Below are 71,745 nucleotides of genomic sequence, written 5' to 3'. Positions count from 1 at the left end.
TGTTTCTATTCATTCTCACTATGCCCCTAGAATAGGAAACAAAAGGTATTATTACACTTACTAGATATAGTTAAATGACCATTCAGACTTCCTGATTGAACTTCCTGAAACTACATTATAATTTCCACACAATCTAAATCAGGGAGTGGCCACAATCTAAATCAGGGAGGGGCCACAAAAAAATCTGAACTCATGTGGGGCAGCAGTAGGTCGCGGTCTGCCTACCCACATCCATACCCACACATGCAGTAGTCTTTTCTGAGGGCCCTAAGTTACATTTTGTTGGGAGGACCCCCATCCTTGCGAGACAATTCTTCTTCTTTTTTGACAGCAGAGAAAAAGTTGTATATATCTATACATTTTGCCATTGGGCGTAGAGAAATTGGTGCAGTTTTAAAGCAAGTTTCTTGCAATTCTACACATTTTCCCATGTGGCAGAGAGAAGATTTAGCAATTTTACAGCTATTTTCCTGTAATTCAACAAATTTTGCCATAGGTTGTAGAGAAGTGTTTGCAGTTTTCAATATGATATCTGAATGAGAGTGGTAATTTGACCATGATTACTACAGTTTTATGATAGCTGGCTAGAGCAATCTAGAAAAACGTTAGCTGACATGGGCTAATTGAGAGACTGTCAGTGACTGACACAACAACAGGAAAATGCTGACGCAGAACCACATTTCTATATTTGACCTTGTGTATTCTACCATTCTTAATATTCAATATTAAGTTGATTACCTGACTGTCCTAAAAAAAACTAAATGGATCAGATTTGCAAATTGATCCGCGGGCCTACAAAAGGGGGGGCGGGCCTACAAAAGGGGGGGCGGGCCTACAAAAGGGGGGGCGGGCGGGTCTACAAAATGGGGGCAGGCCTACAAAAGGGGTGGCGGACCTACAAAAGGGGGGGCGGGCCTACAAAAGGGGTCAGATCCACTAGAATGTCTTGTCAGGTTCAGACTTGGCCATGAGGTGTTTCCTGTTGTTCTTCTCAGGCTTCAGCAGAATGATGTAACATTTGGGCAGGAAGAGGCAGGTCAGCAGGCCGAAACTGGAGCCCAGGATGGCGAACACCTCCGTGGCCGTGGAGTACTTCCCAGGAGAGCTGACGTAGGCAGGGACGAAGGCCACCCACACGGCACAGAAGATCAGCATGCTGAAGGTGATGAGCTTGGCCTCGTTGAAGTTGTCTGGGAGTTTTCTGCCCAGGAAGGCTAAGAGGAGACAGAGAGAGGCCAGCAGGCCGATGTAGCCCAGCACAAGGCAGAAGCCCAGGGCTGAGCCCTCATCACATAGGAGGATGACAGAGGCACTCTCACGTGTCATCAGTCTGCGTGGGCTGGGAGGGGAAACAGCCAGCCACACAGCACAGATCACCACCTGGAGGAAGAAAATAATTGTTATGTTGATACGTAACAGTCCAACAAGGGTGCATGATACGAAGAGAACAGCTCGGTCAGTGTTCCTACCTGGACCACAGTACAGAGTGAGATGAAGGCTCTCTGCTGTAGAGGCCCAAACCATTTCATGACATTACTGCCTGGAAGTGTAGCCCTGAAGGCCATCAACACCACTATTGTTTTCCCCAGAACACAAGAGATGCAGAGGACGAAGGTGATCCCAAACGCTGTGTGACGCAGCATACAGGACCACTCAGAGGGCCGGCCAATGAAAGTAAGAGAACACAGAAAACACAGAGTCAAGGAGAAGAGCAGTAGGAAGCTCAGCTCAGAGTTGTTGGCCCTGACGATGGGGGTGGCGTGGTGACAGGCGAATATGAGGACGACTGTGGCAGTGCAGAAGGACCCCAGGAGGGCCACGGAGAGCAGAGCCATACCCATTGTGTCACCGTAGGACAGGAAGTCAACCTGCTTGGGGATGCAGGCTGTACACTCCTCATTGGACCAGAACTCAGGTAGGCAGCGAACACACTCTATAGCATCTGTGGAACATGGAGAAGACAAGACATATTTCTGTAGTGATGCTGGGTTATGACAACACGCTCTCACATCCCTACAGGCTGTAGACTGGCCTCACCTGTCTGATTGCTAATCTCCCCTGCTGTACAGACCACACAGTCAAAGCAGCAGACAGGGAAGTGAGGCCTGATGGCCCTCCGAGTGCCTGGAAGACAGCTGCTACTGCATACTGACAGAGGGACCTGGGAGGGAGGGAGATCACACACTGCTTCAGTCAGAATTAAACATGAATGCAAAGGAAGAGCAACAGAGATAAACATGAATAAACATGAATGCACACGAGAGCAACAGAGATAAACATGAATAAACACAGAGATAAACATGAATAAACATGAATGCACACGAGAGCAACAGAGATAAACATAAATAAACATGAATGCACACGAGAGCAACAGAGATAAACATGAATAAACACAGAGATAAACATAAATAAACATGAATGCACACGAGAGCAACAGAGATAAACATGAATAAACACAGAGATAAACATGAATAAACATGAATGCACACGAGAGCAACAGAGATAAACATGAATAAACACAGAGATAAACATGAATAAACATGAATGCACACGAGAGCAACAGAGATAAACATAAATAATCATGAATGCACACGAGAGCAACAGAGATAAACATGAATAAACATGAATGCACACGAGAGCAACAGAGATAAACATGAATAAACATGAATGCACACGAGAGCAACAGAGATAAACATGAATAAACATGAATGCACACGAGAGCAACAGAGATAAACATGAATAAACATGAATGCACACGAGAGCAACAGAGATAAACATGAATAAACATGAATGCACACGAGAGCAACAGAGATAAACATAAATAAACATGAATGCACACGAGAGCAACAGAGATAAACATGAATAAACATGAATGCACACGAGAGCAACAGAGATAAACATAAATAAACATGAATGCACACGAGAGCAACAGAGATAAACATGAATAAACATGAATGCACACGAGAGCAACAGAGATAAACATGAATAAACACAGAGATAAACATGAATAAACATGAATGCACACGAGAGCAACAGAGATAAACATGAATAAACATGAATGCACACGAGAGCAACAGAGATAAACATAAATAAACATGAATGCACACGAGAGCAACAGAGATAAACATGAATAAACATGAATGCACACGAGAGCAACAGAGATAAACATGAATAAACACAGAGATAAACATGAATAAACATGAATGCACACGAGAGCAACAGAGATAAACATGAATAAACATGAATGCACACGAGAGCAACAGAGATAAACATGAATAAACATGAATGCACACGAGAGCAACAGAGATAAACATGAATAATCATGAAAGCACACGAGAGCAACAGAGATAAACATAAATAATCATGAATGCACACGAGAGCAACAGAGATAAACATGAATAAACACAGAGATAAACATGAATAAACACAGAGATAAACATAAATAAACATGAATGCACACGAGAGCAACAGAGATAAACATGAATAAACATGAATGCACACGAGAGCAACAGAGATAAACATGAATAAACATGAATGCACACGAGAGCAACAGATAATAAGAGAACAATAATAAATACAGATACAAATTCAACTTAATTCATGTATTATAAGACCATGTTCTATGACCATGAAATTCAAAAGAATACATCTAAAAAGGAAAACTAAACTACTAAATGAAATTTCTTACAACAACAACAAAAATATTTTTAACAGACATCATAGTTGGATGCAGTTTAATAAAATGAATGTTCTTTGTTGCATCCATCCCCTCCAGCTATTCTTTGCCTCCTCATTTTCTAAGATATTGAATCATATTTTTTTCCAAAAGAAATCTAACTAGGTCAGCATTTCTTAAAGAATAATAAGATATTAAAAGGTCAAAGTTCAGACATTTATGAGAGCCTTACTGTCGTCTGGTTTCCATTCCAGATGATGTCCGTTTTCTGGATGTATAGTTTCTTCCTGCCCAGACTGGTAGTCTCGTCAAACCTCCCCACTGTGACAAACTTCACCTGGCCCTCTGCCCCTAACTGCCAGTTCACCAGGTCATACACAGCTACTGGGTCCCCGTTCACATCAAACTTAGTCTCATCACCAAACGAGTTAGAGAACTCCACCTGCTTCAGGTAGTGCAGGAGCTGAGGAGAGAAAGACAATCGGGCATACATTCAGAATGTTTCAAATTGAACCATTTGGCTTGTTTAAAACTATTTTTAAAAGTAAATACTTTTCTTACTTAAAACTATATATGAAAGTAAAAAAAAATGTTTTGTCTAAAACTTTATTTCAAAGTAACTATTTTTGTTGTTTAAAACATCAGTACATTTTTCTGACCAGTACCAGTCCAGTACCTGCCATGGCTGTATGCTGTCAGTATTTGGGCAGGCATGCAGAGGGAAAGGTCCTCTCCCTGTCTCACAGCTCCTCATAGCATGCAGCGCGTGGGCGATGGCGTACACAGCCTTGTACACATTATAGGATATCCTCAACTGAGACACGTCAGAGTAGATGTTCCTGACACTGCCCAGGTCCTCAGACCCAGAGCACAGAGGTTTACCCCCCTGACTATCTCCACCCCCATCACCCTGCAGGCTACACCTAAACACCTCCTCCCAGAAAGGGCGTAGGAACGGGTCCTCGGAGGCGTCTGGGCTGGAGGGGTGGAGACGCAGCAGGAACTCCTGTAGTCCAGGGATGTGCACAGCTCGGCGGATGGCGAAGCCCATGGAGCCCTGGAGGATGGGGAGGAAGCGGGTTGGGGTGGAGAGAACTGAGGCTGTACTCCAGGCTTCGCTGGCCAGCCACTGCACCCCTGTCAGACCCTGCCGCAGGGCTTCGTCAAACAAAGCGCCAGCATCCTGCTCCAGGGCAAACACCAGAACCACGCCAGCCCCAGAGGACCGAATACGGGCAACGATGGAGGCCATGGCCCCCTCCGCGTGGTTTTTGGGGATGATTTCATGGAGGGCCATGCAGGCACCAAGCCTCTGCACCTGTAAAGGTATACTATGGTCATTTAGCAGATACTTTCAGCCATAACACATTCACATTGTGTATTTATCCACACAGGAGAAAATGATACAGTATATCCCACAAACCTTCTCAGAAAATAGTTGTGCTCCCCCACGACCATATGCATCGTCCCCGGCAACCACACCCACCCATTTCCAGCTGAAGTGCTGGACGAGCTGCACCAGAGCATCCACCTGGAATCAGACATTGATGAACCATTTCCCAACGCTCAATTGCTACTAGAGTAGAGATTCGATAGGAATTAGATCAGAGAGAGAAAGTGGAGAAGTTAGAGAGTTACATGGAATGAGAAGTCACCTGGAAGAAGTCACTGGGCATGGTCCTGAGGAAGGCTTGGAACTCTGCCTTGTTACTGAGACATGCACAGCTAGAGAAATAACTGACCTGAGAGAGAGAGAGAGACACATGTTTCCCATGCCAATAAAGCCCTTGAATTGAATTGAATTGAATTGAATTGAGAGAGAGAGAGAGAGAGAGAGAGAGAGAGAGAGAGAGAGAGAGAGAGAGAGAGAGAGAGAGGATTAGCAGAAGAAGTAACTCTTCAGCCAATGTACTTCTGTTAGTAACACCCTAAAACTGTGAATAGTAGTGCATACTGTTAATTGTAAGTGGTCAGTCTGCCTACCTGAGGTACTTTGAAGACTCCCAGGAAGCGAGCCACCACCAGAGACAGAGTGGAACCTCCATCCCCGATGACCACTGGAACCAGGCCATGACAGGATCCCCCCTCCACCTCTCCTTCCCCTTCTCCCCCCATAAGTTCCACAGAAGCCCTCAGGGCGTGGTAAGGAGTACTGCACGAATCATATATCTTATATCCCAGAGTGAAGTTGGGGAGCAGATGATCATCTCTGTTGATCTCGTCGATGGCAAACATCATGGTCCGCATCCAGCGGAATGTCCGGAAGTTAAACCTGCGTGGGAGAGGAGAGGACAGAGGGATGAGCCTTACATTGAATCCTTTTATGGTGACGGCCATAGTCTAGAGAACTAACTCAGACCCTCACCCGGTGCAGCGTGAGCGGGCTGGTTTGGAGGTGAAGGAGAAGTCAGGCTGCATCACCATGTCATGGAGGGAGAAGAGGCCCCCTAGCATCACATTCCCGTCCCTCTGTAGCACAGGCAGGGCAGAGGGACCCACCATCGGTCTACACTGCTGAAGCTTGGACTGAGGCTGGGAGGAGATTAGACAGAAGAACTCCAAGCACAGCACTGTCACACAAAGGAACCCTGACCTCTTCATTGTCTCCTCACTGCCACCATTTGCTCAGATAAGTCAAAAATCTATATACCAGTTTATAACTTGTACATCCAACAAAGTCACACCAAGACTTTGACAGTTCCTACTGTACTATAATCCATAAGGAGACATAGAATCAAGCCATGCAGTAAAGAGAGTTGTTAACTCACTACAACAGCCTGCATGTTGTTAACTCACTACAACAGCCTGCGTTCCCATGAAGAGAGATTCCTCCAGTTTTAGAAACCAAACCTTAATAACCTGTAACATATTGCATATCCTCATAAAGTCCAAGAATACACCTGTCCAACTGCCAAAGACATACATCCATGCTGAACCCTCAGACAGTACAGCACACAGACACACACACATCCTCACCCACTCATTGTGGGGTCATGGCAAGAGCCCTCTTTATATGTTGCCTACCTGACTGACACCCCCCCCCACCCCACCCCACCCCTCCCCTCCTCTCAGATAGCTCTTATCTCCCCAGGGATGCCGGTCAATGGAAAGACGAGAGCATCAGCCAGTTTCACAGCAAGACAGTGACAATAACAAACAACTGCCATGCACATTGGACCATAATGGGGTGAGACAGGCGACAAACACCATTTACCATTCTGCCTGAGTGAACCAGCTGATCTTACAGCGATGTGAGGAGGCTCACCTCACCTCCCTGCAGACAGGTACCTGCTATAAGTCTCAGACCTCTAATTTACACACTCCTCAAGGAAGAATGTGTGTCTCATTGGAGTTATGACAAAATAATGATATAACACTGCTGTTGTCATGGCAGAATAGGAGCAAAACGGTAAGTGTTGTGAAAAATCTTCCATGTATAGTACAGTACGTATATGTTAATAAACAGATCTAGTCAAATGTTTGGACACACCTACTCATTCAAGGGTTTTTCTTTATTTGTACTATTTTCTACATTGTAAAATAATAGTGAAGACATCAAAACTATGAAATAACACAAATGGTATCATGTAGTAACCAAAAAAGGTGTTAAACACATTTTTCAAAGTAAAATGCCTTGCTGACAGCTTTGCACACTCTTGGCATTCACTCAAACAGCTTCATGAGTCACCTGGAACGCATTTCAATTAACAGGTGTGCCTTGTTAATTTGTGGAATTTCTTTCCTTCTTAATGAGTTTGAGCCAATCAGTTGTGTTGTGACAAGGTAGGGGTGGTATACAGAAGACAGCCCTGTTTGGTAAAAGACCAAGTACATATTATGGCAAGAACTGCTCAAATAAGCAAAGAGAAATGACAGTCCATCATTACTTTAAGACATGAAGGTCAATCAATCCGGAAAATTCAAGAACTGAAACTTTCTTCAAGTGATGTCGCAAAAACCATCATGTGCTGTGATGAAACTGGCTCTCATGAGGAGCGACACAGGAAAGGAAGACCCAGAGTTACCTCTGCTGCGAGCATAAGTTCATTAGAGTTACCGGCCTCATACATCGGCAATTAAATGCACCTCAGAATGCAGCCCAAATAAATGCTTCATAGAGTTCATGTAACAGACACATCTCAACATCAGCTGTTCAGAGGAGACTGTGTGAATCAGGCCTTCATGTTCGAATTTTTGCAAAGAAACCACTACTCAAGGACACCAATAATAATAAGAGATTTACTTGGGCCAAGAAACATGAGCAATTGACATTAGACCGGTGGAAATCTGTCCTTTGGTCTGATGAGTCCAAATTTGAGATTTTTGGTGTCTTGAGACCCAGATTAGGTGAACAGATGATCTCCAGATGTGTGGTTCCAGCCATGTAGCATGGAGGATGAGATGTGATGGTGTGGGTGTGCTTTGCTGGTGAGATTGTCTGTGTGGTTTTTTTTTTAACATTTCAAGGTACACTTAACCAGCATGGCTACCACAGCATTCTGCAGCGATAAGCCATCCCATCTGGTTTGCGCTTAGTGGGACTAAACGCATTGTCCTGTTTTTCAACAGGACAATGACCCAAAATACATGTCCAGGCTGTGTAAGGGCTATTTGACCAAGAAGGAGAGTGATGAGTGCTGCATCAGATGACCTGGCCTTCTCAATCACCCAACCTCCACCCAATTGAGATAGCTCGGGATGAGTTGGACTGCAGAGTGAAGGAAAAGCAGCCAACAAGTGCTCAGCATATGTGGGAACTCCTTCAAGACTGTTGGGAAAAAATTCCAGGTGACTACCTCTTGAAGCTAGTGCCAAGAGCTGTCATCATGGCAAAGGGTGGCTACTTTGAAACACTTTTTTGGTTACTACATGATTCCATATGTGTTATTTCATAGTTGTGATGTCTTCACTGTTCTACAATGTAGAAAATAATGAAAATAAAGAAAAACTCTTGACTGAGTAGGTGTGTCCAAACTTTTTGACTGGTACTGTATGCAGGGCATTTGAAAAGTATTCAGACCTTTAGACTTTTTCCACATGTTGTTACGTTACAGCCTTATTCTAAAATGGATTCAATAATTATTTTCCCTCCATCAATCTACACACATTACCCCATAATGACAATGCAAACAAAATATATATTTTTTGTAAATGTATATTTAAAAAAAAAAACTGAAATATTACATTTACTTAAGAATTCAGACACTTTACTCAGTACTTTGTTGAAGCACCTTTGGCAACGATTACATCCTTGTGTCTTCTTGGGTATAATGCTACAAGCGTGTCACACCTGTATTTAGGGAGTTTGTCCCATTCTTCTCTGCAGATCCTTTCAAACTCTGCCTGGTTGGATGGGGAGCATCGCTGCACAGCTATTTTCTAGTCTCTCCAGAGATGTTGGATCGGTTCAAGTCCAGGCTCTGGCTGGGCCACTCAAGGACATTCAGAGACTTGTCCCAAAACCACTTCTGCATTGTCTTGGCTGTGTACTTAGGGTCGTTGTCCTGTTGGAAGGTAAACCTTCTCTAAAGTCTGAGGTCCTGAGCGCTCCGGAGCAGGTTTTCATCAAGGAACTCTCTGTACATTACTCCATTCATCTTTGTCTTGATCCCGACTAGTCTCCCAGTCCCTGCTGCTGAAAAACATACCCACAGCATGATGCTGCCACCAGCATGCTTCACTGTAGGGATGGTTGCATGTTTCAGGCCAAAGACTTCAATCTTGGTTTCATCAGACCAGAGAATCTTGTTTGTCATGGTCTGAGAGTCATTTAGGTGCCTCTTGGCAAACTCCAAGCAGGCTGTCATTTGCCTTTTACTGAGGCTTCCGTCTGGCCACTCTACCATAAAGGCCTGATTGGTGGAGTGCTGCATAGATGGTTGTCCCTCTGGAAGGTTCACCCATCTCCACAGAGGAACTCTGGAGCTCTGTCAGAGTGACCATTGGGTTCTTGGTCACCTCCGTGACCAAGGTCCTTCTCCATTGATTGCTCAGTTTGGCTGGGCGGGCAGCTCTAGGAAGTCTTGGTGTTTCCAAACTTCTTCCATTTAAGAATGATGGAGGCCACTGTGTTCTTGGGGACCTTCATCGCTGCAGAATTTTTTTGGTACCTTCCCCAGATCTGTGCCTCGACGCAACGCTGTCTCGGAGCTCTACGGACAATCCCTTCAACCTCATGGCTTGGTTTTTGCTCTGACATGAACTATCAAATGTGTGTCCTTATATAGACGGGTGTGTGCCTTTTCAAATCATGTCCATTCAATTGAATTTACTTCAGGTGGACTCAAATCAAGTTGTGGAAACATCTCAAGGATGATCAATGGAAACAGGATGCACCTGAGCTCAATTTCGATTATCATAGCAAAGGGTCTGAATTCTTATGTAAATAAGGTATTCCTTATTTATTTTTTTAATTTGCAAAAATGTCTAAAACCCTGTTTTCGCTTTGTCATCGAGGGGTATTGTCTGTAGATTGATGCAGAATTTTTTTTGTTCAATCCATTTTAGAATAAGGCTGTAATGTAACAAAATGTGGAAAAAGTCAAGAGATCTGAATACATTCCGAATGCACTGTATATGTGTATGTGATTCATTCAGGACACAGTGTTGCTCTTTTCCTTTCATACCAGCTCTGAGTCTCTTAGTGGAGTAAAACATACGTACATTGTATTTAGAGAGTTGGCACAACTTTTAGAATTGTAAATATTGTTCTAAATCTAGATATTCCGTTACACTGCAGTGTTTAAATATTGTTCTAAATCTAGATATTCAGTTACATTGCAGTGTTTAAATATTCCCCGTGTCATGTTAATAGGGCGCTAACATGTCTTGCCATAGAATGTTGTAGTGTCATGTAAACGGCATTATAACGCGAAAAACCTCAATATCCCAACTCTCTAAATATAAATCTCTGCTGTAAACCTGTGGAGTAATGACTCATTAATGCCCGCTTTGTGTAATAATGTGCTCTGGTGTTTGGGAACAGATCATTAAGAATAGTGCTGCAGGCTATGTGAGACAGAGAGGAGGGCAGAGAGAGAAAGATGTAAACAGATACAATGAGTGTTATGTCGCCTCAGGCTATAGTTTGGCTCCTCTTAACTAATACCCTCCCTTTGTGAGAAAGAGAGGGGAGGATGGAGCGAGAGGGAGGGGGAGTGATGGAGAGGTGTAGAGGTGTGTTGTTGCGCTCGAGGTAACAGTTTCCCCTCCTGACCTCTAATATCTCCCTGAGACTACCTCTGCTTAGTAAGTAGGGTCATAACAAGATGTCCCAGGTTGCACCTCTCTCAGAGGAGGACCTGTTCAGATGATAATGAAAACAATGTGGTGAGAGCGAGAACAACACTGAGATTGTTGCTGTATCACTGAGCTCCTCCAGGGAAAAGGCAGGAGGCACAGAGCAGTGAGGTTTAATCAGGCAGTGTACAGATGCGGTCAAATAGATGTATATTGGCACTCTTGCATGATTCACTATTTCTTCTGAAATAAGTTACATTTGAAAAAATGTTTGATGCTTACACATGCTTTTGTTTGATTTACAACTGCGCAGGACCCCCCACCTCCCAATTTAAAAAATAAATATATAAAATAATAATAACTAAACTGAATTAGAGATGTTTAACTTCAAAGTAGAAAAAATGACTTGGACTAAATTATTCAACATTTTAATTAATTTGATTGGAGGTAATGATCCTTGTTTACTGTGTAATTTATCTTACATAATGGTAAATTGCAAGTTACTACAGGGTAAAAATTCAACCAGTTTTGAAAAGAAAAAACAGACCATTATGGTCCATTGCACTCCATTGTAAAGTAAAAGGGTGCAAATATATTTGCATCTGTAGGCTATATCTAAATACAGGACTCTAATAAAAAGTTTGGTAGCTAACTCAGAACTTGACTTGATCTGCTGACCTTCCTGTTGATGACTTCTGTCATATCTTCAATTTAACACTGAAATGGACTGGGCATGTAGAACACCTTGAAAATATGTCTAACTGGCCTCCTGGAGAGAGGCCCTTTATATCCTTATCAGACAGCACCAAAAGTCCTGTAAACACCAGCCCGAGAGGCTTGTAGACACCAGCCTGAGAGGCTGGTAGAAAGTGAAAACATATGTTATATAAACACCAGCCTGAGAGGCTTGTAGGAAGTCAAAACAAATGTTCTGTAAACACCAGCCTGCGAGGCATGAAAGAAGGAAAAATAAATATTCTGTAAACACCAGCCTGGGATCCTTGTAGAAAGTGAAAACAAATATTCTGTAAACACCAGCCTGGGAGACTTGTAGGAAGTGCAAACAAATATTCTGTAAACACCAGCCCGAGAGGCTGCTAGGAAGTGAAAACAGATGTTCTGTAAACACCCGCCTGAGACTCTTGCAAGAAGTGGAAAAAAATGTTCTGTAAACACCAGCCTGGGAGCCTTGTAGGAAGTGAAAACAGATGTTTTGTAAACACCAGTCTGAGAGACTTGTAGGAAGTCAAAACAAATGTTATGTAAACAGCAGCCTGAGACTCTTGTAGGAAGTGGAAACAAATGTTCTGTAAACACCAGCCTGGGAGCCTTGCAGGAAGTGGAAACAAATATTCTGTAAACACCAGCCTGGGAGACTTGTAGGAAGTGAAAACAAATATTCTGTAAACATCGGCCCGAGAGGCTGGTAGGAAGTGAAAACAGATGTTCTGTAAACACCAGCCTGAGACTCTTGCAGGAAGTGGAAACAAATGTTATGTAACAACCAGCCTGGGAGCCTTGTAGGAAGTGAAAACAAATATTCTGTAAACACCAGCCTGGGAGACTTGTAGGAAGTGAAAACAAATATTCAGGAAACACGGCCCGAGTGGCTGGTAGGTAGTGAAAACAGATGTTTTGTAAACACCAGTCTGAGAGACTTGTAGGAAGTAAAAATAAATGTTCTGTAAAACACCAGCCCGAGAGGCTTGAAAGAAGTGAAAACAAATATTCTGTAAACACCAAACTGCGAGGCATGAAGGAAGTGAAAATAAATATTCTGTAAACACCAGCCTGGGAGCCTTGTAGGAAGTGAAAACAAATATTCTGTAAACACCAGCCTGGGAGCCTTGTAGGAAGTGAAAACAAATATTCTGTAAACAACGGCCCAAGAGGCAGGTAGGAAGTGATAACAGATGTTCTGTAAACACCAGCCTCAGACTCTTGCAGGAAGTGGAAACAAATGTTCTATAAACACCAGCCTGGGAGCCTTGCAGGAAGTGGAAACAAATGTTCTATAAACACCAGCCTGGGAGCCTTGCAGGAAGTGGAAACAAATATTCTGTAAACACCAGCCTGGGAGCCTTGCAGGAAGTGGAAACAAATATTCTGTAAACACCAGCCTGGGAGCCTTGCAGGAAGTGGAAACAAATATTCTGTAAACACCAGCCTGGGAGACTTGTAGGAAGTGAAAACAAATATTCTGTAAACAACGGCCCGAGAGGCAGGTAGGAAGTGAAAACAGATGATTTGTAAACACCCGCCTGAGACTCTTGCAAGAAGTGGAAAAAAATGTTCTGTAAACACCAGCCTGGGAGCCTTGTAGGAAGTGAAAACAGATGTTTTGTAAACACCAGTCTGAGAGACTTGTAGGAAGTAAAAACAATTGTTCTGTAAACACCAGCCCGAGAGGCTTGTAATAAGTCAAAACAAATGTTATGTAAACAGCAGCCTGAGACTCTTGTAGGAAGTGGAAACAAATGTTCTGTAAACACCAGCCTGGGAGCCTTGCAGGAAGTGGAAACAAATATTCTGTAAACACCAGCCTGGGAGACTTGTAGGAAGTGAAAACAAATATTCTGTAAACATCGGCCCGAGAGGCTGGTAGGAAGTGAAAACAGATGTTCTGTAAACACCAGCCTGAGACTCTTGCAGGAAGTGGAAACAAATGTTATGTAACAACCAGCCTGGGAGCCTTGTAGGAAGTGAAAACAAATATTCTGTAAACACCAGCCTGGGAGACTTGTAGGAAGTGAAAACAAATATTCAGGAAACACGGCCCGAGTGGCTGGTAGGTAGTGAAAACAGATGTTTTGTAAACACCAGTCTGAGAGACTTGTAGGAAGTAAAAATAAATGTTCTGTAAAACACCAGCCCGAGAGGCTTGAAAGAAGTGAAAACAAATATTCTGTAAACACCAAACTGCGAGGCATGAAGGAAGTGAAAATAAATATTCTGTAAACACCAGCCTGGGAGCCTTGTAGGAAGTGAAAACAAATATTCTGTAAACACCAGCCTGGGAGCCTTGTAGGAAGTGAAAACAAATATTCTGTAAACAACGGCCCAAGAGGCAGGTAGGAAGTGATAACAGATGTTCTGTAAACACCAGCCTCAGACTCTTGCAGGAAGTGGAAACAAATGTTCTATAAACACCAGCCTGGGAGCCTTGCAGGAAGTGGAAACAAATGTTCTATAAACACCAGCCTGGGAGCCTTGCAGGAAGTGGAAACAAATATTCTGTAAACACCAGCCTGGGAGCCTTGCAGGAAGTGGAAACAAATATTCTGTAAACACCAGCCTGGGAGCCTTGCAGGAAGTGGAAACAAATATTCTGTAAACACCAGCCTGGGAGACTTGTAGGAAGTGAAAACAAATATTCTGTAAACAACGGCCCGAGAGGCAGGTAGGAAGTGAAAACATATGTTTTGTAAACACCAGTCTGAGACACTAGTTGGAAGTCAAAACAAACATTCTGTAAACACCAACCCGAGAGGCTTGTAAGAAATCAAAACAAATGTTATGTAGACACAAGCCCGAAAGGCTTGTAAGAAGTCAAAACAAATGTTCTGTAACACCAGCCCAAGTGTCACACCCTGACCATAGTTTGCTTTGTATGTTTCTATGTTTTGATTGGTCAGGGTGTGATCTGAGTGGGCATTCTATGTTGGATGTCTTGTTTGTCTATTTCTATGTCTGGCCTGATATGGTTCTCAATCAGAGGCAGGTGTTAGTCATTGTCTCTGATTGGGAACCATATTTAGGTAGCCTGGGTTTCAATGTGTGTTTGTGGGTGATTGTTTCTGTCTCTGTGTTTTGCACCAGATAGGGCTGTTTTTGGTTTTCCACGTTTATTGTTTTGTAGTGTTCGTGTTTATCGGTTTTTATTAAACATGAATCAATATAACCACGCTGCATTTTGGTCCGCCTCTCCTTCACCACAGGAAAACCCTTACACCAAGAGGCTTGTAAGAAGTGAAAACACATGTTCTGTTAACACCAGCTTGAGAGGCTTGTAGGAGGTGAAAACAAATGTTCTGTAAACACCAGCCTGAGATGCTTGTAGGAAGTCAAGGTACATGTTCTATAAACACCAGCCTGAGAGGCTTGTAAGAAGTGAAAACAAATGTTCTGTAAACACCAGCCTGAGAGTCTTGTAGGAAGTGAAAACAAACATTCTATAAACACCAGCCTGGGAGGCTTGTAGGAATGTGAAAACAAATGTTCTGTTAACACCAGCCTGCGAGGCTTGTAGGAAGTCAAGGTACATGTTCTATAAACACCAGCCTGGGAGGCTTGTAGGAATGTGAAAACAAATGTTCTGTAAACACCAGCCTGAGAGTCTTGTAGGAAGTGAAAACAAACGTTCTATAAACACCAGCCTGAGAGGCTTGTAGGAAGTCAAGGTACATGTTCTATAAACACCAGCCTGAGAGTCTTGTAGGAACTGAAAACAAACATTCTATAAACACCAGCACGATAGGCTTGTAGGAATGTGAAAACTTTTAGCTGCTACAGAATCCCACCGTATCTAGCGACATTTCTTTATGGAAATATAATCAATTCTGAATATATTTATACATATATTTTTAATCACACCAGATATACGTTTCCAGAAAACGTACCTGTTGTGGATAAAAAGCTGTGCTTGATGATGTAGTGCTCATAAAAATCACTTTTGTGGTTAAGTTCCCACGTACTGAATAAAATACATAAGGTAAATGGTTTTCCATAGATTTCCATTTCAACTCTGACAATGGTTTTGTCACAAAAACTGTTGCGATGGACAGAAAACTTGCCCAATCTTGTTTTGGCCCATGCTCTCTAGTCCGCTGATAAAGTGTGATGAGATATGGATAAGAGCAAAAGCTCCGATCATGTCATCAGCTTTCAAATAATAGCCTACCCTCGATATTTAGCCTATTGGAGATCTGCATGATCACTATGCGCTAACCACCATGTGTTGTTCATAATAACTTACTTCATCTGCCTGTAAACTTTTCATGCTATTCCGAGTCGTGGTGGTAGGCCTACAAGGTAACATATCATCGGTAACTACAGGTTCTTTGATCTGATGGTTATTATATCAATACTTGCGCATCAAGGGGTTTCCATCGACGTCTCTCGCGTAATTAATTTGACTGACAAAAAACTAATCCCACCATGTCGAATGAACAAATTGTCTGTCGACATTTATGAAATTGTAACTGAGATTTCCTGTTTCTTTCAGCCCTGTCATTACTTTTTTTAATGCGCAAGTAAAGTAATCCGCATGAAATGTTTGGGTGGAAACCTGGTTAGTGCTCACAGAATCAGTACAATATAACAGGGAATAATCCTTGTGTTGATCACTCTAAACTAAATTAAACAGGGATCTTACATTTGAAAAATTGTACATTTGTTCTACTCAATTATTGCAATTGCACTGGGTCCACTGAGAGCGCTAGTTGCCCTGTGACAGAGATGGGGTTCTGAGAGATGTTCATATATTATATGAAAGGTGAGGCCTGGCAGAAAAAGAGAGCAAGAGCGAGGGGGGGGGGGGGGGGATGTTCTTTCAGACTGTTGTAACACTGTACATTTAAGTATATAAAGTATATAACTATATAAGTATAAAGTATATAGTATATATACAGCTGTAAACCATCACGTTATCTCTAGAGAACAGGTAAACTAACAGCCCCCAACTTATTTTAAGGATGAGATGTTTTTCTTTTTGACATTCAAAATCCTCCCTACCCTTTAATGAAAAGCATGTGGGTGGAGACGCCAACCATAAGATTTTCTCTCCCTGAGCTGCCACGGTTTCAGCTGAGGGCCACTAAGTGGGAAAAAAAAACACTAACTGTAGCAGACTGGCGAAGAAAAACAATTACAGAGAGACTTCCCCGGAGAGAGACAGGGAGGGTTGTTGTGAACTTAGAGAACCGGAAAATCACCTGTGTGCCTCTGCAACACCCCAGCCTTGCCTGGAGTGTTGTTTTAACAAGCCGCGTTAGGCCAGATGTAACGAAGCATGACAAAGACTCGCTGAAGCGGTTAAACGTGGCGCTTAGGGATGGGCACCCGTGAGGACACCTTGCCCCAGACCTGCCAATTTACGATAAACCCAGGGGTTACAGGAGGAACGGAGAGGCCGGGCGGGCAGGCGAGGGCAGGTAGGTGTTTCATACACAGGTGATGACATCAGGGCCGGGGGCGATGAAGCGAGGGTTCACCAGGTGTGGCGAGCAACCATAATCAGTCTCCAGGTCTGGCAGAGTGATGGGGGAAGTGATTAGGAGATGCATTAGGAGATGCAACAAGCTGGCAAGAGGCATTCAGAGAGGTAACTGTTGCTCTATTCAATGATCAACACGCTCATTAGCTATGGGCTGGAGCAGACCTGTTTTAATTTATACAATAAACAATGTTCTATGTGCTATAGAAATGGAGAGATGAAGTAACATTTTCTGAAGACATTGAAATATTCATATCCTTACATGTTGAACGTTAATAGAACAATAGTGTGAGGATGACAGTCTGGTGTGTAATGATAGATCACAATGACTGTGCTAGGCTGATGTACAGATGGGCCTGTGTAACAGATAGGGTCTTTCCAGGAACCAGGTCATCAATATGGGCTGAGGATAGCCTGCTGTATGAGCACATATCTCAAAGTTAAGAATAAATCTACCATTGACATCACTACACGATTTACTCACACATTTTTCTAGGTAGGAATTGACCCTTTCTACCTTAAAGGGCCAATATGCAGGTGACACAATAACAAAGTGCTTATACCATCACTGTTTTGGTAAAACGCTGAGGGACAGGCCTGGAGAAATGCAACCACTCTCAGATTAATACACAGAGAGATGGAGGCAAAGACTGACCATCCATGATAATAAAATGATAGTTTTAACCATGTTGTGAGACTATACAGTGTTTCTTTACATTTATATTGTTTACACATATTGGAGTAAAACAAGTTTATATTTTTTTCTGATGTGGTAAGACTATATTCTTCAAGAATTAATTGCAATATATCATTATTTATAGACTCCAAAAATGGATGTAGCAAATGCAGATTTCCCCTGACCTTTTACTGCCGTGGGCTAATTCATGGTCACAAAAGTATACGCCTCACACACATGGTTATGGGCTTAAAGAAAATTAGACACCTGCACCATGTCAGATATAGAGTTGAAATGTATTACATTTTGAGTTTGCATCCCAATATTACACTTTATTTACATCACAGAAGAATGAAATATAACACAACTGTTTGACATAGAAACACCACATTTCTGCAGTTTCTTTTTAATAATAATGTTTATTAATTATGCAATGATTACAAATATAAATAATATTCCACCCATGAGGCCACTAGAGGGCGATTTGGTCAGTTGACTGCAGGAAAGGGTTTTAATCCAGACTTGGCAAATAATGTTGAGGATGTTAATTCACCAAAGACAGTCCATCCAGAGTAGACTTAGATACAATACTGGGAGAACATCATAATTCGTTGTAATAATCAAGTTAATGATAGTGATTAAAAAACATGTATTTCCCACCCGATTAGGAAACTACAACCCCTGCTAAATAACATGCCAGATAGTATAACCTGCAGTCAACGTCAGATTGATAGAGAGGATGCTTCTGCATGTTGTCATTGACTAATAGTGATCTATAGAGGCTGCTCTCAGTCAACACAGTCAGTGGAGGGAGACAGAGTCCACGATAAGGCCCTCTATGCCTCTCGGTCACACTGAGATAGTAGTCAACACCTGTGTCTAGGCAGAGAGGCTCATACTCTGAAACCAACACCTAACCTAGCCCATGCCAGAATGGACATATGAAAGGATTGGATGGGTTGGGTTTAAGCAATATGGTGGAAACTCCATCTGGCCTGCTGAGGTGTATTTCATATTGCTTACATTCAATCTCTTTTCCTTTCATAGAGTCTAGGGACAGTGGTAAGAAGTCTGACTGTCCCATTGTCTAACAGCTATCCAATACTGTCCCATTGTCTTACAACAGTCCAAGACTGTCCCATTGTCTAACAGCTATCCAATACTGTCCCATTGTATTTCAACAGTCCAAGACTGCCCCATTATATTTCAACAGTCCAAGACTGTCCCATTATATTTCAACAGTCCAAGACTGTCCCATTATATTTCAACAGCCCAAAACTGTCCCATTGTCTTACAACAGTCCAAGACTGTCCCATTGTCTTACAACAGTCCAAGACTGTCCCATTGTCTTACAACAGTCCAAGACTGTCCCATTATATTTCAACAGTCCAAGACTGTGTCATTGGCATATCTGTTCACTATCCCATGTGAACCATAATGTAATCAATCACATAGCTACAGCACCCGATGACAGAGGAAGACCAAACATATCATCAAGAACATCAACCAGCTGAGCCACAGCCTGTTCACTCCACTATCACCCAGAAGGTGAGGTCAGTACAGGTGCACCAAAGCTGGGACCGAGAGACTGAAAAACAGCTTCTATCTCAAGGCTATGAGACTGTTAAATAGCCATCACTAGACGGCTATCGCCCGATTACTCAACCCTGCACCTTAGAGGCTGCTGACCCATATACATAGGCATGGAATCACTGGTTACTCAACCCTGCACCTTAGAGGCTGCTGACCCATATACATAGACATGGAATCACTGGCCACTGTAATAATGGAACACTGGTCACTGTGATAAAGTTTACATACTGCTTCACTCATTTCAAATGCATACACTGTCTTCTACTGTATTTTAGTCAATGCCACTCCGACATTGCTCATCCTAATGTTTATATAGTTCTTACTTCCATTATTTTACTTTTAGATATGTGTGTATTGTTGTAAAATGTTAGAAACTACTGCACTGTTGGATCTATGAACACAAGCGTTTCGCTACACTCGCCAAAACATCTGCTAAATATGTGTATGTGACCAATACAAATGGATTTGATTTGATTTGATTTAGCTACATTGTCCAGTCTGTATTGGCCACATAGTGTTGACCACTGTCAATGCCACAATGGTCCAGGAACAGGCCATGACTTCCTCTGATGGTGCCAGGTGGGAGGCAGTGAAGGAGAACTCAGAGCCAGGGGGAGTTCTGTCAGTAAGTCAAGGGGCTTGTCAGAAGGCGACGCCTACCTGGGGTATGAGGGGAACCAGAAGGAACCACGGGGGAGGCTAGAGGCAGGCCTCAGGCTCCTCCACCTCAACACATGTGTACTTGAGCTCAGATCTTACTCCCCTACGGACGGCCCTCAGAAGAGCACTCGCCTGGAAAATGATCTGACAGGCATCTGCACAAATACACAACACAAACAACCCAGGTTTTAATTGAACCTGGCCTAAGAGCCATATCATAAGATCATTTAAACAACCACAGGGCTGGATAAAAAATAATTACAACAAATTGAACAGAGCACACTTCAATGCCTCGCTAAATCAGGCACGCTGAATTAACTGTTAATTTAGTGTGACTGTCAAAAGTATTATTTTAATATCCTTATCTAGATGACTATGATGGGCCTAAATTGCAAAGGAATGAGGTGATGTGAAGACTAATAACGGAAGTGAAAATATCGAATACAATTACTGCAATCGGCCAAAATTACACAAACATAAACAAATATATTGTCTGACAGATATGTGTACACACATGCAATGACTCACTGTTCGAGAGCATCAAAACTGTGAAGTATCATGGGTAAATTGTGACTGCCTGACTGATCTACAAATAATATTTAATACACGTACTGTACTGTATTTAAGAATATGACAATGTACTGCACTGTATATGTGAATAGTGTGTGAATAGTATTTCTGTTGTCTCTTGGCGTCTTTCCTTTATAGAACTGTTATTTTATATTGATGTTCAATTTAATGTCATATTTTATGTTGTTCTTGTCTAGTAGTACTGTGTACTTTGTCATGTATTTCTTTGTTTTTATGTGAAACCCAGGAAGAGGATCTGCCGCATGTGCAGTAGCTAATGCACATCATACTTTACTCCTGAGCAGCACATTAGTGCAGACAGCATTCTAATCAGGAGTATCACTCAGTAATCGTTAACGAGGACACCATCTCAACAGTCACAGGTACAGACAAATGTTACTGAAATACAGCCCCTGAACTTCACACCAAATTTGACAGCAAAACAAAATGTATAGCACAAAGCTATCTAACATCACAGTTATTCAACCATCAGCTCTGACAATCAGTTTTGAGACTCTGACCTGGCCCATCCCGAGCCTCAGGGCCCAAGGTCCCATGAGCCCTGACCCCACAGACTCTAGACCTAAGGCAGACCACCCACTCAGCTCTACAGCTGACCCAACAGACTCTAGACCTAAGGCAGACCACCCACTCAGCTCTACAGCTGACCACACATACTCTAGACCTAAGGCAGACCACCCACTCAGCTCTACAACTGACCCCACAGACTCTAGACCTAAGGCAGACCATCCACTCAGCTCTACAGCTGACCCCACAGACTCTAGGCCTAAGGCAGACCACCCACTCAGCTCCACAGCTCCACCCACACAGCCCCAAAACTGACCCTACCCTATAGTCACTAGATGCATCTCCTTGCCTTATCCGTTCCCTCATCTGCACTGACATAAAATAACTAGATGAATTAAAGCAAATTGCCTTCTTTCATTCATCAGTGCTGTGTTTTTTAAATCAGTGCAGATGAAAGAGGAGTAGACGAGGAGACACGGTCATGTCAGAGTATTGAGATGTATTAATTCCGTCCTGAAGCCCTGGAACTCTACAACACAGCTGAAGCCCTGGAGCTCTACAACACAGCTAAAGCCCTGGAGCTCTACAGCAGAGCTATGGCCAAACTGTGAAAGAGGACATTCCTCTTCAATATGTTATTGACCTGCAGGATAGTGTAATTGAATATAATAGATAGTACCCACCCCCCACCCCCCAGAATATTGATGATCACTGATGATGTCCCTCATGCACTAAAAAGCCATTATGTTTTTAAAGCAGCACAGTGATGATACATTATTTCAATAGAAGCAATAATAACCACAGTCCTATCACGCCTGTCTCTGATTGGATACCACTAGTCCACCAAAACCTGCAGCTGATTCATCACTCCAGAACCTGTTTCCACTGCTCCAGTCCAATGGTGGTGAGCTTTACACCACTCCAGAACGTGTTTACACCACTCCAGTCCAATGGTGGTGAGCTTTACACCACTCCAGAAAACGTGTTGACGAACTGACTTGTTGGAAAGGTGGTATCCTGTGACGATGCCACGTTATAAGTCACTGAGCTCTTCGGTAAGGCCATTCTACTGCCATTGTTTTTCTATGGAGATTGTATTTCTTTTATACACCTGTCAGCAACGGGTGTGGCTGAAATAGCAGAATCCAGTCATTTGAATGGGTGTCCATATATATTTTTTAAATGTAGTGTACATCACAGAAGTATAACTAAAATGTTTGATGTAGAAACACTGTTTGTTGTCCCCCCAAAAAACTAAGACATGATTAATTATGAAATTATGAAAAATATTTGTAACATTCCACCCATGCGGCCAAAGAGGGTGATTTGGCCATTGACTGCAGAAAAGGGCTACCCCTAATTTGCTCCATGGGCGCTGTACTACCATGGCTGGCCCTGTAAAACAACACATTTCACCACACCTATTTGGTGTATGTGACACTAAAACATCCTTTCCATCCTTAATGTGTTGCTCAATATTGCAATTTAAAATATTTATGTAACAAACCCTGCTGAAGTAAAACATGTAACATTTAGAGTAAACCATGTCTACTGTCTGTCCCCTAAAGATAACTGTGTCAGTGTGCAGTGAGAGAGGCTGTACATAATGAAAAGCCTGAATGCTGTTATGACTGTCTCCCATGTGCAGAGGGAAAGATTAGCAACGCTACAGGTACCACAAGCCCAACAACCAACCTACACACAACTAAAATCCAGTTTTTTTCAGGATTCAATTCCTGATTAATGTAATGTCTAGATTATGACATCATGTCTTCTACTTCTACTACAAATCGTAGTAATCATGATATCCGATTGATCTGACAGATAAAGTGTTTACCATGAATACAGTCTCTGCGAACACAGCAATATTACCCTTTAATTTCAATTGCTTTACAATGAAGATCTTCCACGATACTTCTGCGATACAGATTGAATCCAGCCCTAAGAATTCTAGCTTTATTTGCCAAATAAAGTAACATGGTTGACCGTAACAGGAATGATGACTTCATGTTAAATCAGCCATGAGTCCCCTTCTGACAGGGGGAATGGAAGCTTATAGTGTACAACAGGGAGGGGAAACTGAATGCAAACTTCACAAACTAAATGCTGTTGTTCAAACATTTATAGCCTGTCTATCTATGGGTAATAGGGTCGATGTGTAATGATTGACCCACTCAGTTTCTCACCACAAAACACCAGAATATGGCCAAAAAAACAATAGTTTCCCCATGTTAAAACGAGAGTCCAGTTCATGTAACAGTGTTGACCTTACAATGAGGAAGTTTCCTTTTTCCTTAAATAATAATTCACTATTCACATGAAATTAATAATAATTATCAACAAAATAACTGGGGCTTTTAAACTATGGTGAACACTTGGAGACATTTTGGGGTTAAGTTGGTTGAAATCTTCCGAGAAGACACAGTGTGCACAGAGGGACATTTGAAAATGCTGAATTTGTACACTTCAACTAGTCTGACACATTAAAAAAATATCCAGAAAAAAACGTAATGTTAATTTAATACAACAGGTTTTGAAATGCAATATTTGGGCACAATTTCTACTTAAAATATTAAAGGGATGCAAATCGGACTCATTTCGTGGAACGACCCTACTGCTCATCAGAGACTCAACCTATACTAAACTAGTAAGTCAACATCAGACATATTTCAGTTTTAAGTTTGTTAGGAAGGCTCCCCCATAAAAACGTGTGAGCAAGGTGTGTGAACATCTGTTTTCTAATAAGGTTTGGTGATTAGGGTGTACACTGAGAGTTTACATCTGGAGGCTAAGGTTTAGGAAAACATGCAGGGTTGAGAGGGAAGCACAACTATACACACAAAGGACTTGAATATGACACCTTCATCCACCTGTATACTGTGTGCTGGCATTAGCAGTCCTAAAACACACACAATCTGTATTCGTTCTCAATCACTAGGAAAATGTGTATAACAACATTGGTCAAACCTAAATATGCAGGAGTTTGAATATATAATGCAGGGTATTTGTTATAAAACTGTGGTGTTGCATATTTTGGCAGTAGCACAGCCAAAACACAGCCCTTATGACCTCATCCTTCTCTGATTTGCTTAGAAGAAAGCGTCACAGTCTCCAGCATGCATAAAACCCAGACATTTTAGGGGGTGGGGGTCAGGTCTTCCCTGATTCCTTTAGGAGGCCTCTTACAGAGTGTGTGTGAGAGAGTATGATGCAGCTACTATGGGTGGTAGTGATGTGGGTGTTAAGAGCCTTTTGGGCAGAGGGAGAGGAGTCTCTCTGTCGGATACTGGGAAGACCAGAGTTCCCTATGCTGTCCAAGGAAGGAGACGTGACTATAGGAGGAGCCTTCTCCATCCACACCAAAATCTCAGAGCCCCTGCTCTCATTCACAGACACACCACCTCCTCTCATCTGCTCCAGGTAAGCTCTTTCACAGTCACCCAGTCTCTGTGATGGATTTCTGTGTCATTGACTTGACCATTCTTTTTTGACAAGTACAAAAGAAGATTACAATCATAAGATTCAAAGAAGAACTAAACCTGACAATGAAATCGGACCATGGTCATTTCTGCAGTTTCACATCTTCTACCAGACGAACCTAATGCAATGCTTTTTGTTCCCCTTCTGTTTCCGCAGCATGAACCTCATAGATTTTCATTTAGCTCAGACCATGATCTTCGCCATCGAAGAGATCAATAACAGCAGTTCTCTGCTCCCCAACATCTCTATTGGCTACAGGATATATGATAGTTGTGGCTCGACTCTGTCCTCCATGCGTGCGGTTATGGCTCTGATGAACGGTCAGGAGAGGACGGTGGGAAAGACCTGCTCTGGCCAATCAGCAGTCCACGCCATCATCGGTGCCTCTGATTCTTCCTCCACTATTGTGATGTCACGATCCACAGGAGCTTTTCAAATACCAGTGGTAATGAAGTCACACATACATTTGAACAATTCTGTCTGATGAAAAATAATTACTTATTGTCTTATTTCTCCTGTTCCATCTAGATCAGCCACTTCGCCACCTGCGCATGTCTGAGTAACAGAAAGGAGTTCCCCTCCTTCTTCAGAACCATCCCCAGTGACTTCTACCAGAGTAGAGCCCTAGCCCAACTTGTCAAATACTTTGGCTGGACCTGGGTGGGGGCTGTTAGAAGTGACAATGCCTACGGGAACAACGGCATGGCGACCTTCATGGAGGCTGCTGGTCTGGAGGGTGTGTGTATAGAGTACTCTGAGGCTATCTTATGGAACAACCCCAGGGAGCAGATAGCCAGGGTGGTTGAGGTGATTAGCAGGGCCAGCTCCAAGGTTGTGGTGGCCTTTCTGTCCCAGTGGGAGATGGATGTTCTGCTGGAGGAGGCATTGGCCCAGAACCTGACCGGGCTGCAGTGGGTAGGCAGTGAGTCCTGGATAACTATTGATCGCCTGGCCACTAGGAGGAGCTCTGCTGTCCTCAGTGGTACTCTGGGATTCACCATCAGTAAGTCTAAGATCCCAGGCCTCAGAGAGTTCCTGCTCCGTGTCGGTCCAGCCCAGGATCCAAACAACACCCTGCTCAGAGAGTTCTGGGAGATCACGTTCAGCTGCAGGTTTTCCCCTCAGCAGGAGAAAGAGAGTGGGCCTAGGCAGAGTCAGTGCTCTGGGTCTGAGAGACTAGAGGAAATCATTAACCCCTTTACTGACACATCCGCGCTGAGGTTCTCTAATAATGTGTATAAGGCAGTGTATGCTGTGGCCCACTCCATACATGACCTGCTGACCTGCAGGTACGGTGAAGGCCAAGGTGGGAATAGGAACTGTGCACACAGAGACAGCATCGAGCCAGGACAGGTGAGTGGCTACCTCTATCGGCCACCAAAAGTTCATTTTTTTTCAACAGATTTGAAAATTGACTGACAGGTTTTATGAAATTGCCAAATATTTACAATCACACAATGTTATTTCTAAAGTACTTGAATTATAGTCTTAGAAAAAAGGTGCTATCTAGATCATAAAGGGTTCTTCAGCTGTCCCCATAGGAGAACCCTTTGAGGAACCCTTTTTGGTACCAGGTAGAACACTTTGGGTTCCATATAAAACCTTTTCCATAGAGGGTTCTACATGGAACCCTTTGGGTTCTACCTGGTACCAAAAATGATTCTACCTTTAACAAAAAAGCGTTCTCCAATGGGGACAGTGTTGTGTATGTATTTTACACTATCAGTACATGTTGATTATTTTAACTCTTGCAGGTGTTGAGATACCTGCGGGACTTAAACTTCACCATGAAGTCTGGGGAGAGAGTTTATTTTGATGAGAACGGAGACCCCACAGCCATCTATGAGCTGGTGAACTGGCAGAGAGACCAGGCAGGAGAGACTGTGTTTGTCACTGTGGGGAATTACAATGCCTCTCTCCCTAAAGGAGACCAGTTTGCCATGAATGGGATACAGATTGCATGGGCTGACAATCCCTTAAAGGTACACAGTTACACAGAAAACACATGGTAGCAGGTACAGGTACTTAAACAAAATACAGATTATTACATTAAATATATTTTCATTGATGGGAGAAATCTGTTGACACATACTGTGAGAATGAATTGAATGATTGTGTAACCAATGGGTTTAATACTGTGAGTGAAGGAGTAAAGAGAGAGAGAGAGAGATAGGAAGAGGGAGTGAGCAGGTGTTGTGTTGTGTTTCAGAGGCCTCGGTCTGTGTGTAGTGACAGCTGCCTCCCAGGGTACCGCCAAGCAGAGATCAAAGGAATGCCAGTCTGCTGTTTTTCCTGTATCCCCTGTGCTGCTGGAGAGATCAGCAACCTAACAGGTGAGACACCTGATACCACCGCCGGCCCCATACTCTTAGAAAAAAGGGTTCCAAAAGGGTTCTTTGGGTGTCCCCATAGGATAACCCTTTTTGGTTCCAGGTAGAACTATTTTGTGTTCCATGTAGAGCCCTCTATGGAAAGCGTTTTATATGGAACACAAAATGGTTCTACCTGGAACCAAATAGTGTTCTTGAAAGGGTTCTCCTATGGGGACCGCCAAAGAATCCCTTTAGGTTCTAGATAGCATGTTTTTTCTAAGAGTGTAGCCTTCTGGGAGCCCTAAGCAACATTTATTTTTGCTCTGGGGGCCACTAGCGGCCTCTGATGTAACTCTGACTGATACTAACCAAATCCACATAAAATGTGGATGTGAATGTGTTATCTTCTAGATTATAATACACAACGTGACTATTGATCAGATTGACTATAGCATTTTCTTTGTAGATTCAGCTAAATGCACACAGTGTTCCCTGGAATACTGGTCCAACGGAGACAAGAGTCGCTGTGTCCCAAAGGTGGTGGAATTTCTCTCATTTGACGAAACCATGGGAATCCTCCTGGCTGCAATCTCATTGGTTGGAGCATGTTTAACCATAGTGGTGTCATTGGTCTTTTTTTCCTTCCGAGAGACTCCGATCGTCAAGGCCAGCAACTCTGAGCTGAGCTTCCTGCTGCTCTTCTCCTTGACTCTGTGTTTTCTGTGTTCTCTTACTTTCATTGGCCGGCCCTCTGAGTGGTCCTGTATGCTGCGCCACACAGCGTTTGGGATCACCTTTGCTCTGTGTATGTCCTGCGTCCTGGCAAAGACCATAGCGGTGGTGATAGCTTTCCAGGCCACAATGCCAGGCAATACAGTTCCCCAGTGCTCTATTCCTCTCCAGAGAATCAGTGTGTTCAGTTGTACCCTCCTACAGGTGGTTATATGTGTTCTCTGGTTAGCTCTCGCTCCTTCAGTCCCAGTCAAAAACACAGCCCACGCCACTGAAAAGGTCATTCTAGAGTGTGATGTGGGTTCAGCTATTGGTTTCTGGGCTGTGTTGGGGTATATAGGATTCCTGGCTCTCTTGTGCTTTGTGCTGGCTTTTCTGGCTCGAAAGCTGCCTGATAACTTCAGTGAGGCCAAATTCATCACCTTCAGCATGCTCATATTCTGTGCAGTCTGGATCACCTTTATCCCAGCTTATGTCAGCTCTCCTGGGAAGTTCACAGTAGCTGTGGAGATATTTGCCATTTTGGCCTCCAGTTTTGGGCTGCTTTTCTGTATATTTGGTCCAAAGTGTTATATCATATTACTTAAACCAGAGAAAAATACAAAAAAACACATAATGGGGAAAAGTAATGAAAAATCACAATAATGTAGTTTACAGAACAGGGACCTGGAGGAAAAAGGTTCCAATTTAATTCAGGGGGATGTTTTTGTATTTTTTTTTATCTAGTCCAGATGAGGGTCATGTCATTTGTAATTTTTGACATTTCAATATTTTTAATTGTTTTAGAATGAGTTGCTTATTTGGCTATATCTCCATGTGTACCCGATGCCGCCCTTCATCTCTGATTCTCCGCACTGAGTGCAACATCAAGTGTGTCTATATGCTGTTTAGTATGGTCTCAATCAAATTATCCATACCGTAGGCTTTAGTCCTAGGCTATAAGTGCATGCTTGGAGAAGTACAGTTATTTATTTTTATATAGAAGCACCGTGGCTAAGAAAAACTCCCTTGCAAGGCAGGAACCGAGTAAACCTAGAGAGGAACCAGGCTCTGAGGGGTGGCCAGTCCTCTTCTGGCTGTGCCAGATTGAGATTATAAGAGTACATGGCCATTAAGGCCAGATGGTTCTTCACGATGTTCAAATGTTCATAGATGACCAGCAGCGTCAAATAATAATCCGTGGTTGAAGACGGTGTAACAGGTCAGCACCTCAGGAGTAAATGTCAATTTGCTTTTCATAGCCAAGCTTTCAGAGGTTGAGACAGCAGGTGCATTAGAGAAGGAGAGAGAGTGTCCATAACAGCAGGTCCGGGACAAGGTGGAACATCCGGTGAACAGGTCTGGGTTCCATAGCCGCAGGCAGAACAGTTGAAACTGGAGCAGCAGCACGACCAGGTGGACTCGGGACAGCCAGGAGTCATCAGGCCAGGTAGTCCTGAGGCATGGTCCAAGGTCCCAGGTCTTCCGGGGGTGGAGGGGAGAGAGAGAGAGAGATGGGAGAATTAGACCCCAGCACATAGACTATTGCAGCATAGATACTGGAGGCTGAGACAGGCCGGGTGAGGGGAACACAGTGGCCCTGTCCTACGATACCCCCGGACAGGCCAACCAGGCAGGATTTAACCCCACCCGCTTTGCCAATGCAGAGTCCCCACACCACGAGAGGGATAATCTCCTATAGCATCACACCCATCATTAACGGTAACATATCAAGGATTACAGATGGAGTGCTGTCAGGACCCTGACAAGTGACACACCGCAGCTGGAAGACCTCCTGGTGATCACTCCGCTAACAGTCACAGCTAAGGCTGGGGAGCCTGTGTGCAGACGTGATGGAACAAAATAACTGTCACAGTTCTCAAACGAGGGAGACATCAATTTAGGAGAAGTTTTCTCCTTTCACCAAAACCCAGTCAGTGTGAACCCAACTTTGCAGATCAACCCAGGAAGGATCCAGTGTGAAGGGTAAGAAAGTGTTGAAAAACAGTTATTGCTTTTATGTCTCTTTTTCACATACACAAACATGTATAATCACAGAGTAAGACTAATAATTTTTAAAAGAAAGTGTTGAAAACCATCTGCCTGGGATTTCACTTCCTAAAACTGAAGTGACAGTACTAGATCTCCTCTTTGCAGGCTGGACCCAGGTGAGCTCCAGTACAACCAGAACATGATCTTTGCCATAGTGGAGATCAATAACAGCTCTGAGCTGCTGCCAGGGCTGTCTCTGGGCTACAGGATCCTTTTAACTCGTGCCTCACCCTCTGTGCGGGTGTGATAAACGGATATGAGGAGGGGCCACAGAGCTGAACCGAGCCCGACCACCGTACACGCTGTCATAGGGGAGACCACCACCTCCACTATAGGCATGGCACGCACCATGGAGCCCTTCCACATACCAGTGGTGAGTCAGGGAGTGTCTGGCATGGCACGTACCATGGACCCCTTCTACATACCAGTGGTGAGTCAGGGAGTGTCTGGCATGGCACGTACCATGGAGCCCTTCTACATACCAGTGGTGAGTCAGGGAGTGTCTGGCATGGCACGTACCATGGACCCCTTCTACATACCAGTGGTGAGTCAGGGAGTGTCTGGCATGGCACGTACCATGGACCCCTTCCACATACCAGTGGTGAGTCAGGGAGTGTCTGACATGGCACGTACCATGGAGTCCTTCTACATACCAGTGGTGAGTCAAGGAGTGTCTGACATGGCACGTACCATGGACCCCTTCTACATACCAGTGGTGAGTCAGGGAGTGTCTGGCATGGCACGTACCATGGACCCCTTCTACATACCAGTGGTGAGTCAGGGAGTGTCTGGCATGGCACGTACCATGGACCCCTTCTACATACCTGTGGTGAGTCAGGGAGTGTCTGGCATGGCACGTACCATGGACCCCTTCTACATACCTGTGGTGAGTCAGGGAGTGTCTGGCATGGCATGTACCATGGACCCCTTCTACATACCAGTGGTGAGTCAGGGAGTGTCTGGCATGGCACGTACCATGGACCCCTTCTACATACCTGTGGTGAGTCAGGGAGTGTCTGGCATGGCACGTACCATGGACCCCTTCTACATACCAGTGGTGAGTCAGGGAGTATCTGACATGGCACGTACCATGGAGCCCTTCTACATATCAGTGGTGAGTCAGGGAGTGTCTGGCATGGCACGTACCATGGACCCCTTCTACATACCAGTGGTGAGTCAGGGAGTATCTGACATGGCACGTACCATGGAGCCCTTCTACATATCAGTGGTGAGTCAGGGAGTGTCTGGCATGGCACGTACCATGGAGCCCTTCTACATACCAGTGGTGAGTCAGGGAGTATCTGACATGGCACGTACCATGGACCCCTTCTACATACCTGTGGTGAGTCAGGGAGTGTCTGTCTGTATGTATTAATACAAAAGAAAGGCAGAGATGATACTAGGTGAAAATACTGTCTTGCCTATGTGCTACTTTTAACGGAATGGCAACATAAAGTGTTAAAATGAACTGTTTTGTGTTTTTTTTTGTCTTTCAGCCCAGTCATTCAGCCAGCTGTGCTTGTCTGAGTAACAGAAGGCAATACCCTTCATACTTCAGAACCGTTTCTAGTGACCTCTACATGAGCAGCGCCATGGCCCAGCTGATCAAACACTTTGGCTGGACTTGGGTGGGGGCCATCAGAACCAACAGTGACTATGGTAACAAGGCCAAAAAATAACACCTTTAGCCTGAAACTCTGTGGCTGTCACACCCTGATCTGTTTCACCTGTCTTTTGTGATTGTCTCCACCCCCCTCCAGGTGTCGTCCATCTTTCCTATTATCCCCTGTGTATTTATACCTGTGTTCTCTGTCTGTCTTTTGCCAGTTTGTCTTTGTTTGTCAAGTCAACCAGTGTTTTTGTTATTAATTCCTGCTTTTCTCAGTCTCTCTTTTTCTCGCCCTCCTGGTTTTGACCATTGCCTGTCCTGACTCTGATCCCGCCTGCCTGACCACTCTGCCTACCCTGACCTTGAGCCTGCCTGCCGTCCGGTACCGTTGCCCCACCTCTGGTTTACTGACCCCTGCCTGCCTTTACCAGCCTATTGCCTGCCCCTGTTGGATTATTAAACGGTTGTTAATTCAGCTTGTCTGCATCTGAGAGTGGATTTACTAAACCAACAAATAACACCTGTAGCCTGTAAATCTGTGGATTTACTAAACCAACAAATAACACCTGTAGCCTGTAAATATGTGGCTTTACTATGCCAACAAATAACGTCTGTAGCCTGTGACACTGTGGCTTTACTAAACCAACAAATACTATATTTAGCCTGTAACTCTGTGGCTTTACTAAGCCAATAAATAACACCTGTAGCCTGTAACTCTGTGGCTTTACTAAGCCAATAAATAACACCTGTAGCCTGTAAATCTGTGGCTTTACTAAGCCAACAAATAACGTGTGTAGCCTGTGACACTGTGGCTTTACTAAACCAACAAATAATATATTTAGCCTGTGACACCGTGGCTTTACTAAGCCAACAAATAACACCTGTAGCCTGTAACTCTGTGGCTTTACTAAGCCAATAAATAACACCTGTAGCCTGTAACTCTGTGGCTTTACTAAGCCAATAAATAACACCTGTAGCCTGTGATGCGAGGAAGGTGGAGAAAGCAAGATTGTGTGAATTTCACCACTAAGCATGGTGAGAGGGTGTTATTGATGGCTATACCCTGGTCAGCATGGTGAGAGGGTGTTATTGATGGCTATACCCTGGTTGGTATGCTGAGAGGGTGTTATTGATGTCTATGCCCTGGTCAGCATGGTGAGAGGGTGTTATTGATGGCTATGCCCTGGTCAGCATGGTGAGAGGGTGTTATTGATGGCTAAGGCCTGGTCAGCATGTGGAGAGGGTGTTATTGATGGCTATGCCCTGGTCAGCATGCTGAGAGGGTGTTATTGATGGCTATGCCCTGGTCAGCATGCTGAGAGGGTGTTATTGATGGCTATGCCCTGGTCAGCATGCTGAGAGGGTGTTATTGATGGCTATGCCCTGGTCAGCATTCTGAGAGGGTGTTATTGATGGCTAAGGCCTGGTCAGCATGTGGAGAGGGTGTTATTGATGGCTAAGGCCTGGTCAGCATGCTGAGAGGGTGTTATTGATGGCTATGCCCTGGTCAGCATGGTGAAAGGGTGTTATTGATGGCTAAGGCCTGGTCAGCATGCTGAGAGGGTGTTATTGATGGCTATGCCCTGGTCAGCATGCTGAGAGGGTGTTATTGATGGCTAAGGCCTGGTCAGCGTGGTGAGAGGGTGTTATTGATGACTAAGGCCTGGTCAGCATGCTGAGAGGGTGTTATTGATGACTAAGGCCTGGTCAGCATGCTGAGAGGGTGTTATTGATGGCTAAGGCCTGGTCAGCATGCTGAGAGGGTGTTATTGATGGCTATGGCCTGGTCAGCATGCTGAGAGGGTGTTATTGATGGCTATGCCCTGGTCAGCATGCTGAGAGGGTGTTATTGATGGCTATGCCCTGGTCAGCATGCTGAGAGTGTGTTATTGATGGCTAAGGCCTGGTCAGCATGTGGAGAGGGTGTTATTGATGGCTAAGGCCTGGTCAGCATGCTGAGAGGGTGTTATTGATGGCTATGCCCTGGTCAGCATGGTGAAAGGGTGTTATTGATGGCTAAGGCCTGGTCAGCATGCTGAGAGGGTGTTATTGATGGCTAAGGCCTGGTCAGCATGCTGAGAGGGTGTTATTGATGGCTATGCCCTGGTCAGCATGCTGAGAGGGTGTTATTGATGGCTAAGGCCTGGTCAGCGTGGTGAGAGGGTGTTATTGATGGCTAAGGCCTGGTCAGCGTGGTGAGAGGGGGTTATTTGATGACTAAGGCCTGGTCAGCGTGGTGAGAGGGGGTTATTTGATGACTAAGGCCTGGTCAGCGTGGTGAGAGGGGGTTATTTGATGGCTATACCCTGGTCAGCGTGGTGAGAGGGGGTTATTTGATGGCTAAGACCTGGTCAGCATGCTGAGAGGGTGTTATTTGATGGCTATACCCTGGTCAGCGTGGTGAGAGGGGGTTATTTGATGACTAAGGCCTGGTCAGCATGCTGAGAGGGTGTTATTGATGGCTATGCCCTGGTCAGCATGCTGAGAGGGTGTTATTTGATGGCTAAGGCCTGGTCAGCATGCTGAGAGGGTGTTATTTGATGGCTATACCCTGGTCAGCGTGGTGAGAGGGGGTTATTTGATGACTAAGGCCTGGTCAGCATGCTGAGAGGGTATTATTTGATGGCTAAGGCCTGGTCAGCATGCTGAGAGGGTGTTATTGATGGCTATACCCTGGTCAGCATGGTGAAAGGGGGTTATTTGATGGCTAAGGCCTGGTCAGCATGCTGAGAGGGTGTTATTTGATGGCTAAGGCCTGGTCAGCATGCTGAGAGGGTGTTATTGATGACTAAGGCCTGGTCAGCGTGGTGAGAGGGTGTTATTGATGACTAAGGCCTGGTCAGCATGCTGAGAGGGTGTTATTGATGACTAAGGCCTGGTCAGCATGCTGAGAGGGTGTTATTGATGGCTAAGGCCTGGTCAGCATGCTGAGAGGGTGTTATTGATGGCTAAGGCCTGGTCAGCATGCTGAGAAGGTGTTATTTGATGGGCAGGGAGACGCATCGGAGGTCTACGGCCTGGTCAGCATGGTGAGAGGGTGTTATTTGATGGGCAGGGAGACACATCGGAGGTCTACGGCCTGGTCAGCATGCTGAGAGGGTGTTATTGATGGCTATGCCCTGGTCAGCATGCTGAGAGGGTGTTATTGATGGCTATGCCCTGGTCAGCATTCTGAGAGGGTGTTATTGATGGCTAAGGCCTGGTCAGCATGTGGAGAGGGTGTTATTGATGGCTAAGGCCTGGTCAGCATGCTGAGAGGGTGTTATTGATGGCTATGCCCTGGTCAGCATGGTGAAAGGGTGTTATTGATGGCTAAGGCCTGGTCAGCATGCTGAGAGGGTGTTATTGATGGCTATGCCCTGGTCAGCATGCTGAGAGGGTGTTATTGATGGCTAAGGCCTGGTCAGCGTGGTGAGAGGGTGTTATTGATGACTAAGGCCTGGTCAGCATGCTGAGAGGGTGTTATTGATGACTAAGGCCTGGTCAGCATGCTGAGAGGGTGTTATTGATGGCTAAGGCCTGGTCAGCATGCTGAGAGGGTGTTATTGATGGCTATGGCCTGGTCAGCATGCTGAGAGGGTGTTATTGATGGCTATGCCCTGGTCAGCATGCTGAGAGGGTGTTATTGATGGCTATGCCCTGGTCAGCATGCTGAGAGTGTGTTATTGATGGCTAAGGCCTGGTCAGCATGTGGAGAGGGTGTTATTGATGGCTAAGGCCTGGTCAGCATGCTGAGAGGGTGTTATTGATGGCTATGCCCTGGTCAGCATGGTGAAAGGGTGTTATTGATGGCTAAGGCCTGGTCAGCATGCTGAGAGGGTGTTATTGATGGCTAAGGCCTGGTCAGCATGCTGAGAGGGTGTTATTGATGGCTATGCCCTGGTCAGCATGCTGAGAGGGTGTTATTGATGGCTAAGGCCTGGTCAGCGTGGTGAGAGGGTGTTATTGATGGCTAAGGCCTGGTCAGCGTGGTGAGAGGGGGTTATTTGATGACTAAGGCCTGGTCAGCGTGGTGAGAGGGGGTTATTTGATGACTAAGGCCTGGTCAGCGTGGTGAGAGGGGGTTATTTGATGGCTATACCCTGGTCAGCGTGGTGAGAGGGGGTTATTTGATGGCTAAGACCTGGTCAGCATGCTGAGAGGGTGTTATTTGATGGCTATACCCTGGTCAGCGTGGTGAGAGGGGGTTATTTGATGACTAAGGCCTGGTCAGCATGCTGAGAGGGTGTTATTGATGGCTATGCCCTGGTCAGCATGCTGAGAGGGTGTTATTTGATGGCTAAGGCCTGGTCAGCATGCTGAGAGGGTGTTATTTGATGGCTATACCCTGGTCAGCGTGGTGAGAGGGGGTTATTTGATGACTAAGGCCTGGTCAGCATGCTGAGAGGGTATTATTTGATGGCTAAGGCCTGGTCAGCATGCTGAGAGGGTGTTATTGATGGCTATACCCTGGTCAGCATGGTGAAAGGGGGTTATTTGATGGCTAAGGCCTGGTCAGCATGCTGAGAGGGTGTTATTTGATGGCTAAGGCCTGGTCAGCATGCTGAGAGGGTGTTATTGATGACTAAGGCCTGGTCAGCGTGGTGAGAGGGTGTTATTGATGACTAAGGCCTGGTCAGCATGCTGAGAGGGTGTTATTGATGACTAAGGCCTGGTCAGCATGCTGAGAGGGTGTTATTGATGGCTAAGGCCTGGTCAGCATGCTGAGAGGGTGTTATTGATGGCTAAGGCCTGGTCAGCATGCTGAGAAGGTGTTATTTGATGGGCAGGGAGACGCATCGGAGGTCTACGGCCTGGTCAGCATGGTGAGAGGGTGTTATTTGATGGGCAGGGAGACACATCGGAGGTCTACGGCCTGGTCAGCATGCTGAGAGGGTGTTATTGATGGCTATGCCCTGGTCAGCATGCTGAGAGGGTGTTATTGATGGCTATGCCCTGGTCAGCATTCTGAGAGGGTGTTATTGATGGCTAAGGCCTGGTCAGCATGTGGAGAGGGTGTTATTGATGGCTAAGGCCTGGTCAGCATGCTGAGAGGGTGTTATTGATGGCTATGCCCTGGTCAGCATGGTGAAAGGGTGTTATTGATGGCTAAGGCCTGGTCAGCATGCTGAGAGGGTGTTATTGATGGCTATGCCCTGGTCAGCATGCTGAGAGGGTGTTATTGATGGCTAAGGCCTGGTCAGCGTGGTGAGAGGGTGTTATTGATGACTAAGGCCTGGTCAGCATGCTGAGAGGGTGTTATTGATGACTAAGGCCTGGTCAGCATGCTGAGAGGGTGTTATTGATGGCTAAGGCCTGGTCAGCATGCTGAGAGGGTGTTATTGATGGCTATGGCCTGGTCAGCATGCTGAGAGGGTGTTATTGATGGCTATGCCCTGGTCAGCATGCTGAGAGGGTGTTATTGATGGCTATGCCCTGGTCAGCATGCTGAGAGTGTGTTATTGATGGCTAAGGCCTGGTCAGCATGTGGAGAGGGTGTTATTGATGGCTAAGGCCTGGTCAGCATGCTGAGAGGGTGTTATTGATGGCTATGCCCTGGTCAGCATGGTGAAAGGGTGTTATTGATGGCTAAGGCCTGGTCAGCATGCTGAGAGGGTGTTATTGATGGCTAAGGCCTGGTCAGCATGCTGAGAGGGTGTTATTGATGGCTATGCCCTGGTCAGCATGCTGAGAGGGTGTTATTGATGGCTAAGGCCTGGTCAGCGTGGTGAGAGGGTGTTATTGATGGCTAAGGCCTGGTCAGCGTGGTGAGAGGGGGTTATTTGATGACTAAGGCCTGGTCAGCGTGGTGAGAGGGGGTTATTTGATGACTAAGGCCTGGTCAGCGTGGTGAGAGGGGGTTATTTGATGGCTATACCCTGGTCAGCGTGGTGAGAGGGGGTTATTTGATGGCTAAGACCTGGTCAGCATGCTGAGAGGGTGTTATTTGATGGCTATACCCTGGTCAGCGTGGTGAGAGGGGGTTATTTGATGACTAAGGCCTGGTCAGCATGCTGAGAGGGTGTTATTGATGGCTATGCCCTGGTCAGCATGCTGAGAGGGTGTTATTTGATGGCTAAGGCCTGGTCAGCATGCTGAGAGGGTGTTATTTGATGGCTATACCCTGGTCAGCGTGGTGAGAGGGGGTTATTTGATGACTAAGGCCTGGTCAGCATGCTGAGAGGGTATTATTTGATGGCTAAGGCCTGGTCAGCATGCTGAGAGGGTGTTATTGATGGCTATACCCTGGTCAGCATGGTGAAAGGGGGTTATTTGATGGCTAAGGCCTGGTCAGCATGCTGAGAGGGTGTTATTTGATGGCTAAGGCCTGGTCAGCATGCTGAGAGGGTGTTATTGATGACTAAGGCCTGGTCAGCGTGGTGAGAGGGTGTTATTGATGACTAAGGCCTGGTCAGCATGCTGAGAGGGTGTTATTGATGACTAAGGCCTGGTCAGCATGCTGAGAGGGTGTTATTGATGGCTAAGGCCTGGTCAGCATGCTGAGAGGGTGTTATTGATGGCTAAGGCCTGGTCAGCATGCTGAGAAGGTGTTATTTGATGGGCAGGGAGACGCATCGGAGGTCTACGGCCTGGTCAGCATGGTGAGAGGGTGTTATTTGATGGGCAGGGAGACACATCGGAGGTCTACGGCCTGGTCAGCATGCTGAGAGGGTTGTATTGATGGGCAGGGAGACACATCGGAGGTCTACGGCCTGGTCAACTGGCTGAGAGGGTGTTATTGATGGGCAGGGAGACACATCGGAGGTCTAAGGCCTGGTCAGCATGCTGAGAGGGTGGTATTGATGGGCAGGGAGACACATCGGAGGTCTACGGCCTGGTCAACTGGCTGATGGATAACATAGGGTACTTCTTGATTGAGACCATTGGCTACTATGATGCCTCACAGCCAGAGAGCCAGCAGTTTGAGTGCTGTCTGGGCAGGCCATTGGCCTGAGGTAAGGACCTGTTAGGGAGATGGTCTGTGTAACTGTTCTGAATGGCTTTGTGTGTGACTGTGCTCCTTTAGGCCAAGTCTATTTACAGTGATCATTTTGTATTAAAGAATAATGTATGGTTGTGTGTGATTGTGACTAAATATGAGGGATCCCTTGGTTTAAAGTGCGTCTGTGTGTTCCATTTACCCAGGTCTATCTGCAGTGAGAGCTGTCTGCCAGGGACCAGCCGGGCCTTCGTTAAGAAGAAACCCGTCTGCTGCTTCAACAGCATCTCCTGTGCAAACGGATCAGCAACACCACAAGTGAGACCTCAGGGCTCATAGCTTTTACGCTAGCCTTCATCATGTTCATGTGGGGAAGAATCTCAGCCAGCACTTTACTGGTCTATCTAAACATGTACTCGCTGTACGTAATCAAACTGTTTATGCTTTCAGATGCAGCGAGATGTGCAACAAGTCAAACGAAGAGGGAGATAACTCCAATTTGAAAGGGATGGAGTACATAACCATCGGGGAACTCAAGGTTATACTTGGTAACCTTCTCTGTGTTTGGTGGGTGTCTGACAATGACAATAGCACTGATATTCTTCCACTACAGACAGATTCACATCGTCAGAGCTACTCTGGTAGCTGTTGTGTTTTCAATTCATAAGGACACCCCCATCGTCAGGGCCAACAACTCTGAGCTGAGCTTCCTGCTGCTCTTCTCCTTGACTCTGTGTTTTCTGTGTTCTCTTACTTTCATTGGCCGGCCCTCTGAGTGGTCCTGTATGCTGCGCCACACAGTGTTTGGGATCACCTTTCGTCCTCTGCATCTCTTGTGTTCTGGGGAAAACAATAGTGGTGTTGATGGCCTTCAGGGCTACACTTCCAGCCAGTAATATCATGAAATGGTTTGGTCCTACACAGCAGAGACTCAGTGTTCTGGCTTTCACTCTCATACAGGTCCTGATCTGTGTTCTTTGGTTAACAGTCTCCACCTCCTTTCCTCTACAAGAACATGAAGACCTACAAGGAAAAGATCATTCTAGAGTGTGATGTGGGTTCAGCTATTGGTTTCTGTGCTGTTCATGGGGTATATAGGACTCCTGGCTCTCTTGTGCTTTGTTCTGGCTTTTCTGGCTAGAATGCTGCCTGACAACTTCAATGAGGCCAAATTCATCACCTTCAGCATGCTCATATTCTGTGCAGTCTGGATCACCTTTATCCCACCTTATGTCAGCTCTCCTGGGAAGTTCACTGTAGCTGTGGAGATCTTTGCTATTCTGGCCTCCAGTTTTGGATTACTTTTCTGCATATCTGCTCCTAAATGTTTCATTATATTGCTGAGGCCAGAGCAAAACACCAAGAAACATGTGATGGGGAAGACATCCAATGACATACGATATTATTTTGGGAAAGGCGTCAACCAAAGCCCTTTAAGATGAATACTGACCATTGGCCTATTCAAAGTCTTTCTATAATAAACAGACACATCATATCTAAGTCAGTCATGGGTGAAACTCATCCCCAGGCTCAATTGATACCAAAAAATAGAGCCTAGAAACACTTTGCAATGAAGTGTTACTTGAAAGGGGAATGGTTCAAATCAAGGGGGAGAGAGAGAGCCTGCTACAGTTTGACTTTGAAAACTGGAGAAAATCTTGGGCATATAACGTTTACCTGTGAGAACTAGGTGCATGCTTTCTGATTTCCCCATCTCACTTCCTTGTTTAGCCTAATTTGTTTGTAGAGGGAAGGTTCTAAGGGTTATGTTGGATGGTGATGGACTGAGATATCAGCCAATGTAAATCCGCTCCTGCCATGGTCTCCATTTCCTGTCTCTTCATGACCATTGTTGAAATCCGGTTTGAAAGAGAAAGAGCCGGCTGGTAAACAAGATCTGTCACAGGTACATGGATGTTCAATAAGTCCTGAACAAACATCCAACAGCACATTATGCCAAGCAGCCATATCTACATGGGTGTGGTCGCACATTATGAAAGTCAAGACAATAATGAAGCAGAAAGAAACTGTATTATTTTGACTATGTTTCTCACTGCTCTACCCCAGCGGCCACTGACAGCCTGCTGTGACCCCCTCAGTGACCCCCTCAGTGACTGCTGCTGTCCAGTCCAGGTCCAGATCAGGAGCCCACACACAAGCCTCTGTCTCACAGGCCTGCTCTGGACAAGCATGGTCTACTATCTCATCAAGAACAACATTGACATCTTAAACCTCTCCTCATAGGCCTGTGGGCCACAACCCAATGTGTGTCAATATACACCAATGGGAATTTGGCATTCATACCACCATCAATATAAAGCAAGGTCTCAATGAAATGTGTTATAATGAATATATGTCTGTACTGCATGTATGGTGTAATATATTGGCTACCCTTCATGTAATGTTACAGTGCTTGTCATAAACCATTCATATATCTCTGTATCTCCAGTCTTACTTGAATTATCACAATGCTAGAGGTATACACAAATAAAATTTAAAAAAAAACTAGAATGGTCATTTTCTATGAATTGTGTGACTTGCTTCAGCTGGCCAAATGTATGTAGTAGTAGTAGTAGTAGTAGTAGAAGCAATAGTAATAGTAAATCAAATCAAATTTATTTTTTTTAGTCACATGCGCTGAATTCAACTGGTCTGGACCTTACAGTGAAATGCTTACTTACGAGTCCCTAACCAACAATGCAGTTTAAAGAAATGCAGATGAGAATAAGAAAAATAAGTAACAAGTAATAGTGGTAGTAGTAGTAGTAGTAGTAGTAGTAGTAGTAGTAGTAGTAGTAGTAGTAGTAGTAGTAGTAGTAGTAGTAGTAGTAGTAGTAGTAGTAATGGTAGCAGTAATAGTAGTAGCAGTAGTTGTGGTAGTAGGTGTAGGTGTAGGCCTAGTGGTATAATAGTAGTGGTAGTAGTAGTAGGCCTAGTGGTAGTAGTAGTAGTAGTGGTTGTAGTGGTAGTAGTCCTAGTGGTAGTAGTAATAGTAGTAGCAGTAGTAGTGGTAGTAGGTGTAGGCCTAGTGGTATATTAGTAGTGGTCGTAGTAGTAGGCCTAGTGGTAGTAGTAGTTCTAGTGGTAGTAATAGTAGTAGTTTTAATGGTAGTAGTAGTGGTAGTAGTAGTAGTAATGGTAGTAGTGCTAGTGCTAGTAGTAGTAGTAGTGGTAGTAGTAGTAGTAGTAGGTGTTGTAGTGGTAGTAAGCCGAATGGTTGTAGTGGTAGTAGTAGTAGTAGTGGTAGTAGTGGTAGTAATCTTAATGGTAGTATTAGTAGTAGTAGTTGTACTGGTAGTAGTAGTGGTAGTAGTCCTAGTGGTAGTAGTATAGATAGTGGTAGTAGTCTTAGTGGTAGTATTAGTAGTAGTAGTAATAATGGTAGTAGTGCTAGTGGTAGTATTAGTAGTAGTAGTAATGATAGTAGTGCTAGTGGTAGTAGTAGTAGTTGTACTGGTAGTAGTAGTAGTGGTAGTAGTGGTAGTAGTAGTAGTGGTAGTAGTGGTAGTAGTCTCAGTGGTAGTATTAGTAGTGGTAGTAATGGTAGTAGTGCTAGTGGTAGTATAAGTAGTTTTACTGGTAGTAGTAGTAGTAGTAGTCGTAGTAGTAGTAGTGGTAGTAGTACTATTAGTGGTAGTAGTAGTAGTAGTGGTAGTAGTACTATTAGTGGTAGTAGTAGTAGTAGTGGTAGTAGTACTATTAGTGGTAGTAGTAGTAGTAGTGGTAGCAGTACTATTAGTGGTAGTAGTAGTAGTGGTAGTAGTACTATTAGTGGTAGTAGTAGTAGTAGGTTTAGTAGAATAAGTAGAAGTGGTAGTATAACCAATGGTAGTAGTGATAGTGGTAGTATAAGTAGTTTTACCGGTAGTAGTAGTAGTAGTAGTAGTAGTGGTGGTAGTAGTAGTAGTACTAGTGGTAGAAGTAGTAGTAGTGGTAGTAGTACTAGTGGTAGTAGTGGTAGTAGTACTAGTGGTAGTTGTAATAGTAGTACTACTAGTAGTAGTGGTAGTAGTGGTAGTAGTAGTAGTAGTAGTAGTAGTACGGGTAGTAGTAGTCGTGGTAGTAGTACTAGTGATATTAGTAGTAATGGTAGAAGTAGTAGTGGTAGTAGTGGTAGTAGTAGTACTAGTGATAGTAGTGATGGTAGTAGTAGTAGTGGTGGTAGAAGTAGTAGTAGTAGTAATAGTGGTAGTAGTGGTAGTAGTAGTAGAAGTAGTGGTGGTAGTAGTACTAGTGGTAGTAGTGGTGGTTGTAGTACTAGTGGTTGTAGTAGTAGTAGTGGTAGTAGTACTAGTTTTAGTAGTGGTAGTAGTGGTAGTAGTTGTGGTAGTGGTGGTAGTGGTAGTAGTAGTGGTAGTAGTGGTGGTAGTAGTAGTAGTGGTTGTAGTACTAGTTTTAGTAGTGGTAGTAGTGGTAGTAGTAGTGGTAGTAGTGGCAGTAGTAGTAGAAGTAGTGGTGGTAGTAGTACTAGAGGTAGTAGTAGTAGTGGTGGTAGTAGTACTAGTTTTAGTAGTGGTAGTAGTGGTAGTAGGGGTAGTAATAGTAGTCGTGGTAGTAGTACTAGTGGTTGTAGTAGTAGTGGTAGTAGTACTAGTTTTAGTAGTGGTAGTAGTGGTAGTAGTAGTGGTAGTAGTGGTAGTAGTGGTGGTAGTGGTAGTAGTAGTGGTAGTAGTGGTGGTAGTAGTAGTAGTGGTTGTAGTACTAGTTTTAGTAGTGGTAGTAGTGGTAGTAGTAGTGGTAGTAGTGGTAGTAGTAGTAGAAGTAGTGGTGGTAGTAGTACTAGAGGTAGTAGTAGTAGTGGTGGTAGTAGTACTAGTGGTAGTAGTAGTAGTAGTGGTAGTATTACTAGTTTTAGTAGTGGTAGTAGTGGTAGTAGTGGTAGTAATAGTAGTCGTGGTAGTAGTACTCGTGGTAGTAGTTGTAGTAGTAGTGGTAGTAGGCCTAGTGGTTGTGGTATTAGTGGTGGTAGTATTCTCAAGCATATGAAAAGGTGTTTCAAGACAAAGGAGGGTGAGGAAGTATATTTCACTGAGAATGGGGACGTGACTGCCAAGTATGACGTTGTCAACTGGCAGCCGAAGGAGTATGGAAGTGTGGAGTGAGTTACTGTGGGTCTCTTTGATGCCTCGTTACCTGCAGACAGGCATCATACTATCAACAACAGCTCCTTGGCATTGACACAGAATTTTGTAAATGCATGCTAGGTGTTTTGGGGTGTCATTTATAACAGTGTAGTTGATTGTGTCACATTGGTCTCTAATGTAAACAACCCATTATTCATTGCAGGTGCCAGTGGATATAGGACTCCTGGCTGTCTTGTGCTCTATGCTGGCTCTTCTGGCTCGAAAGCTGCCTGATAACTTCAATGGGGCCAAACTCATCACCTTCAGCATGCTCATATTCTGTGCAGTCTGGATCACATTTCTCCCAGCTTATGTCAGCTCTCCTGGGAAGTTCACTGTAGCTGTGGAGATCTTTGCTATTCTGGCCTCCAGTTTTGGATTACTTTGCTGCATTTTTGCTCCTAAATGTTTCATCATATTGCTGAGGCCGGAGCAAAACACCAAGAAACATATCATGGGGAAGACATCCAATGATGAACGTTATAACATAACATTTTTACATTATATCGTACAATATTATAACGTTGTTAACATATTTTAGAAAATGCCTACTAACTGAGATTTTATATCTCAAATGTTGTGTAATAAACTGTGAGGTCAACATCTGCTGCATGTTTCCACCTTAAATAATATAATTCACTAGTGTGTTTTTAGTGTTGTGTACATTTAAATACATCACATTCAACTAGAGAATTGATTATTACCTTTTGTCAAATGATGGATTTTCAAACATGAACATGAGGAGGACATTGTCAAAGATGGTCAGGCTATCTCAAGATGTCAAAGTGTAAGCAAAATCACAAGGCAGGAAGACAAACAGGCAGACAAACAGACAGACAGACATGCAGACAGACAGATTACCTGCTGCAGACACGCAGGTCCTTGGACAAACGCACACATACACGCACACACACACACACACACACACACACATACACACACACACACACAAACACAAACACGCATGCAGGCACACACACACACACACACACACACACATACACACACACACACACAAACACAAACACGCACACGCACGCACACGCACACACACACACTCACACACACACACGCACTCGCACGCACACACACGCACACGCACGCACGCACACGCACGCACACAGATGCGCACACACACACACACACACACACAAACACGCATGCACACATACACACGCACGCACGCTCACACGCACGCACACACACACACACACACACACACACACACACACACACACACACACACACACACACACACACACACACACACACACACACACACACAGTAGGATGACTCTCTACAGGTACAGAGGAGCTGCTGCTAATACCACAGAGTTCAGCCCCAGAGGAGGAAACACCTCAAGGCCCCCATCTCATCCTCTAACACAACAATAACAGTAGCAGCTTCCCTTCCAGGGACACAGTATCATATACAGATACTGTCAAATATTGGCCATCTTTGCATGATTCACTATTTATTCTAAAGTAAGTTGCAGTTGAAATGGAAAGATTTGGTGTTTACATTTGATTTAAAAGTGCACAGGACCAAAACAAATGAAAAAGTCCAAAATCATTTGGTTGGAAGCATTGATACTCGTTTACTGTGTAATTTAATTCACCTGGGGTTAGTTGCATGTGCGTACAGGGTAGAAATAGTCATCAACAAGTTTTGAAAAGAAAAACAGATCATTCTGCTCCATCGCACTCCATTGTATAGTGCAAGGATGCAAAGTACAGTTGAAGTCGGAAATTTACATACACTTAGGTTGGAGTCATTAAAACTTGTTTTTCAACCACTCCACAAAGTTCTTGTTAACAAACAATAGTTTTGGCAAGTCAGTTAGGACATCTACTTTGTGCATGACACAAGTAATTTTTCCAACAATTGTTTAAAGACAGATTATTTCACTTATAATTCACAGTATCATTATTCCAGTTGGACAGAAGTTTACATTCACTAAGTTGACTTAGCCTTTAAACAGCTTGGAAAATTCCCGAAAATTATGTCATGGCTTTAGAAGCTTCTGATAGGCTAATTGACATAATTTGAGTCAATTGGAGGTGTACCTGTGGATGTATTTCAAGGCCTACCTTCAAACTCAGTGCCTCATTGGTTGACATCATAGGAAAATCAAAAGAAATCAGCCAATAGCTCAGGAAAAAAAAACTGTAGACCTCCACAAGTCTGGTTCGTCCTTGGGAGCAATTTCCAAACTCCTGAAGGTACGACGTTCATCTGTACGAACAATTGTACGAATGTATAAACACCATGGGACCACGCAGCCGTCATACCGCTGAGGAAGGAGACAACTTCAGTCTCCTAGAGATGAACGTACTTTGGTGCAATAAGTGCAAATGAATGACAGAACAACAGCAAAGGACCTTGTGAAGTTGCTGGAGGATACAAGTACAAAAGTATCGATATCCACAGTAAAACGCTCAGCAAAGAAGAAGCAACTGCTCCAAAACCGCTGTAAAAAAATCCAGACTACGGTTTGCAACTGCACATGGGGACAAAGATAGTCCTTTTTAGAGAAATGTCCTCCGATCTTCTGAAAGATAGTAATGACCATCGTTATGTTTGGAGGAAAAAGGGGGAGGCTTGCAAGCCGAAGAACACCATCTCAACCGTGAAGCATGGGGGACTGGTGCACTTCACAAAATGATGGCATCATGAGGACGGAAAATTATGTGGATATATTGAAACAACATCTCAAGACATCAGTCAGGAAGTTAAAGCTTGGTGTCACAAACTTTATAATGAGTGGACCAATGTGCAGCGTGATCTTTGTTCCACATCTTTTTATTACTAGGTGAAACTTACAGCAAAACGAAACGTGAAGCTACTATAGTGCTCGCAGGCAACTATACATAGTCAAGATCCCACAAAGCACAATGGGGCAATGGCTGCCTGAATATTATCACCAATCAGAGACAATGATTAAATGCTGTCTCTGATTGTGAACCATACCAGGCCAACATAGATCATTAATCACCTAGATAACCCAACCTAGTCATTGTCACTCCCCAACCACCATAGAGAATAAACAGCTCTCGATGGTCAGGGCGGAGCACTTGGTCGCAAATGGGAATGTGATGAAAGAAATAAAAGCTGAATAAATAATTATCTCTACTATTATTCTGACATTTCACATTCAGAAAAAAAGTGCTGATCCTAACTGACTTTAAAAAATGTTTTTGTGGAATTTATATCCTTCTTTATGCATTTGAGACAATCAGTTAAATTGTGACAAGGTAGGGGTGGAATACACAAAAAAGACCAAGTCCATACTATGACGAGAACAGCTCAAATAAGCAAAGAGAAACAACAGTCCATCATTACTTTAAGACATATGAAGGTCAGTCAATATGGAACCTTTGCAAAAACCATCAAGCGCTAGGATGAAACTCGCTCTCATGAGGCCTGCCACAGTAAAAGAAGACCCAGAGTTACCTCTGCTGCAGATGATAAGTTCATTAGAGTTACCAGCCTCAGAAATTGCAGCCAAATAAATGCTTTACAGAGTTCAAGTAGCAGACACATCTCAACATCAACTGTTCAGACTAGACTGTGTGAATCAAGCCTTCATGGTCGAGTTGCTGCTAGTACTAATGGACACCAACAAGAAGAAGAGACTTGCTTAGGCCAAGAAGCATGAGCAATGGACAGTAGACAGGTGGAAATCTGTCATTTGGTCTGATGAGTCCAAATTTGAGATTTTTGGTTCCAACCGCTGAGTCTTTGGGAGATGCAGAGTAGTTGAATGAATGATTTCCCCATGTGTGGTTCACACCGTGAAGCATGGAGGAGGAAGTGGGATGGTGTGGGGGTGCTTTGCTGGTGACACTGTCAGTGATTTATTTAGAATTCAAGGCACACTTAACCAGAATGGCTTCCACAGCATTCTGCAGTGATATGCCATCCCATCTGGTTGGCACTTAGTGGGTCTATCATTTGTTTTTCAACAGGACAATGATCCAAAACAGGCTGTGTAAGGGCTACTTGACCAAGGAGAGTGATGGAGTGCTGCTTTAGATGACCTGACCTCCACAATCACCCCACCTCAACCCAATTGATATGGTTTGGGATGAGTTGGAAATCAGAGTGAAGGAAAAACAGCCAACACATGCTCAACGTATGTGGGAACTCATTCAAGACTGTTGGAAACGCATCCCTCATGAAGCTGGATGAGAGAATGCCAAGAGTGTGCAAAGCTGTCATCAAGGCAATTTAAAACACATTTGTTTTAACTTTAAAACGTCTCTGAGATAGGGTCTAGTTTCCTGAATTTCCTCCTGACTGACGTGCCCAGGATATGCATATAATTGGTACCATTTGATAGAAAACACATTGACGTTTCTGTATATATATATATCCTTCTCCCAGATTGCAATTCCTATGGATTACACTAGATGTCAACAGTCTTTATTCAAGGATTCAGGCTTCTTTTTTAAAAACGAAGAAGTTATTCGAGTTTTTGTTAGGAGACCACCTGAACAAAATCAGTCTTTCGGCTCGCGAGGGAGACGACGTGCGCTTGCAAATTTTCCTTTCCTATTGAACATACTACTTCCATATGAAATTGCATAGTTTATTTACATTTTAGAGAACCTGAGGACTAAATAAAAATTTTGTTTGACTTGTTTGGACGAAGTTTAGCGTTAGCTTTTTGGACTCGTTTGTGAGCATGTTGAACGAGTGGATTACTGAAACCAATGTCGCCAACTAAACTGACTTTTTGGGATATAAAGAAAATTTATTGGTATTCCACACCCCCCAATTTCACCGGAAGTTGTCGGCTTGTGTCCCGCAAGTGGAACAGCTAGCCCTAAATAAATCTAGGCAAGTCATTTAATAATAAAATCTTATTTACAAAGACGGCCTAACTCAGACAACAGAGAGCCAATTGTGCGCTGGCAAATGGGACTCCCAATCAGAGCCAGATGTAATATAGCCTGGAATTGAACCAGTGACTGTAGTGAGACCTCGTGCACTGTAATGCAGTTCATTAGACTGCTGCGACACTCGGGAGCCAAATAAACAACTGCCAGAAGTGGAAACAACTGGCAAAGGTTGGCTACTTTGAAGGATCTCAAATAAAATATATTGTTTAACACTTTTTTGGTTACTGCATGATTCAATATGTGGTATTTCATAGTTTTGATGTTTTCAATATTTTTCTAAAATGTAGAAAAGTAGTAAAAATAAACAAAAAGCCTTGAATATGTAGTTGTGTCCAAACGTTTGACTGGTACAGTCTGTTGAAGTGTGTCAAATATGTTTGAAAACACTATGTTAAAAGCACTGTGTGGGATTGGACCTAGGATTACCAAAAAACAAAGAGCTGGATCAGTGGTTCACCAATCAGGGCCTTCTTTGCGACCATCAGGTTACGTACCCGGGACAAACCATGAGCTAGACAAAAACATTGTCTATGATGAGAGAGGGAGTTGGGATACTGACAGAGGCTGGGCTAAGTTGTTAATATGACCAAAGCAGTGGATAGATAAGTGCAGATTTCTGACATTATGGAAATAAAAATGTATATGTGTCATGCTATTCCAGAAGTTTCATTTTTGTGTAACAATTTCAACACACACGTAAAATAATACTACAATGAAAATTTATTTCAAACCTATACTATTTCTGTTTTTTTATGTATGTGTTTAAATCGTCATACATAAAAACATGTGAAGGCATGACAGATGTAATTTTAATTATTTTTTACTTGAAATAAAATGTAATTGTTCTATTTTTTTATGCATGTTTTTAAATTGGCATACTAAAAAAAAAAACCTTTGGGAAAGCAGAAGCTTACAATTATCTATCCACTGCTTGCTCATATCAGCAGCATAGCCCAGCCTCTGTCACTATCCTACCTCCCTCTCTCATCCTGTACCCCGGGGACACAATAAACACTAGAACCACATCCCACTCGTTGAGAGGGAGTGTATGGGCAGTTCCAGCGTCTTACGGGGCACTTTCACCTCTATAAAAGAGGAACCCTTCTGTCTGCCCTCACAGACACAGCTGCCCTGCTGAAGGCTGGCATGGCACTGAGTACAGGAGTGGTTCTCCGGCTGCTGGTGGTGGTGATGAGGGGTATAGCTGCTCCAGCCCGAATCTGCTCTCTGCTGGGCCAACCTGCTCTGCCTCTCCTGTCTGCCGAGGGGGACATCAACATTGGGGCAGTGTTCGGTATACATAGGAATGCCCTCTTCAAGGTCCATTCATTCACCTCCAGACCAGAGAAAACACCCTGTATCAGGTATGTGTTGAAAAACAACTGTCTGTGGGTACTTTTAGCATTTTTCTGTGATACTCAACTCATCTCAACCGAGTATATCAGTTTTGCTGGCATATGTGATTGTGGCATATGCGATTCCTGGCTTTAACTAACTTATTTTTTTGGTTTGTTATCACTGTCCAGTTTCAACCCACGTGAGTTCCAGTTTGCACAGACCCTGATCTTTGCCCTGGAGGAAATCAACAACAGCAGTGATCTGCTCCCAGGGCTGTCTCTGGGTTACCAGGTCTATGACTCCTGTAGCTATGCCCCCCTGGCCATCCACTCAGCCCTAGCCCTGATGAACAGCCCTGGGCCTGAGGACAGCCTGGGAAACCCTTCCTCCTGTTCCAGATCTCCAGCCGTGTTGGGTATTGTAGGGGAGTCAAGCTCCACATCCACCATTGGAATATCATCCCTGGTCGGACCATTCAACATCCCTGTGGTGAGACACCTTCTGGTTGTGGCTCTTTAGAGGTAGTTCAATGTCAGTGTCATGTCAGCTATGTATGAAAGATCAATTCAAATCTTCGCGTTTCTTCCATACAGATCAGCCACTTTGCCACCTGTGCTTGTCTGAGTAACAGAAAGAAGTTCCCCTCCTTCTTCAGAACCATCCCCAGTGACTACTACCAGAGCAGAGCCCTGGCAAAGCTGGTCAAACACTTTGGATGGAACTGGGTGGGAGTGGTGAACAGCAACAATGACTATGGTAACAACGGCATGGCCACATTCATGGAGGCAGCGTGGCTTGAAGGGGTCTGTGTAGAGTACCAAGAGTCCATCCACCGCACAGACCCCAGAGAGAAGCTCCTGGAAGTCGTCAAGGTCATCCGGAGGGCCACAGCCAGGGTGGTGGTACTGTTCTTGACCTTGGGGGAACTCATCCCCCTGATGAATGAGATGGCCCTGGAGGGAGACCCAGGGCTTCAGTGGGTGGGCAGCGAGTCCTGGATCACAGCCAGACTGCTGGCGGATAACAAGGCCTACGGCTTCCTGAGGGGAGCGGTTGGCTTTGCCATCAGGAATGCCAGGCTGGATGGTCTGGGGGGGTTCCTAGACAAGGTGCACCCCTCCCAGGCACCAGACAACACCCTGCTCAGGGAGTTCTGGGAGACTGTGTTCCAGTGCTCCTTCGAGGGGGGCAGCAGCACTCTGTGCACAGGAACAGAGAGTTTAGCAAAGCTGAAGAACCAATACACTGACGTGTCAGAGCTGAGAATATCCAGTAAAGTGTACACAGCTGTATATGCCATTGCACACGCTCTGCACAACCTACTGACGGACTTAAAGAATTACACAGACAGCGGCAAAAGACCAGTCTACACACCACAGCAGGTTAGCAAGCTCCAGATACGACAAAACATAAATAACATATCTTATGAATCATTCCACTCTCTGTGTCTCTCCCTGCGTGTTTCCCTCTCTGTGTCTCTCTGTATCTCTCTGGGTCTCTCTCTCTCTCTGTCTCTCTCTCTCTCTCCCTCTCCCTCTCCCTCAATCTCTCTCTCCCTCTCCCTCTCCCCATGTTGTTGAGCAGGTGCTACAGTACCTGAAGGAGGTGAGGTTTAGAGTAAAGACAGGAGAGGACATCTGGTTTGATGATAACGGAGATGTGGTGGCGTGCTACGACCTAGTGAACTGGCAGCAGGAGGAGGATGGGACTCTGCAGTTCCATGCTGTGGGGCTGTATGATTCCTCGATGCCCCCTGAACAGCGCATTACCTTCAACAAGGGAAAACTGGTCTGGGCAGGGGGCCAGGCAGAGGTAGGACTAAATACATGTTGAATATGTTTCAAAAGCATAACATATGCAAATCTCAAACCACTGCAAATGTAAAACATGCATTCTTTAATGTATACATAATCCACATAGTCTATCTCAATTGTCTTCTTTTGCATTGGTAATATAACTTCCACAAGTAGTGACATTAAAACATTTCTGCACGTTTATTTATATAAAATACACCAATATTCAGACATGTTGTATTTCTCTACAGGCACCTGCATCAGTGTGCAGTGAGAGCTGTCCCACAGGCACTCGTAAGGCTGTACAGAAAGGAAAGCCTGTATGCTGTTATGACTGTGTACCATGTGCGGAGGGAGAGATCAGTAATATCACAGGTAATATATAATGCATTTAGGGCTACCTTCAATACTTTCAAGCTCTGTCACTGCCCAACAAGACTAATAGATATCAAAAAACACATGACACAGTGACACACTGATTCATGGAATGAATGACGTTCTAATCCTTTTACAGATTCTAACGGCTGCTATCGATGTGACTTGGAGTATTGGTCCAATGAAAAAAGGGACCTCTGTGTGTTGAAACCAGTTGAATTCCTCTCCTATGAAGAAATGATGGGCATAGTTCTGGTGTTTTTCTCCTTACTGGGGTCCGGTGTTACTACTCTGGTAGCTGTGGTGTTTTCAATTCATAAGGACACCCCCATCGTCAGAGCCAACAACTCTGAGCTGAGCTTCCTGCTGCTCTTCTCCTTGACTCTGTGTTTTCTGTGTTCTCTTACTTTCATTGGCCGGCCCTCTGAGTGGTCCTGTACGCTGCGCCACACAGCGTTTGGGATCACCTTCGTCCTCTGCATCTCTTGTGTTCTGGGGAAAACAATAGTGGTGTTGATGGCCTTCAGGGCTACACTTCCAGCCAGTAATATCATGAAATGGTTTGGTCCTCCACAGCAGAGACTCAGTGTTCTGGCTTTCACTCTCATACAAGTCCTGATCTGTGTTCTTTGGTTAACAGTCTCCCCTCCTTTCCCCTACAAGAACATGAAAACTTATAAGGAAAAGGTCATTCTAGAGTGTGATGTGGGTTCAGCTATTGGTTTCTGGGCTGTGTTGGGGTATATAGGACTCCTGGCTGTCTTGTGCTTTGTGCTGGCTTTTCTGGCTCGAAAGCTGCCTGATAACTTCAATGAGGCCAAATTCATCACCTTCAGCATGCTCATATTCTGTGCAGTCTGGATCACCTTTATCCCAGCTTATGTCAGCTCTCCTGGGAAGTTCACAGTAGCTGTGGAGATATTTGCCATTCTGGCCTCCAGTTTTGGTTTACTTTTCTGCATATTTGCTCCTAAATGTTTCATTATATTGCTGAGGCCAGAGCAAAACACCAAGAAACATATGATGGGGAAGACATCCAATGATACACAATATTAAAGAAACACATTATGGGGAAGACATCTAATGACATACGATATTAAAGAAACATATTTTGGGGAAGGCGTCAACCAAAGCCCTTTAGGATGAATACTGACCATTGGCTTATTCAAAGTCTTTCTAAACACAGACACATCTAAGTCAGTCATGGGTTAAACTCATCCCCAGGCTCAATTGATACCAAAAAAATAGAGCCTGGAAACACTGTGCAATGAAGTGTTACTTGAAAGGGGAAGGGTTCAAATCAAGGCAGGATAGAGAGAGCCTGCTACAGTTTGACTATGAAAACTGCAGAAAACCTCACAATGATCATATGACTTTTAGGAAGCCCCAACTGATTCTGAGTTTGGGCATATTTCTTATTTTATTTATTTCACCTTTATTTAGCCAGGTAGGCTAGTTGAGATGAAGTGCTCATTTACAAATGCGACCTGGCCTAGATAAAGCAAAGCAGTGCGACACAAACAACAACACAGAGTTACACATGGAGTAAACAAACACGGAGTCAATAATACAAAACAGTGTGTGCAAATGAGGTAGGATGAGGGAGGTAAGGCAATAAATAGGCCATAGTGGAGAAATAATTACAATATAGCAATTAAACACTGGCGTGATAAAATGTGCAGAAGATGAGTGTGCAAGTAGAGATACTGGGGTACAAAGGAGCAAAATAAGACATTTACATGTGAGAGATAGGCGTGAACTCACTTCCTTGTTTAGCCTAATTAGTTTGTAGAGGGCATGTTCTAAGGGTTTTGTTGGATGGTGATGGACTGAGATATCAGCCAATGTAAATCCGCTCCTGCCATGGTCTCCATTTCCTGTCTCTTCATGACCATTGTTGAAATCCGGTTTGAAAGAGAAAGAGCTGGCTTGTCGACGAGATCTGTCACAGGTACATGGATGTTCAATAAGTCCTGAACACACATCCAACAGCACATTATGCCTAGCAGCCATATCTACATGGGTGTGGTCGCACATTATGAAAGTCAAGACAATAATGAAGCAGAAAGAAAATGTATTATTTTGACTATGTTTCTCACTGCTCTACCCCAGCGGCCACTGACAGCCTGCTGTGCTTCCACAGGCCCCCTCAGTGACCCCCTCAGTGACCTCCTCAGTGACTGCTGCTGTCCAGTCCAGGTCCAGATCAGGAGCCCACACACAAGCCCCTTACTGAGCCTCTGTCTCACAGGCCTGCTCTGGACAAGCATTGTCTACTATCTCATCAAAAACAACATTGACTTCTTAAACCTCTCCTCATAGGCCTGTGGGCCACAACCCAATGTGTGTTAATATACACCAATAGCATTTGGCATTCATACCACCATCAACACATAGCAAGGCCTCAGTGAAATGTGTTATAATGAATATATGTGTATTTTCCATGTATGGTGTCATGTATTGGCTACCCTTCATGTAATATTACAGTGGTTGTCATAAACAATTCTAACATATCTGGATCTCCAGTCTTATTTTAATTATCACAACGCTAGAGAAAGACACAAATAAATGAATGTTAATTTTATAAGAATTGTGTGACTCGCTTCAGCTGGCCAAATGTATCTGTATGTAGTAGTAGTAGTAGAGGTTGAAGTGGTATTAGTGGTAGTATTACAAGTGGTAGTGGTAGTTGCAGTAGTGGACGCAGGCCTGGCTGGAGGAGAAGTAGTGGTAGTAGGCCTAGTGGCAGTGTTAGAAGTAGTGGAAGTAGTGGTAGTATTACAAGTTCTAGTGGTAGTGTTAGTAGGCCTGGTGGTATTAGTAGTAGTGGTTGTAGGCCTAGTGGTAGTAGGCCTAGTAGTAGTAGTGGTGGTAGTAGGCCTAGTAGTAGTAGTAGTGGTAGTAGGCGTAGTAGTAGTAGTAGTAGTAGTATTGGTAGTAGGCCTAGTGGTAGTAGTAGTAGTGGTAGTAGGCCTTGTCGTGTCTTTGGCTATGCCGGATTAAGTGATATGACATGCTATTCTATAAAAAAAATATCCATAATTAATATCACCTGATTGAGCTAATCATGTAAATGTAATTACCTAGAGAGTCGGGCATCACAAAATAATATTTATAGAGCTGTTATCTTCCGAATAAACTCTTAAAGACCTAGTAAAATTTTACATCAATAGCAGTCAATATTAATCGTCATCTTAATTCAGTCTCATCTGAAAGTTGTAAATTCTTAGTTATCTGCACGAACCCTGGCTAACAAAATTGGGTTTAATTATTTATTTACTAAATACCTAACTAATCACACAGAATTACACATACACATAATTAAATCAGAACTTGATTACAAATTACGTAGTAACGGAAAACGGATATGACAGCTTGTTACACAAAGGAAAAGGGCTGGGTTTGAGTGAATGAGCGGGAAGACTGAGGGACACAGGGTGAAGCTTTGCTATCGTAAATACAGTATCTGATGCATTCTAAATTACCGCCCATTTGGAAAAGGATAATGCAATAAATATTTACTCTGAGCTGCGCTTCGGTAGGTTGGTGGTAGATGGAAGGCCGTGTTGCCAAACCGAGTCCTTTGAAGAATGTCTCTTGTTGTCAATTTCATACGTTGTAGTAACGTCGTTGGGTGATTGACGGGATACTCTGTCTGTTCCTTCCTAACCCTTGTTGCATCTTCTGTTGCTAACTCAACGACTAGGAGGTATCACTTCTGTAGTGAATCAGAGTTCAAAGTTCATACCATTCGCATCCAAAGCTCACGCTGATATTGGCTTCGTTCTGTAGTTCTGTATTATCTGAACCATTCTCACATAGGACCGTCGTCCTACATCCTCGGAACAGGAGGTTATATTGTCTTCAAGGGCTTATATAGAAAGGGAGAGGAGGGCGTGTTTGAAAAGTTTTATAGCCCATGTCCCTTCACAGGGGCGGGCCACTGATTGAGCAGCCCTGTCTTATGAAAACCCACATCTCACATTTTAGAAGCTAAAATCACATTTCATCCCATCACAAATAATTTCATATTCAAACATTTAAATTGAACAACAATTCCATGTGAATCCGATAACTGTGATGTGTATACTTTCCACTGTAGAGTTTATGATCTGATCACTGATGAGAATGTCTCAGATGACAACCGAACTGACGTCATATTCATTAAGTACAACCGCATATGTTCCATTGGTCGGATTACCAGAATATAGTTCATTTCCCCCCACCTTCTGATGTTCCCAGAATCTCTATGTTAATCAAGGGTTTTGCAAATGTAACATCAGTAGGGTAGAGAGAGGAAAAAGGGGGAAAGAAGTATTTATGACTGTCATAAACCTACCCCCCAGGCCAACGTCATGACTGTCCCCCCCATGTTGGGTTCAATCTTGCGATTAACCTGCATGTTGCAAACCAACATAAAAATGGCCGTGGGTTGTCCTGGTTGTGGAGCATCATTGTGGTTCCCAACTGGTGGTCGACCCGGATAGGGTTTCTGTGAATGAAGTCTGCTCCATGGCTGGACAGCAGATGTCCAGTTGGTGATCGCTGTTGCAGTTCCCCCTCTGGTGGTCGACCCGGGTAGGGTGTCTTCAAATGAAGAAGTCCGCTCCATGGCTGGTCAGCGGATGTCCGGATTGGGATCGCAGTTCCGGACCCCTCGTCTGGCCGTCCAGACTGGAAGATCTGGGCAGTAACTTAGGCAGATGTTAACAACGCACACACACTCATGAAATATATCATTACATTTCCTCCCAAATGAGCGGCGTTGTGGCACTAACTGATGGTTGTATGTGGAAGTTATTTACGGCTTTCTGAAACAAAATGAATGAAAGCATAAACAAAACAAAATATAGTTATGCCATCTTAATCATCTAATTAGACTATATTCTATCTACGTCCATGGTCTTGGCAAAATGACCCTATCATGGCATTGTCTAATGTCATATCTAGGGATATCCTAATTTGCGGGATGTTGCTTAGGGTACTATCCTAAATTGAAAACTATATGATAAGTCTACAGCTGTAAGGCACTAGTTTTGGGCAGTCTACAGGGATGACCTATGGACTTATGAGAAGAAAACTGGTGAGTGCTATAGCTGTAGAGTTAAAGGCCTCAAAATAAATGTTCAACTTTACTAAGGCTGGTATTCTGCTTGGACCCTTAAGTGATCCTAGCATAAATCCTAATTGGATGTTCCTTTGTGCATGTGAGTTTATGCTTACGCAAGCGCACATGTCAAGGGAAGGAAACCAAGTATCCTGGCAGATTACAATTTTTTCAGAATGAGTCTGACGTAGTCAGGTAATTTGCAAGTCGATGCCTGGAGGTCAGTCAGAATTGGTGTCAAGGGTGGTTTTACTACCAGTCACTGTCTTCCACTATTGTAGTGGCGGTAGGTATGAAGAAGTATACTTCATAGCTGTTATCCACTTAGGAGCTATCCTCATGACGGAAGTACTCTTTAAGTACTAGACCAGTCGTACGTGGTGTGATCTTGGTTCATGACTCTAATAACTTTTCGCCTGAATGGAGGGTTCTATTTATTAGTGGCGTGTGTAACCATTGGAAGAGTGCAATGGAGATTCCCTTCCCCGTTCTGCACTCTGAGTGACTCCTATGTCGCTATTATCAACAGCAATTTAACTTGTGAGGTTACTAATCCTCTTACTGAGTGTTGCTGGAATGATTGTGGTATTGGTACTGGTACTCAAGGGGTCCAGTTGTCCTATCGATTTATTCTGAAATGTTATCCTACAGGAATACTTGATAAGAGCATTTTACTTGTTGTCTTGTAGTGACTACTACACATGGCAAGGAATGATTATTGTCGCCATTTGTTTAGAGGTGGACTTCCTTTACGACCAGTGTGGTACACCTCAGTACTATCTTAGCTGTGTTCTAAGATAATCCCCGTCTAGGGGCCTGTCTGCTCATCACTGTTCTCAAAGGGGAGTTTACAACTAGATTTGATTTATACTCTGGCGGCCTCGTACGGTGTTGTCCGTAGTCTTGACCCCCCCACTGGCCTCGATAAGGCTCATCATGGGTCTGTGCTACTATACCCCCCCTTTGTGTCTCGGGATCCCCACACCAGCATGTGGTGTTGGTATCCGAGGCACAAACGAAAGGTTCGGACCCTATGTACGTGTTGTCAGTGGCCGCGTTATTATGAGAATGGCTGTAACCTTTCAACCAAATCTCCTGGTGTTTGTGCTTCAACACCCTCAGTAGCTGTCGAGGTCTGTCAGTCACCACCGCATCCGCGTGTGGCACCCTCTTCAGTACCTGCAAACTGAGACGTGGATATCGGTCTGTGATATCGCAAAGTGTTTCACCAGTGGGAGTCATCGGGTCAGTTGCTGGACTGACGCCATTAGTGTCATTGTGGTGTATCATCGGAAGCAGAGTATACTCTGCGCATCTATGTTTTTCTTGCTGAGACGGCCGCAGTGCTTGCAGAAGTGTCCGAAAGGTCGAGAGAAGTTAATCTCAACTACCGTATTGCACGACTGCAAGGAGGAGGGAAGTTACTCCTTCGCGGAGACAGCTGGCCCGAAATCACAACAAGAATGGTCAATCAGATTGACTGATGGAATGTGTCGAGATATCGTAACATCTCCTTATATCAGATTCTGCCCCAAGAGGTTTCTAAACGTCTTTTTCCCAAGGGGTGCTTTTGACAGATACCCCTCGTGAATGACTGCATTGCAGCTAGCGTTAGGGGAAGACAGTGTGGTCGATGGAGAAGGCACTGTAGCCTGTGCCCATACCTGGTTGGTTTACCAATCCATCAATGGGAGTAACCGATCCATCAAGTCTGCTCCAAGTAGCAGGGGTACAGTTTCGAGGCTTGTAACATACCCCGGGTGGACGAGCGATACATCCTTGAAGTGTAGTTTCAGCATGACTCTCAATGTGAGAGGCGAGGTAGTCTGAATGACCCCTCGAAGTGTAGTGTCGCATCGTTCCAATCTTAACCAACGTTTAGCCCTTTTTAGATCATCAAACAATGTTTGAGAGATGAGTGATATTGTCACACCCGAATCAATTAGCGCATGACAAGTTAAGAAGTCCTCCAGGACTGTTTCCAGGTATGGGCGTATCGATTCGTGTTTAGTGGACATATTCCCCCACAAAGTGGAGTGGTCGTTCACAACGACGTGATGCGTCAATTCTGTTCAAGGTGGAAGCAGATCGCCTTTTCAGATTTTGAGTGGGCTTGGCTTTAACGAAGCGTTTGACCTTTTTCTTTGCAACTTTTGTATCAGAGTCTATAGACAAAGCCCGTGGGCTTGTTTCTTGATCCTTTGTGTGGGTTGGGTGCAGGAACATAGTGAACAGGTCGATTGTCGCGGTAGTCGTTTTGATGGCGAAGTACTTTACAGTTATTTCGACCACGGAGGTTATTGGAATCATGGTTTCGTGGTAGAAACTGTTGTTGTGCATCATCTCTTAACGCTCCAATACCTGATAATGCACCCTCTAACTGGAGTGAGAGCTCCTGGTCAAACTTCAAAACCGAGTGGTCAGGGCTCTTAGCGTTGCGAGCTTTCGATGCCTCAAAAGCTGTGCTTGCAAGATCTCTGAGTTGTAAGATAGGCAAGCCAACGTGGGCTGCAGGGCCCAAGTAGGTAATGAAGGTGGGATACATGTTCAACGGGATCATTTGTTTAAATGGTAACAGGTCTTCCATGCCTGTTTCAGTGAGTAGGCCAAAGCAAGCTGAACGAAGCCTATAAGCTTGTGGGTGGTCGTTACGAGCTTGTTTGATCGTGTTAGCCAGTGAGCTATCGTGTTTGCGAGTCGCAGAACCACTGAATTCTAATTTCAAAGCTGTGGCAAGTTTAGCGTAGTCATTTAGCACGTTTTGCTGTTGTAGGTGAATGAACCATGTCACGTGTTTTTTCGACATTCGCTTCAACAGGTAAACCCTGTCAGAACCCGTAGTGTTCGGGTAGCCATCCAACACGTCCTCTACGTCAGCTAGGAACGTCTCAGTATCGTGTGGCTGACCTGGAACAGGGTCAAAGGTGGGGAAATTCTTGACGAGTTTGTCAAGGTATTCCGCGTCAAGCGGGCGGAGAGGGTTGGCTTCATCCTGTGGGGAAAGTGGGGCCGAAAGGCCAAGAGAAGAAGCCAAGCTTTGACTTTGTTGGCCAAGAGGCGCCATATTACTCAGTGCTGAATGGCCAAGAGGAGAAGAATGAGGGACACTTAATGGAGGCAATGTCTCCTTTGAGTGCAGGACTCCGGTTGCCTGGATGGGTAGTCACCTTGTGGAGCGTGACCATTCTGGATTTCCTCCAGATGGTACCTAAGGGTGGTATTCTGCTGCATTGCAGAGTCCACTTGAGCGCTTAGAGTACTGATTTTGGACACGTGAGTTTCGCACTTGCTAGAGGTCTTGAGTACGGAGCGAGAGATTCAGTGATGAGATTTCTTCCTCTTGCTTAGTGATCAAGATTTCCATCTTCATCACCCGTGTTCTCTCATCATTCATTTGGTCAGCGACTTCAATGAGTTCTGCTGATTTGTCATCCAACTTAGTCATTGTGTTCATCAATTGATTGTCTTTGGTCTGCAGAATTTTGAGTAGAACCGTGTTACTCTGAGTAACGTTCAACAAAACTGCCTGCAAGTTATCAAATTGCGCGCTCCTGTTTGTAGATAACTCAACAGATTTATCTAGTTTGGAGTGGACAACATCGTATTTAGTTTTGGCTAAATCGAGTTGTTCCTGGAGACAACGATTTTGTTGAAGAGTTTGTGCTCGTTCATCGTCATAAGTATGTGCAATTACTTTTAATTGTTCAGATATCAAACGCAGTTCCTCGACTAGCAGAAAGTTTTAATTTCCTGCTTTTGTCGATAGTTGCTCAGTTCTCTCCACCTGTCCCCCCATGTTTGGCACGTGCTTCAGCTGTGCACTGTGGTATTGGACGGATGTCACATTTTCATGGCGATACATCAGTGCAAAAGTTGGGAGAACCGTCACAAAGCCTGTGTTTGATGGTTGATTTTGGAGAGCGTTCACAATTTCGCTAATGGCATAATTAGGGTTGGTATTGCTGCTGAGGTCAGTCAATCCTTTTATGGGTGGAGGTTCACTAATTAGCGGAGGAGTGGTGACCACCTCCTTTGATAGCTTGCACATTATTAGAAGAATTTAGAGGAAAAAAAATCCTATTTTTTTCAAAGTTTGGGTTTGGAATTCAATGGAAGCTGCAAAGACAAGTTTAATCTATTTATAGATGTTGACGAACCATCAGTACCGTACCAGTAATGTGGAAGTTGGACGTGAATGAATTTGCAAAAGCAAATTTTATTAATTAATCAATGCCAATGATTAATCCTACCTGGGTAGGCTGTCTCGGTATTAAACTTTAATTAACCTGAGAAGTTGCTTCATCTAGGTTAATTTGGAAAAAGTTTTATGTATTATTTAGAAAACTCATAAATTTTGAAATTATTTAAAATATCTATTTCAGAATGTAAATTGCCAGATTTACATACCTTAAGGGAACATTTTGACATTCACCATATGGTTAGTGAGAAAGTCCACATTGCAAATGTACGGTCCTTACTAGTCGTCCGACAACGTTACTAAAATTCGCTGACGGCGTCGGGCCGTGCAGCAGGGCCAGATCTTCCAGGAAGTCATCAAATGAAGTCTCTCGGACATTCGGTTTCCGTTTGATAAAATTTTCAAATTTTGGTCATATTTCCGCCGTCCCGGTAAATCCCACAAGAGGGCGAATGGAATCATATCTCCTGAATGGAAAAGATTTAGAAGACGAAACTTGGTGAGCATAGGTTTGGCATAATGGTAAGTTGGCCCCGAACAAGATGGCGTCCAGGCCTCAACGGTTTTTGAGTTATGGCCATTTTTCTGGGATTAAAGGTCAAAAATGAAAATATAGCAATCATTTTTCCGCTGGACGTCAAAGTAAATGAACCTACTGTGTCAATAAAAAAAGAACCAGCCATTTATCTATCGTAATTTAACCTCTCTGCGCACCGTACCCGTTAGTGGGATTAAAATTCGACAACATACGGTGATCGCTACATAAATAGTCATATTAAACATTCATGAAAATACAAGTGTCTCACATGTTTCGAAAGCCTAGAATCTTGCTAATCCAACTGGGTTGTCAGATTTTAAAAATGATTTACTGCAAAAGAATATGATGCGATTATCTGAGGACAGAGCCCCATAAAAATAAACCATTTCAACCAGCACAGGCGTAACAAAATCACAAATTGCAATAAAATAAATTGTTTACCTTTGACGATCTTCCTCTGTTTGCAATCCCAATGCTCATTGTTACACAATGAATGATCTTTTGTTTGAGAAAATCAATTTTATAGCCTAACACGAAACATTTTGTGAACCGCTTGTGTCGTGAATTCCGTCTCATTTAATTTTTGACGACACATTTGATGTAAATACACACACTAAACGTGACTTTTCAGTCATGTTTGGTTTCATTGCAATCAACTGGTTTGTTTGTAACACAACCAAACTTGATGGGTCATTTCGCGGGACGTATTGACTGAAAGAAACCGATTTGAAGACAACTAGTAATTACATCATTGTGCACCAATGATATGACCACTGTTTCGTTGATTGACTGTATTTTACCCAATGACCACTGATCGTCTTGAAATCTAGCTGGGTAGGTAAACAGCAATTTGTAATGGTTATGTGTTGGAAGACCAACCCATGTAGTAAACTCCAGCGTAAAGAGGGTCATTCGCCATTGAAGATTCATACTGGAAGGAGCGCTTGTTACGCACAGCACTTTTTTTGATAAAGCGCATCTTCAGCTCATCTTCAGACTCTCCAAGATCGCATAGCAGTTCAGACGTCTTTTGTCCTTGTCTTGTCGTGTCCTGTGTATATATATATATATTTACAACTTTTTTCACATACATTTTATTTTTATTTTCCATCAACTCATCTTCAAAACACTCTCCTGCAACCCGCCTCACCACTTTATATTCATAAAAAGTATTATTTACCTCAGATCTGTAATCCTCCAAGAAGCTAGCCAGAAACTCCAAGAAGCTAGCCAGAAACTAGCCAGAAGGTAGCCAGGAGCTAGCCCAGAAGCTAATCCAGAAGCTAATCAGAAGCTAGTTAGCTTCTTTACTGGCAAATCGTTAGTATTCAGCTAACCACGGTTTGTGGTCATCGGCTATCCTTTGGCTCGAAAATCTATCGAAAATCTATCGCCAGTTTTGTACGGCGCAGCGCGGCTCGGAACGGAACATACCGGACCAATTTTTCTCTCCATGTCCCTGGATTTCGACTGCTCTCTGGACATTCATGCCCGGATCTCACAGCTAGCTAGCTGCTATCCGTGTGACAATCGGCTTTCGTCGATTCCGGAGCAAGCATCGGTTGTTCCGGTGCTAGCCAGCTCCGTCAATCACTCCTGAGTTCCATCGTTCACTCCTGGGCTGCGGTCACCTATCCGGACCCGTTTTGCTTCCTACGCGGAGCCCCACCGGGCCTTCACAACTGGACTGCCGACGTTATCTACCTGAAGGAGATCCGGCTGGCTCCTCCGTCGCGACGTTACCTGAACGCCCATCTGTGGCCCGCTAACCGTTAGCTGTCTTACCGGCTGCTATCTGAATAGACAATCGGACAATTTATTTATTTGTATTATTATTATGTTTTCTTCTCGGGCCTCTATAACTATATCTATTGTTCTTATTTTTGTTGTTGTTGTGTGATTTGGATTAATCCCCTCTACCACACGGAACCCCACTAATCTACTGACCGAACGCAAGAGGTGGCTAACAACAGACTATGCTATGCTAGCTTGCTACCGATGGCCTGGCTAGCTGTCTAAATCGCCGTGACCCTCAACCAACCTCTCCATTCACTGGACCCTTTTGATCACTCGACTAAGCATGCCTCTCCATAATGTCAATATGTCTTGTCCATTGCTGTTCTGGTTAGTGTTTATTGGCTTATTTCACTGTAGAGCCTCTAGTCCTGCTCACTATACCTTATCCAACCTATTAGTTCCACCACCCACACATGCAATGACATCTCCTGGTTTCAATGATGTTTCTAGAGACAATATCTCTCTCTTCATCACTCAATACCTAGGTTTACCTCCACTGTATTCACATCCTACCTTACCTTTGTCTGTACATTATACCTTGATGCTATTTTATCGCCCCCAGAAACCTCCTTTTACTCTCTGTTCCAGAAATCTAGACGACCAATTCTTATTGCTTTTAGCCGCGCCCTTATTATACTCCTCCTATGTTCCTCTGGCGATGTAGAGGTGAATCCAGGCCCTGCAGTGCCTAGCTCCACTCCTATTCCCCAGGCGCTCTCTTTTGACGACTTCTGTAACCGTAATAGCCTTGGTTTCATGCATGTTAACATTAGAAGCCTCCTCCCTAAGTTTGTTCTATTCACTGCTTTAGCACACTCTGCCAACCCGGATGTTCTAGCTGTGTCTGAATCCTGGCTTAGGAAGACCACCAAAAATTCAGACATTTTAATTCCAAACTACAACATTTTCAGACGAGATAGAACTGCCAAAGGGGGCAGTGTTGCAATCTACTGCAAAGACAGCCTGCAGATTTCTGTCCTACTATCCAGGTCTGTACCCAAACAATTTGAACTTCTACTTTTAAAAATCCACCTCTCTAAAAACAAGTCTCTCACCGTTGCCGCCTGCTATAGACCACCCTCTGCCCCCAGCTGTGCTCTGGACACCATATGTGAACTGATTGCCCCCCATCTATCTTCAGAGCTCGTGCTGCTAGGCGACCTAAACTGGAACATGCTTAACACCCCAGCCATCCTACAATCTAAACTTGATGCCCTCAATCTCACACAAATTATCAATGAACCTACTAGGTACCTCCCCAAAGCCTTAAACACGGGCACCCTCATAGATATCATCCTAACCAACTTCCCCTCTAAATACACCTCTGCTGTCTTCAACCAAGATCTCAGCGATCACTGCCTCATTGCCTGCATCCGTAATGGGTCAGCGGTCAAACGACCTCCTCTCATCACTGTAAAACGCTCCCTGAAACACTTCAGGGAGCAGGCTTTTCTAATCGACCTGGCCAGGGTATCCTGGAAGGATATTGACCTCATCCCGTCAGTAGAGGATGCCTGGATATTTTTTTTAAATGCCTTCCTAACCATCTTAAATAAACATGCCCCATTCAAGAAATTTAGAACCAGGAACAGATATAGCCCTTGGTTCTCCCCAGACCTGACTGCCCTTAACCAACACAAAAACATCCTATGGCGTTCTGCATTAGCATCGAACAGCCCCCGTGATATGCAGCTGTTCAGGGAAGCTAGAAACTATTATACACAGGCAGTTAGAAAAGCCAAGGCTAGCTTTTTCAAGCAGAAATTTGCTTCTTGCAACACTAACTCAAAAATGTTCTGGGACACTGTAAAGTCCATGGAGAATAAGAACACCTCCTCCCAGCTGCCCACTGCACTGAAGATAGGAAACACTGTCACCACTGATAAATCCACCATAATTGAGAATTTCAATAAGCATTTTTCTACGGCTGGCCATGCTTTTCACCTGGCTACTCTTACCCCTGTCAACAGCACAGCAACTCGCCCATGCCTTCCCCATTTCTCCTTCTCCCAAATCCATTCAGCTGATGTTCTGAAAGAGCTGCAAAATCTGGACCCCTACAAATCAGCCGGGCTAGACAATCTGGACCCTTTCTATCTAAAATTACCCTTCGAAATTGTTGCCACCCCTATTACTAGCCTGTTCAACCTCTCTTTCGTGTCGTCTGAGATTCCGAAAGATTGGAAAGCAGCTGCGGTCATCCCCCTCTTCAAAGGGGGGGACACTCTTGACCCAAACTGCTACAGACCTATATCTATCCTACCATGCTTTTCTAAGGTCTTCGAAAGCCAAGTCAACAAACAGATTACCGAACATTTAGAATCTCACCATACCTTCTCTGCTATGCAATCTGGTTTCAGAGCTGGTCATGGGTGCACCTCAGTCACGCTCAAGGTCCTAAACGATATCTTAACCGCCATCGATAAGAAACATTACTGTGCAGCCGTATTCATTGATCTGGCCAAGGCTTTCGACTCTGTCAATCACCACATCCTCATCGGCAGACTCAACAGCCTTGGTTTCTCAAATGATTGCCTCACCTGGTTCACCAACTACTTCTCTGATAGAGTTCAGTGTGTCAAATCGGAGGGTCTGTTGTCCGGACCTCTGGCAGTCTCTATGGGGGTGCCACAGGGTTCAATTCTTGGACCGACTCTCTTCTCTGTATACATCAATGAGGTCGCTCTTGCTGCTGGTGAGTCTCTGATCCACCTCTACGCAGACGACACCATTCTGTATACTTCCGGCCCTTCTTTGGACACTGTTAACAACCCTCCAGGCAAGCTTCAATGCCATACAAATCTCCTTCCGTGGCCTCCAATTGCTCTTAAATAAAAGTAAAACTAAATGCATGCTCTTCAACCGATCGCTACCTGCACCTACCCGCCTGTCCAACATCACTACTCTGGACGGCTCTGACTTAGAATACGTGGACAACTACAAATACTTAGGTGTCTGGTTAGACTGTAAACTCTCCTTCCAGACCCATATCAAACATCTCCAATCCAAAGTTAAATCTAGAATTGGCTTCCTATTTCGCAACAAAGCATCCTTCACTCATGCTGCCAAACATACCCTTGTAAAACTGACCATCCTACCAATCCTTGACTTTGGCGATGTCATTTACAAAATAGCCTCCAATACCCTACTCAACAAATTGGATGCAGTCTATCACAGTGCAATCCGTTTTGTCACCAAAGCCCCATATACTACCCACCATTGCGACCTGTACGCTCTCGTTGGCTGGCCCTCGCTTCATACTCGTCGCCAAACCCACTGGCTCCATGTCATCTACAAGACCCTGCTAGGTAAAGTCCCCCCTTATCTCAGCTCGCTGGTCACCATAGCATCTCCCACCTGTAGCACACGCTCCAGCAGGTATATATATATCTCTCTAGTCACCCCCAAAACCAATTATTTCTTTGGCCGCCTCTCTTTCCAGTTCTCTGCTGCCAATGACTGGAACGAACTACAAAAATCTCTGAAACTGGAAACACTTATCTCCCTCACTAGCTTTAAGCACCAACTGTCAGAGCAGCTCACAGATTACTGCACCTGTACATAGCCCACCTATAATTTAGCCCAAACAACTACCTCTTTCCCAACTGTATTTAATTTATTTATTTATTTTGCTCCTTTGCACCCCATTATTTTTCTACTTTGCACATTCTTCCATTGCAAAACTACCATTCCAGTGTTTTACTTGCTATATTGTATTTACCTTGCCTGCCACCATGGCCTTTTTTGCCTTTACCTCCCTTCTCACCTCATTTGCTCACATTGTATGTAGACTTGTTTATACTGTATTATTGACTGTATGTTTGTTTTACTCCATGTGTAACTCTTTGTCGTTGTATCTGTCAAACTGCTTTGCTTTATCTTGGCCAGGTCGCAATTGTAAATGAGAACTTGTTCTTAACTTGCCTACCTGGTTAAATAAAGGTAAAATAAAATAAATAAATGAAAAAAGCTGTTTATATATCAATCAGTATGGCGACTAAGTCAGGGAAAGCTAAATCTAAGTCTAGATATACAGATGTACACACAATTTAGAAGAAATTGATCGGGAAAGTGAGACAGAGATTGTTGCAGGATGATTCATTTTGCTAGCATAGCTTTGATTCCCAAATGGAGGAATATTTTTTGAATGGACAGGACATCGTTTTGGACTGGTAAGTTCTTCTCATGCTAATGCTGTTGTTTGAAATTAATAATATAAAATATTATTTGTGATTTTTAAAAATGTTAGTAGCAATATATAAAAATGTAATGAAATGTGTAAAGTACACGTTGGCTATACATTGTGGGTGTGGGTATGTTTGTATGTATGTGTATGACCCATAGCCTATGTTTGTGTGTGTATATATACATATTGTGGATTAGAGGGAGCATGGCCGAGATGCGTTTGTCTGCCGCTCCACCCCACCCCACCCCACCTCCCACATGAAATAGCCTATTTGAGGCTGTTGAGGGGAGGGCAGGCCCACAACAATGGCCAAAGTGAAATGGAGACAGTAGATAGAGCTGGTCTGTTGTAATATAATAAAGACAGTAGATCTAGCTGGTCTGTCATAATATAATAGAGACAGTAGATCTTGCTGAAATGTCATAATATAAAATAGACAGTAGATCTAGCAGGTCTATAATAATATATTCAACCTTATGTTCCCTGTACTATATATATATATATATATATATATATATATATATATATATATATATATATATATATATATATATATACAGTGCCTTGCGAAAGTATTCGACCCCCTTGAACTTTGCGACCTTTTCCCACATTTCAGGCTTCAAACATAAAGATATAAAACTGTATTTTTTTGTGAAGAATCAACAACAAGTGGGACACAATCATGAAGTGGAACGACATTTATTGGATATTTCAACCTTTTTTAACAAATCAAAAACTGAAAAATTGGGCGTACAAAATTATTCAGCCCCTTTACTTTCAGTGCAGCAAACTCTCTCCAGAAGTTCAGTGAGGATCTCTGAATGATCCAATGTTGACCTAAATGACTAATGATGATAAATACAATCCACCTGTGTGTAATCAAGTCTCCGTATAAATGCACCTGCACTGTGATAGTCTCAGAGGTCCGTTAAAAGCGCAGAGAGCATCATGAAGAACAAGGAACACACCAGGCAGGTCCGAGATACTGTTGTGAAGAAGTTTAAAGCCGGATTTGGATACAGAAAGATTTCCCAAGCTTTAAACATCCCAAGGAGCACTGTGCAAGCGATAATATTGAAATGGAAGGAGTATCAGACCACTGCAAATCTACCAAGACCTGGCCGTCCCTCTAAACTTTCAGCTCATACAAGGAGAAGACTGATCAGAGATGCAGCCAAGAGGCCCATGATCACTCTGGATGAACTGCAGAGATCTACAGCTGAGGTGGGAGACTCTGTCCATAGGACAACAATCAGTCGTATATTGCACAAATCTGGCCTTTATGGAAGAGTGGCAAGAAGAAAGCCATTTCTTAAAGATATCCATAAAAAGTGTCGGTTAAAGTTTGCCACAAGCCACCTGGGAGACACACCAAACATGTGGAAGAAGGTGCTCTGGTCAGATGAAACCAAAATTGAACTTTTTGGCAACAATGCAATGGCGTAAAAGCAACACAGCTCATCACCTTGAACACACCATCCCCACTGTCAAACATGGTGGTGGCAGCATCATGGTTTGGGCCTGCTTTTCTTCAGCAGGGACAGGGAAGATGGTTAAAATTGATGGGAAGATGGATGGAGCCAAATACAGGACCATTCTGGAAGAAAACCTGATGGAGTCTGCAAAAGACCTGAGACTGGGACGGAGATTTGTCTTCCAACAAGACAATGATCCAAAACATAAAGCAAAATCTACAATGGAATGGTTAAAAAATAAACATATCCAGGTGTTAGAATGGCCAAGTCAAAGTCCAGACCTGAATCCAATCGAGAATCTGTGGAAAGAACTGAAAACTGCTGTTCACAAATGCTCTTCATCCAACCTCACTGAGCTCGAGCTGTTTTGCAAGGAGGAATGGGAAAAATGTTCAGTCTCTCGATGTGCAAAACTGATAGAGACATACCCCAAGCGACTTACAGCTGTAATCGCAGCAAAAGGTGGCGCTACAAAGTATTAACTTAAGGGGGCTGAATAATTTTGCACGCCCAATTTTTTAGTCTTTGATTTGTTAAAAAAGTTTGAAATAGCCAATAAATGTCGTTCCACTTCATGATTGTGTCCCACTTGTTGTTGATTCTTCACAAAAAAATACAGTTTTATATCTTTATTTTTGAAGCCTGAAATGTGTCAAAAGGTCGCAAAGTTCAAGGGGGCCGAATACTTTCGCAAGGCACTGTATATATATATATATATATATATATATATCTGTTTATTATGCCTGTTGATACTCATATGTGAAACTATTCTAACTGAACATTTTCTTTCACAGTGACACTGACACCGAATGGGAGCCCACAGTGCCAAGGTGTCCATCCCCCACTGAAGCTGGTTCATCCAGCTGAACACCTGTTGTCTCAGCCCTACTGGGGCATGGACCTCAAAAAATGTCCCCATTCCAACTGCAATAAAGGACTACACCAAGAGCATGGGAGGTGTGGACCTGTCAGATGCTCTGATAGGCTATTACAATTTTCTCTATAAGACGATGAAATGGTGCAAGACCTTCTTCTATCATTTCATCGACATTGCTGTGGTGAATGCATTCATCCTACACAAGGAAATGGCTAAGAGCTATGGAAAGCCCCCCATCTCACAGCTAGCCTTCAGAGAGCTTCTCATCAAGGAGCTTGCTGGCTACAGCACCACAGCACCACTGCACCACATTCTGGCCCCTCTATCTCTGTCCCTTCTGCTCCTGCCACAAGTGGTGTTCATCTGCCCAAATGTATTTCTGCAGGCATGGATGTGCCTCAGGGCCAAAAGGGCACAGCTTGGAGGCGTCGCTGTGTTCTTTGCAAAATAAAGTCCCCCATCACCTGCACCAGATGCTTGGTGACCCTCTGCTTTACAGCAGAAAGAGACTGCTATGGCACCTGGCATCAGCAGCACAATATTGTGTAGAGGACTGAGGGTCTTCCAAATATTGAAAGTGTTATTTTGTAAATGTATGTTTTTTTCTCTCCATGTTTTTTATCCATTTTGGGTGTGTGTTAGAATATGATTTTGGTATTTTGTATATAGTTATTCCATTCAAAATGGATAACTTCACCAATTTGGCCACTTGGGTACATTTGGGCTACTTGTGTGGGACACCTGGGTGACTTCATAATAAATGTCATGTAGCACACTCATTTTGGAAGTTAAAATTCAGAAACTTTGCACAAGTACTGCTGCCCTCTTATTTTTTTAACTGAAATTGTCCCCTTCATCCTATCTGAATGTTTGTTTTGTCTTGTTCATTTTAAGGATGATGATACAACAATAAAATTGAAAACAATAGTGTGTTTTTTAATTGTATTATCTAAACCAGATCTATTGCGCTATATTCTCCTACATTCAATTCCCATTTACACAAACTTCAGAGTGTTTCTTTCAAATTAAACCAATAATGTGCATATCCTTGGTTCTGGACCTGAGAAAGCATGTAGAGGTCTGTACTTTTTATCATAGCTACACTTCCACTGTGAGAGACAGAATCTAAAACAAACATTTAGAAAATCACATTGTATGATTTTTAAGTAATTAATTTGCATTTTATTGCATGACATAAGTATTTGATACATCAGAAAAGCAGAACTTAATATTTGGTACAGAAACCTTTGTTTGCAATTACAGAGATCATACGTTTCCTGTAGGTCTTGACCAGGTTTGCACACACTGCAGCAGGGATTTTGGCCCACTCCTCCATACAGACCTTATCTAGATCGTTCAGGTTTCGGGGCTGTCGCTGGGCAATACAGACTTTCAGCTCCCTCCAAAGATTTTCTATTGGGTTCAGTTCTGGAGACTGGCTAGGCCACTCCAGGACCTTGAGATGCTTCTTACGGAGCCACTCCTTAGTTGCCCTGGCTGTGTGTTTCGGATCATTGACATGCTGGAAGACCCAGCCACGACCCATCTTCAATGCTCTTACTGAGGGAAGGAGGTTGTTGGCCAAGATCTCACGATATATGGCCCCATCCATCCTCCCCTCAATACGGTGCAGTCTTCCTGTCCCCTTTGCAGAAAAGCATCCCCAAAGAATGATGTTTCCACCTTCATGCTTCACGGTTGGGATGGTGTTCTTGTGGTTGCACTCATCCTGCTTCTTCCTCCTAACACGGCGAGTGGAGTTTAGACCAAAAAGCTCTATTTTAGTCTCGTCAG

General features: G+C 43.9%; 3 protein-coding genes and 1 pseudogene across 3 annotated transcripts; 3 read left to right on the top strand and 1 right to left on the bottom strand.

Annotated features, from left to right (window-relative positions):
• Positions 1-936: 936 nt before the first annotated feature.
• On the bottom strand, positions 937-6,178 carry LOC110507231 (extracellular calcium-sensing receptor-like). The gene is made up of 10 exons (XM_021587121.2): positions 6,042-6,178; positions 5,660-5,948; positions 5,332-5,418; positions 5,100-5,207; positions 4,812-4,994; positions 4,353-4,733; positions 3,909-4,139; positions 2,038-2,161; positions 1,470-1,942; positions 937-1,380 (listed from the first exon to the last, which is right to left on the bottom strand). The coding sequence occupies exons 1-10, from the start codon at positions 6,176-6,178 to the stop codon at positions 937-939; spliced, it is 2,457 nt and encodes an 818-aa protein (XP_021442796.2).
• Positions 6,179-24,343: 18,165 nt separating this feature from the next.
• On the top strand, positions 24,344-28,970 carry LOC110508052 (extracellular calcium-sensing receptor-like). The gene is made up of 6 exons (XM_021588500.2): positions 24,344-24,576; positions 24,793-25,081; positions 25,165-25,989; positions 26,391-26,618; positions 26,846-26,969; positions 27,415-28,970. Exons 1-6 carry the CDS (start codon positions 24,362-24,364, stop codon positions 28,323-28,325), a joined length of 2,592 nt encoding a protein of 863 aa, XP_021444175.2. The 5' UTR covers positions 24,344-24,361; the 3' UTR covers positions 28,326-28,970.
• On the top strand, positions 28,627-39,744 carry LOC110507230 (annotated as a pseudogene).
• A 9,658-nt stretch (positions 39,745-49,402) lies between these two features.
• LOC110508048 (extracellular calcium-sensing receptor-like) lies at positions 49,403-53,127 on the top strand. The gene is made up of 6 exons (XM_021588495.2): positions 49,403-49,631; positions 49,794-50,094; positions 50,199-50,987; positions 51,190-51,417; positions 51,650-51,773; positions 51,913-53,127. The coding sequence occupies exons 1-6, from the start codon at positions 49,414-49,416 to the stop codon at positions 52,827-52,829; spliced, it is 2,577 nt and encodes an 858-aa protein (XP_021444170.2). The 5' UTR covers positions 49,403-49,413; the 3' UTR covers positions 52,830-53,127.
• The last annotated feature ends 18,618 nt before the right edge of the window (positions 53,128-71,745 follow it).

This window comes from Oncorhynchus mykiss, chromosome 27 (genome assembly GCF_013265735.2).
Source record: "Oncorhynchus mykiss isolate Arlee chromosome 27, USDA_OmykA_1.1, whole genome shotgun sequence".
Taxonomy (NCBI): Eukaryota; Metazoa; Chordata; class Actinopteri; order Salmoniformes; family Salmonidae; genus Oncorhynchus; species Oncorhynchus mykiss.
Note: the sequence above shows the minus strand (reverse complement) of the source record. Positions and strands in the feature narration are given on the sequence as shown.

Bases quoted from the DNA above. Each gene is read 5' to 3' on its own strand.
- LOC110507231 (XM_021587121.2), bottom strand. From the start codon at position 6,178: ATGGTGGGTCCCTCTGCCCTGCCTGTGCTACAGAGGGACGGGAATGTG. The intron at 4,995-5,099 runs GTTTGTGGGATA...ATACCTTTACAG, and splicing joins CACAACTATTTTCTGAGAAG to GTGCAGAGGCTTGGTGCCTG. The intron at 1,943-2,037 runs GTGAGGCCAGTC...CATGTTCCACAG, and splicing joins GGAGATTAGCAATCAGACAG to ATGCTATAGAGTGTGTTCGC.
- LOC110508052 (XM_021588500.2), top strand. From the start codon at position 24,362: ATGATGCAGCTACTATGGGTGGTAGTGATGTGGGTGTTAAGAGCCTTT. The intron at 25,082-25,164 runs GTAATGAAGTCA...TGTTCCATCTAG, and splicing joins GAGCTTTTCAAATACCAGTG to ATCAGCCACTTCGCCACCTG. The intron at 26,970-27,414 runs GTGAGACACCTG...TTTTCTTTGTAG, and splicing joins AGAGATCAGCAACCTAACAG to ATTCAGCTAAATGCACACAG.
- LOC110508048 (XM_021588495.2), top strand. From the start codon at position 49,414: ATGGCACTGAGTACAGGAGTGGTTCTCCGGCTGCTGGTGGTGGTGATG. The intron at 49,632-49,793 runs GTATGTGTTGAA...ATCACTGTCCAG, and splicing joins GAGAAAACACCCTGTATCAG to TTTCAACCCACGTGAGTTCC. The intron at 51,418-51,649 runs GTAGGACTAAAT...ATTTCTCTACAG, and splicing joins GGGCAGGGGGCCAGGCAGAG to GCACCTGCATCAGTGTGCAG.